The sequence below is a fragment of the Mangifera indica genome, chromosome 6 (assembly GCF_011075055.1).
Source record: "Mangifera indica cultivar Alphonso chromosome 6, CATAS_Mindica_2.1, whole genome shotgun sequence".
NCBI lineage: Eukaryota > Viridiplantae > Streptophyta > Magnoliopsida > Sapindales > Anacardiaceae > Mangifera > Mangifera indica.
Window position 1 is genome coordinate 17,368,989 of NC_058142.1, and position 72,089 is coordinate 17,441,077.

General features: G+C 32.0%; 5 protein-coding genes across 15 annotated transcripts; 3 read left to right on the forward strand and 2 right to left on the reverse strand.

Annotated features, from left to right (window-relative positions):
* Positions 1-8,647: 8,647 nt before the first annotated feature.
* On the forward strand, positions 8,648-13,804 carry LOC123219106 (CTP synthase-like). 3 transcript variants are annotated; one of them, XM_044640850.1, is made up of 23 exons: positions 8,649-8,887; positions 8,984-9,143; positions 9,500-9,579; positions 9,955-10,041; positions 10,174-10,224; positions 10,321-10,438; positions 10,541-10,597; positions 10,700-10,764; positions 10,863-10,946; positions 11,047-11,097; positions 11,197-11,259; positions 11,350-11,396; positions 11,502-11,568; positions 11,651-11,713; positions 11,982-12,071; positions 12,159-12,197; positions 12,301-12,528; positions 12,622-12,707; positions 12,813-12,861; positions 12,940-13,020; positions 13,101-13,194; positions 13,270-13,425; positions 13,516-13,804. In XM_044640850.1, the coding sequence occupies exons 2-23, from the start codon at positions 9,026-9,028 to the stop codon at positions 13,551-13,553; spliced, it is 1,812 nt and encodes a 603-aa protein (XP_044496785.1). In that variant the 5' UTR covers positions 8,649-8,887; positions 8,984-9,025; the 3' UTR covers positions 13,554-13,804. The 3 variants fall into 3 exon arrangements, with proteins under 3 accessions (XP_044496786.1, XP_044496785.1, XP_044496787.1); XM_044640852.1 differs by having other exon boundaries at positions 8,650-8,887; positions 13,270-13,401; XM_044640851.1 differs by having other exon boundaries at positions 8,648-8,887; positions 11,200-11,259; positions 13,270-13,804.
* Positions 13,805-14,560: 756 nt separating this feature from the next.
* On the reverse strand, positions 14,561-21,707 carry LOC123219406. Of its 8 annotated transcripts, none has more exons than XM_044641360.1 (8): positions 21,277-21,707; positions 21,144-21,199; positions 20,999-21,058; positions 20,828-20,905; positions 19,972-20,122; positions 18,678-18,730; positions 17,012-17,182; positions 14,561-14,809 (listed from the first exon to the last, which is right to left on the reverse strand). In XM_044641360.1, exons 1-8 carry the CDS (start codon positions 21,611-21,613, stop codon positions 14,699-14,701), a joined length of 1,017 nt encoding a protein of 338 aa, XP_044497295.1. In that variant the 5' UTR covers positions 21,614-21,707; the 3' UTR covers positions 14,561-14,698. The 8 variants fall into 8 exon arrangements, with proteins under 8 accessions (XP_044497295.1, XP_044497296.1, XP_044497292.1 ...); XM_044641361.1 differs by lacking the exon at positions 14,561-14,809 and adding an exon at positions 15,224-15,501 and having other exon boundaries at positions 17,017-17,182; positions 21,277-21,706; XM_044641357.1 differs by lacking the exon at positions 14,561-14,809 and adding an exon at positions 15,224-15,501 and having other exon boundaries at positions 21,277-21,706.
* A 6,073-nt stretch (positions 21,708-27,780) lies between these two features.
* Positions 27,781-34,716, forward strand: LOC123219058 (beta-glucosidase 42). Its single transcript, XM_044640774.1, has 13 exons — positions 27,781-28,029; positions 28,730-28,796; positions 29,034-29,092; positions 29,580-29,655; positions 30,355-30,429; positions 30,497-30,584; positions 30,943-31,168; positions 31,843-31,958; positions 32,369-32,580; positions 32,655-32,689; positions 32,807-32,909; positions 33,149-33,257; positions 34,374-34,716. The coding sequence occupies exons 1-13, from the start codon at positions 27,796-27,798 to the stop codon at positions 34,567-34,569; spliced, it is 1,596 nt and encodes a 531-aa protein (XP_044496709.1). The 5' UTR covers positions 27,781-27,795; the 3' UTR covers positions 34,570-34,716.
* A 1,922-nt stretch (positions 34,717-36,638) lies between these two features.
* On the reverse strand, positions 36,639-47,111 carry LOC123218725 (sister chromatid cohesion 1 protein 4-like). 2 transcript variants are annotated; one of them, XM_044640310.1, is made up of 16 exons: positions 46,275-47,111; positions 44,471-44,732; positions 43,985-44,082; positions 43,799-43,848; positions 43,614-43,657; positions 42,855-42,957; positions 42,556-42,717; positions 41,841-42,438; positions 41,309-41,746; positions 40,990-41,134; positions 40,336-40,472; positions 38,851-39,734; positions 38,188-38,221; positions 37,636-37,744; positions 37,262-37,388; positions 36,639-37,013 (listed from the first exon to the last, which is right to left on the reverse strand). In XM_044640310.1, exons 1-16 carry the CDS (start codon positions 46,396-46,398, stop codon positions 36,915-36,917), a joined length of 3,414 nt encoding a protein of 1,137 aa, XP_044496245.1. In that variant the 5' UTR covers positions 46,399-47,111; the 3' UTR covers positions 36,639-36,914. The 2 variants fall into 2 exon arrangements, with proteins under 2 accessions (XP_044496245.1, XP_044496244.1); XM_044640309.1 differs by having other exon boundaries at positions 42,846-42,957; positions 46,275-47,110.
* A 6,793-nt stretch (positions 47,112-53,904) lies between these two features.
* Positions 53,905-56,525, forward strand: LOC123219736 (phospholipase A1-II 7-like). The gene is made up of 6 exons (XM_044641718.1): positions 53,905-53,955; positions 54,495-54,590; positions 54,664-54,786; positions 55,477-55,560; positions 55,669-56,085; positions 56,382-56,525. The coding sequence occupies exons 1-6, from the start codon at positions 53,905-53,907 to the stop codon at positions 56,523-56,525; spliced, it is 915 nt and encodes a 304-aa protein (XP_044497653.1).
* Positions 56,526-72,089: the final 15,564 nt, after the last annotated feature.

The following is a 72,089-nucleotide window of genomic DNA, read 5'->3' on the forward strand; positions in this document are numbered from 1 at the left end:
CATGGACCGCACCGACCTGAGCGGAAAATAGTACCCTTAAAATAATACGTGTACTGGAACCGGAAAGAATTTGTCATAAAATTTTCATTTAAAACCAATGTTTTAAAATGTGGGCAGGGTGAAACTCACGTTAAACATGAAAGGAAATATTAGTTTAGATAATATTTTATTATAAAAATTAAAAAATTATTTTAAAAATAAATTATTTAAATGATAAATTTTAATAGATATAAATAATTATTATATTTAATTAAAAAATAAAAAAATATATTAATATATTATTTTTTTTAAATTTTTTTAGATATAATTATTTAAAAATATTGTTTATATTAGTTATTATATTAATTAAAAATAACATTATTTTTTATCTTAAAAAATTAACAAATAAAAATATAATTATAATAAAATTAAGATTGTCGTGATAATTTTTTAATATTTAAGGTAGAAGTGATAATCAGATTACTTTTCATATTATTTGACATAAATAATATTTTATTGCTTATAAACCAAACAAAGTAATATAAATAAGAAAAAATAGATTATCAAAGTAATCTTTAAAGCCGTTTTACCAAATGATTCATAAGTGAATTTTTTCCATTTAAATTGAATTCAAATTAAAAAAATTTAAATACAATTTGGTATATATATACCTCAATTTATCCTTCCAATCATAAGTCATAACAATTTAATTGTCACATTGTGCTAGTCATTAGATCCAGATCAGATCGATTAAATTAATCAATTTAATCTAGATTTTAAAATATTATTTTAAAAAATAAATAATAAAATTATATATATTTATTTTAAATATAATAATTTTAAATTAAAATAAAATAATATTGAATCGTATAATAATCTTAAAATAGAATTATTTGAAAAATAAATAAAATTAAAGAAATTTGTCGGCAGCAGCTAGGATTGGTGGAACCAAAGAGACCGTACAGTTGGAGTTGGAACGGTCAACCGTCAAACTGATGAAAAGGCACGTGTCCCTAACGTGGCAAACCGTCATAAACGGACAATTATAGGCTAACCACCAATCAGTCCCCACATGAATTTAATTTTACCAAAGACACCCCACTCACTTCTCTCTCTTACCTATACCTGTATTTTATCAAATTTTTTTTGTGTCTTGGTAAATTTGCATTACCCATTTGAAATGTTTCAATTTCTTTCATCTATTGTTTAATTCAATTACTGTTGGATTCGATACAGGCTAAACCTAGTCAAGAACCAATTCGACATTGGCTCTATTTAAAAAAAAAAAAAATCAATCTGAGATAGATGGGTTAAGATTTGAATTTAATAAAAAATAATTTAATTTTAGATTTAATTAGAGTCAACTCAAACTTGAATGTTCGAGTAAACTTATTTATAAAAACATGTATAATTCTTCACTCAAACTCGCTTTGTTTGATTTGAATCAGAATTCGAGTTTGATCAATTCGAATCAAATCCAATATTAAATTTGATAATCTTTTTTAGTTTTTTTGGGTAAATAATTTAAGTTAATGTTTCATAAATATGACAGATACTTAAACCTACACTTTCTCTTTGAAAATTCTAATATTTCACAAATTTTTTTTATGAAAAACCTTATCCGAGTCAGATTACTATTTTTATGAGAGTGAATCAATCACACTAGACAAAATAAATCTCAAGTTTAGTAACTAACCTACAACTACTAAACTAAATAAGTTAAGAGTTTGATTTTAATATATCGTTAGAGAATATTCTATTAATTTTACTAACCCCGGGTAATTTATATATTTTTTTGTCTCTTGTAATATTATCGATAGCGAAAAGCTTATCCTAGAAAGTTGAAATCGGCATTTTTCTTATTTGTTTTTTTCCTAATTTGCCCTTGACTAAATAGGATTATTATTCAACATAATTATAATTTTTTTTAGAAGCCATGATTCCCCATGTCACGCCTACCAAACTCACTATAACATGAATTCCAAAGTTTATAATATTGATAAAATAAATTAAAAAATAATTTTTGTCAAACTTTAACCTAACTATTTTTTTTTTTTTAACCCGGCATTGTGCGTTTTTGAGATTTTTCAACAAAACAATGTGCTTTTATCAAAAACGTTTTTCTGAAAAAGCACTTTTAAAGAAATTTATAAGCACTTTACTAGAAAGTGCTTTGACAGAATATTTTCAAAAGCATTTTCTAAATAATTTTCATAATATTTTAAAAAATTAACCCCCTTTTTTTATTTTTGGGGTTAATTCCATCAACCCGCAAGTGTTTTTAGACTCAGACCAAACTTTAATTTGGTCAAAGAGTTAGATCTAACCTGTCTGATTGAGAGGACTAATGATGTTACTATTTTAGATTTCAAAATTACAAAAAAAAGAAAAATTTTAACCATTTTATGAATTTATATTAGTTTTTAAGATTATATTCGAAATCTATTTTCGAAAACGTGTCGACTCATTTCTATTGAATAAATTATATAACATAATTTCTATCCTTTATTTTATAAAATAAAATTTATATTTAAATTCTATATCAAACGAGTTTTTTATATATTTTATTAGTATCGTATGATACATGAGATTTATCATACAATATAATATAAAAAAAATATAATATATATCTTATGGTATATAAAAAATTAATATGATATGATAGACGTATTAAAATAATATATATATTTATTCGACACATTTTTTTAGAGAAATAATAACATAATAAAAATATATTTGAAAAATTTTTAAGCTTCAGAATGAAAATTTTATTAATTAATATGATATCTGATATACGATATGATTTTTTTTTTTTTAGTATTGATGATTTCTAAAAATAGTCAGAGGAATGATTAAAAATTTTAATAATTAATTGAAATAAAAATAATTATTTAAAATGGCAGGGGAATTGAATGATTAAAAATTTTAATAATTAATGAAGCATGCGTAATTATTTGAAAAAAAAAACAAAGGCTAACATAGGTTGCCACGTTGACTAGTTGAAGCAGCGTCGGAGCTTACGTGGTGACATGTAAGCTGACGTGTAAGTTGTCGGTTGGGGGACCACCTACGATGTCGTCGAAGCGGCGCAACGAAGGGCGAAGATGGAGCTTGTCAGCTCCACGTGTACTCCCACCTTCCCTCAACTACCTCTGTTTTCATTTTTAATGTTTTGATTTTGAAATATCCGTATAAATTATAAATTAATAATTTAAAAAATATTATTATTTTTTAATTATTAAAACAAAGCTAAAATTAAAGTTTAAATTCAAACTTATTCCTTTTTTTTTTAAATGAAAATATCTAACATCTTATTTTGAAAAGACAACTTGAAATCAACGAGTCAAAACTGAATAAAGTCAATTCAAGACCCATAAATTAAAATTTATTTAATTTGACCTCAACTCAATTAATAAATTAAGACTTAAACTTAGTCCAGAAACTACTTGACTTCAGACTCAATCTGAAATACGCTAAAAATCGAATTGTTTAAAAAAACTAATCCAATCCTTAACTCAAATTCAAATCGATTTAAACTCATTCGTTTAATCAGAATTGCAAGTCAAACTCAAAATCAGTTCAAATCGCATCCAACACTTACCTGTTCAGATTGCATCCACCCTAAAGTGCCAATAAAAATAACAATGTTGTTACTTTTCTGTTCAGTTATTATTAGTTTAACGTTTTATTTATTATTTGTTAGTTTATATTTATTATTAATTATTTTTTAAAATTATTTAATTATATAATAATACATTTAAATTTATTTGTATTTATGACCTTTTCTGGCGGCCAAGACATAAAGTATTATCAGTAGAAAAGTATATTATCCTTTAAAGAAAAAATGTCTCACTTTTCCGGCATTTGTAATTTTCCATATATTTTTTTGTGATCTCATGGGATCTGCTATTAAAATAGGAGATGAATTTGGCCTTGCCTTTCAAATCAACAATGTGAATAAATTATAATTAGGATTAGATGTCGTATCATAATCGCCTAGTACCAACAAATAGAATAAATACAATTAATTAATTACTTAATTAATAAATTAAATTAAATTAAATTAAAAAAAATTAAAATTTTGTGTATGCATCCATTGGATTGGGGGGTTGCCCTTTATCCACACAGTGATTTTTGACCAAAAGATCTTCCCTTTTTTGTGGTTTGATTGTGATTGCATATGCATGGGTCCCTTTGATTGGTTGGTACCAAAACCATGAATGTGCTTTTTTTTCAAAGAAAAAAAAGAAGAAGAAGAAGAAGAAAAACCCATTTGAATTTTTGGGTGAAAGTAAAAATATAAAAAAAATTGGTATTCATTATAATATTTACCATAAGATAATGGAACATGTATATAGAATAAATATTAATTTAAATATTAATAATAATATATCATTATATAATTAAAAATTATTTTATTATATGATAACATATTTACTTTTTTATAATAATAATAATAATAATAATAATAATAACAACAACCTTTAGTAAGAAGATGTATAATGTTTTTTGAAAATTTACTCAAAATGTTTAATGATCGATGATGAAAGGAGGGGATGAAAGGAGGGGGTAAAGGAGTCATTTGACCTCCATTGTCTTGATTTTTTTATTTTTACTGTAATATATATAAAATATTAATAAAACTTCGAAAATTTTACATTGACCTAACTATATTTGAATATAGGTTGACTTGAGTTCGGCTCAAATTTATTATAGTCAGATTGAAACAAATTCAAACTGAATTTAAACTTGTTAGAAATGTTATTGAAATGTCATTGACAGAATAAATAGTATTATCAATGAAATAAATAGTATCACCGAATGAGATAAATAACATCATTAGAAAAAAAAATTTAAGTCAAACTCGAATTGAATTACTAAACTAAAACTTTAGCTTAACCAATTCAAATCAAATTAGCTTGATTCAAGTATGTATTAACTTATCAAAATTTATTATTTTTCTATTGATTCTTTATATTTTGCTATTATTCAAACCTTCGTTTAAGTTTTATTTTTGTATTTATCCCTGTTAATGGTAGTATGATTTTTATAATCCTTTTATGGTAAATCTTTTTATAATTGACGCTATTGATTTAATAAGAAAGAGGTCTCAGGTCATTAGTGGGTTCGTTGGAAGTTGGTTTGGTGGTTTGGTGGATTTCTTGAAATGAAAGGATTCTCTTTGAATCAAACGTTTTCAACTTGTTCCTTTCATGACTAATTTCCATGTATTGTTCCCTTTTTCATTGCTCTTCTCTTTACTTGGTCCTTCCTTTCCTTTGGGAATGGAATATCCTTTCCTTCTTCATTTCTCTTCATTTGTTCCTTTCATGACTAATGTCTATGTGTAAAGCATTATCATTAAAGAAAATAAGTTTATCGGTCATATTCAAATTGTGTCAATGGAGAATTATCAATAATTAGTTCTATAAATAAGTTCGTCGGTTGGGTTGATGGAGAATTATGAGTGGTACAATATGCATGTATTAATTTAGTTGGTTATAAGAGAGATGATATACAAACATTATTAGTCGATATCATTTAGAAAACGAGTTCGTAGGTTGTGTTTACGTCATGTTGAATGAGAATTATTGATAGACTATTTCTGAAATTTATAAACTTGAATGGTTGAGCATAAGATTGGACTTGAACCATGCTTACTCGACTTGAGTTTATATTTTTTATTGAGTTTAAGTTAGGATTTTTGGCTTGATTAAGAACCGAATTGAACTCAAGCCAAAGGGAGCTTGACAATCCAACTTGCAATACAACTGTTCAACTTAATTTGGGTTGATTCGAGCTTGATTGTAGTTGAATTTGAGTTAAACCCATTGTTGGCAAAAAGAGTGTCATGTCATTTATGCAATGAATAAAATGACATCCTTTTTCTACTAATCCATAAATTTAAGTCTCAACTCAAGCCAGTAACTTGAGTTAAGTTGCAAGCTTAAAATTTCCCCTCAAGGTGAACTTGAACTTCTCTTAGGATCAGCTCAACAAACTTAAGCCATTGTTTTATTTATTTAACCTGAACTTGAATCAACTCATATTTGAACTTGACTCATATCTAAGCCTAGTTGAATTCCACCAAATGATGAGAGAGAGAAAACCTTTTAGACATGAAATACATTATTGGTGAATATGGAAAGTAGTAGATCTCTTATAAGATAGGTCTATGGTTTGATTCCTTTAAGATCAGATCGTGAGGATTTTTCTAGTGTATTCTCTAGTCTTAGAGTGAATGATTTTTTTTTAATCGGATTGGAGAGAGAACTTAGCCTTAGTGCATGAAAGTTGGTTCGAGAATACCCCTAACCACGTTACTCTATTAAAGCTCTATCACTTTCTCGATTTGGCTAATATAATTCCTAATTTAATTAATTAAGCTTTTGAATTGGTTATGGCTAAAAGTTTCACCGCCTTGCTAATTTTCATCCCTTTGCTTTTGGGAGATCTTTCTTCTTTCCCTAATGAAAATGGACCTACAATATAATTAAGATTTATGCTTTTTCTCAAAAGGGTTCATATTTTACTAGTTAGGTTAATATCTACAATTATGAATAGATATTGAAGAGATATAAAGATTATAACATCAAAATATTAGTAATCTAAATATATTAAAGCCTCAATTATTTTGATGACTCAAGTTTGATACCACACTCACATAATGGATTTGAGTGCACATGCTAGTGTCTTCAACTATGTTCGTATTACAGTAGAGGACCCTTATGATGTGTTGTTAGATTAATCTCCTCATAGTTTATCAATTTGATGATCAGACTCTATCAAATGAGATTTCTCATTGGCAAAAATATATAATAATTATCATTAATTTGTTAACGACATTAAATTAGTGTGATATTTTGTCAAAGTATCTAATTAGCATGATGTTTACACTTTACCTCCCTAGCAAATATATTTATTTTAAGATGGAGTTCATATTATATAAATTAGGGCTATTGTAATCAACACATCATATCTATATATATATATATATTATTGATTTTCAAATTTTCATATATTTTTTAAAAGTTTTTAAGAAAATATATTTTTGAACTTATGATTTCCTATAGAAAAAACATGTAAAAACTTTCCTTTTCCCTTCTATTTCACTCCTTTCATTCATACCATTCATTTAAAGGGTGGGACATAATTTTGGACATTATTCACATTTCTGTCCAATCAAATACCAACGATAGAGATATTGATTGTCTTTGGATCGAGCAAAAATGAAGATAACATATAAAAAATTTTTATTGGACAAACTTATAAACGAAATGACATGAGTTATCGATAAGTTGTCATAATATAAGTAGACAAAGGTAATAACGTGTTATCGATAAATTTTCATACCTTAAGTAGATGAAGGTAGTTTTGTTAGGTATAGCGACATAAATAGACACAATAGCTTTGTCTAAAACCTATAGACTTCCACATCAAGTTAGAGTTTTATGAATTGAGCTTGTGAATAAAAAAAATTTATACTATATGTACAAACGATAAATATTAATGGGTACAAACAAATTGATATATTATCATATGATTTAGTACAATTTTTTTTCTAATTCATTGTCACAAATTTAAATCAAATGTCTTTCATTTTATTGGAGATACAAAACCTTTTATATGACCCCAAATGATCTTATCAATACCTAATATTATAGATAGAACAATTTGTTAAAAATATGAAATCTCAAGTGTGGGGCCAAATGACACATGTTCGACTCTATACTCTTTTCAAATGAATTTGAGTACGCACATTACCGCATTTTGATATGCGTGTATTGAAGTAGAAGACCCCAATAATGGATTGTTATGCTAGTCTTTTCTAAGTTTACCGATTTGGCGGTCTAACTCTACGCCAAAGGGTTGGTCGAGCTCTAACATGTTAAAGTGCGTTAAGAGCCGTTTTAACCATATTGAACTAATTAAACTGCTCATCCAACAATATTAGTGAATTGATACTTAGTGATGTCACTAATGTGTTATCAAGCGAGTAGTAAAGTCCTCAAAACCTTTTATACAACCTCAAAAGAATCGTATCAGAAAAAATAATGAATGAGTAATGTTATATACATATATAATAAATATTAATAAAGATATATCACTATATAATTAAGTAATTCTAAATAAAAAGATAAAATAATATTAAATCTCATGAATATATATTAACGCGGATATCCAAATTATAGACACATTACATTACTAACAGAGAATAACCACTTTGACCTGATTGAGCCAATAAACCAGTCCAACAAATATCACCACCACCACATACTCGGTAATATACTGGAACCAACACCCGGTAACGTTGCAGGGGAGATACACTAAATTAGTTATTACAGTTGAAGGGGTAGGTTAACAGAAAATTGGATATGGGGGGAGTTCGTTGTGTTGTGCCGTGCGCGGTGTCTGTCACAGTTGCTTAGGAGACGAGACAATAAACATAGGCGTAGTCACAGACAAAACAAAGAGCAAGGGAGGTCCTCCATTCGAGGTTAATTATAAAAATACACAAAAATTAAAAAAAGATAATAAATAAAAACAATATATTTTTACTTGAAATAAGCATAAAGGGAAACTCTTTTTTTACATTTTCAAGATTTTTATCTGTTTTAATTAGCTCCCTAAATTATGCTTGCTTGACCAGTTTGTATATAAAAAACCGCCAACACCTGCACAAAGCATTCTCATTCTCTTCAGTTGTTTGTTGCATCTTTTGCTTTTGCATTCTTTCTTCTTCTTCTTCTTCAGTGTGAGACCTTTTCAGTTTAGTGAGCTTTTGTTTGTTATTTGCTTAACAAGAATCAGTTTCTCTGTAACTAAAGATTAAACTTGACAAAAATTAACTATAAACCTGCTTTGCTTTTTCAAGTTGGCAACAAGAGAGTATAAAAAACAGCTGAAGGTTTCTGCTTTTTCTTCTTCTTCTTCTTATTCATCATCATCTTGTTGTGTGTGTATGTTTCACTATGTATCTCTAACAGTGCTGCGGATGATTCAGGTGGGTGGTTTTGTTCAAAACAAAGAGAAGAAAAAGAAGAAAATGAAGTATGTTTTGGTGACTGGTGGAGTTGTCAGTGGTCTTGGTAAAGGAGTCACTGCTAGCAGTATTGGAGTGCTCCTTAAAGCCTGTGGACTTCGAGTTACTTCCATCAAGATTGGTCTCTACTTTCTTCTTCTTCTTCTTCTTTCTTTCTTTCTGTTCTTTTCTCTTACAGATTTGTTTTTGTGTCTGTTTCCCTTTGTGGGGGAAAAGGTTTTCATTTTTCATTTTTTTTTTTTCATTTTCAATTCTCTTTTCTGGGTTTGAATCCTTTACTCCTTTAATTGAGAAAGGTTTTATGCTTGTTTAGTTTTGATGAATGTGCTTTTTGCCAATTTTATTATGATTCTGTTGATGCTTTTTATGATTTCTTGCTGAATCTTCAATGTTGGTGTGTAAATCATGAGATCAAAAATTTCTTGTCTGTTAAACCTTAGTTTATTGATTTTGGCCACCATATATTTGTTGATGTAGATCCTTACATAAATACCGATGCTGGAACTATGTCCCCCTTTGAGCATGGTGAAGTTTTTGTCTTAGACGATGGTGGCGAGGTACCAGAATTTTCTCTCTTGATGTGTTTTTCCTTATGTCAATTGTGTATTCAAGCGGATATCCCCTTCTCTATGCTTTGCACAAGTCTTTCTGCTGATCAAAGCCCTCAAATCAATTTCTGCAAAAAAGTTGTCTTGAATCAGTCCCATATTGTTTGAATTAGCAACTGGAAATATGTGAGCAGAGGACTTCTAAGCTTTTACAATATTATTTCTTTTTTATAAAGGAAAACTTTGAAAATTTTAATTATAGCCAAAAGAAAAGCAGGGGAAGACAAAAGTGCTAAAAAACTTAGAAAAAGGTAGAAGATTGATTAAAACAGGTTGTTACCGAATGAACATGACCTTTTTTTTTTTTCAATTGCGGTTTTATAGGTGGACCTTGACCTTGGTAACTATGAGCGGTTCCTCGATATCACGTTGACCAAAGATAATAATATAACTACTGGAAAGATTTACCAGGTAAGTGGGATGAATTCCGCATTTACTTTGGTTTTTCTCACATATCAACTACTAGAGATGTTGAAACTCATTTGGAACAATTTAGTACTCAGTTTGCTGATTACTAATTTAACAAATTTGATTGTATTACAGCAAGTTATCAATAGGGAAAGAAGGGGAGACTATTTGGGTAAAACTGTACAGGTTAGTTCTGATTCTGTTTATATCTCATTATTTGGTACTGCATCTGGTAGGTTTCATGTTGATTTATGCCCTTTTGTTTGATCTTGCAACCTGTAGGTTGTCCCTCACATTACGGATGCCATTCAAGAGTGGATTGAGCGAGTAGCAAGGATACCAGTGGATGGAAAGGAAGGTCCAGCAGATGTTTGTGTTATAGAGCTTGGAGGAACTATAGGTACACTGACAGCAAACAGTTTTTGACGCCTAGTAGCGTGAACTTTTTCCCCATATTTTTTTTCTTTTCTAGTGGTGTTAAAACAAACCTTCCTGCTTGCAGGAGACATTGAGTCCATGCCATTTATTGAGGCTTTAGGGCAGTTTTCATACCGTGTAGGTAAGATTGTTTCTTCCGCAACTTATATGACACAAGTTACTCCTGAAGCTTTCATGTATTCACAATTAGTTAACTTCTATTCAACAATGCTCCTTGTTTCAGGTCCTGGCAACTTTTGCTTGATCCATGTCAGCCTTGTGCCTGTTCTAAATGTTGTGGGTGAACAAGTAAGATAATCGAATTATACTGTCTGCACATTTTTCTTGGAAGATGACGGTTCTCCATCAGCTTAATGAATGAAATGGTTCATGTTTACCAATTTCAGAAAACAAAACCAACCCAGCACAGTGTTCGGGAACTTAGAGGCCAGGGTTTGACACCAAATATCCTTGCTTGTCGCAGCACAACGGTATATTGACTTCCTTAATCTGTCTTTGATACATGCATAAGGGCACAACTTAAAAGTTTTGGCTTCAGGTTCTGAACTGAACTCTGACTGTATGTTTCAGGCGCTTGACGAGAATGTCAAGGCAAAACTCTCTCAATTTTGCCATGTTCCGGTATGTTAGTTAAAAGGGTTAACATTTGGTCTGCAGTTTACTTTAACTTGGTTATCTGCCTTGCAAGATTTTACCTAACTAGTACCGTATGATTTCCAGCAGGAAAATATCGTCACTCTTTATGATGTTCCCAACATCTGGCATATTCCTTTGCTTTTGAAAGTAAATCTGCTGTAACTTTTGACATTTACTATTATTCGTAGCTGCTAATACTTAAGACTTGTGCTCACTTTCTTTTTTCTTCTTGATTAGGATCAGAAGGCACATGAAGGCATTCTGAAAGCTCTGAACCTTTCGAGGTTTGTCTATTTCTATCAATTCTCATCTTACAACTTTGGACTGAATCATTTTGTTACTCTATACCGGCCTGGGATCCTTAATCAGTTATGTTTAATGATATGCAGTACTAAGGAACCTTCTCTAAGGGAATGGACTGCAAGGGCCACACGGTGTGACTTGTTGCATGAACCGGTATTATCTTCAAGCAAATTTTTCCTTTCAATTTTTTAATGTTTTGTGGCAGGGTTTAATCTTTTTGTTTTGTAATTCACAGGTCAGAATTGCCATGGTTGGGAAGTATACAGGCCTTTCAGATTCCTACCTCTCTGTACTGAAGGTACACTTTCCTGTTATAACTTCTCATCTCTGATTTATCATTCAACTGGAAGTTTCATAATTTAATCGTCTTAAACAAAGATTTCTATAACTCTCAGAATCTCTGTCCATACTTTAAGTGCAAAGGATTGGTGCTTAAAAAGAAGTTCTGTGAATGTCATGAACTTTGACGTGTTTCATAAATGCTGTATTTTTTAATAGACCTACATGCTGGCTTAATAAAGGATGCAAGCTTCTTGCTGGCTATTAAAATATCATGCTGTATGCAGGCTCTTTTACATGCTTCTGTTGAACTTGGCAAAAAACTTATTGTCGATTGGGTTCCAGCTTGCGACCTTGAAGATTCATCTGCTAAAGAGGTTATTAGTTATTCTGAATCCTTTTGTTGTATATTTATTTTATTTTTTACCTTGTCTGACATCTTGACAACAATGTTTTCCTAGCAGAATCCCAATGCTTACAAGGCTGCATGGAAGTTGTTGAAGGTTTGTATTACAATATACGGTTCAATCTGGTGTTCTTTGTATATATCCTCTTTTGTGGTTGACAACTTTTTGTGATAGCCCTCTAACAAGTCTCGACCTTCAGGGTGCAGATGGTGTTCTTGTTCCAGGAGGCTTCGGTGACAGAGGAGTGCAAGGGAAAATTCTTGCAGCGAAGTATGCCCGGGAAAACAAAGTTCCGTACCTTGGCATTTGTCTTGGAATGCAAACTGCTGTCATCGAGTATGCACGATCTGTTCTTGGCCTGCGAGATGCTAACAGCACTGAATTTGATGCCAACACCAAAAATCCCTGTGTCATATTTATGCCTGAGGTTCGATCTTCGTGGCACTGGTTTCTAGACTGAAGAGAAACAAAATTTTCCTAGCTCTCCTACTTATTTTTAACACTCTTGAAATTCAAACAGGGCTCGAAAACTCATATGGGAGGCACCATGCGCCTTGGATCAAGAAGGACACATTTCCAGAGTAAGGAGTGCAAATCTGCAAAACTGTGAGTAGAGTTGGCAAAATTATTCACTGATCAACTGGTTTTCGTTGGTTTCATTTTGAATGAAGATGTCTTACATTATCTAATCATTTTCTATTTTATTGGTAGATATGGAAACAAAAGTTTCATTGATGAGAGACACCGTCATAGATATGAGGTATGTGGCATTGAGAAGTTTCGAATTTTTCTTGTTATGAATTATTTGATCACTCAAAATACAATAAATCTTATGCAGGTGAATCCCGATATGATAGCAACCTTTGAAAACGCTGGCCTTTCTTTCATTGGCAAGGATGAAACCGGTCGACGCATGGAGGTATAGTTTGTCATTTAAAAATTATTCACCTCCAGGTTTCTTAAATTAGTTCTGAGTCAACAATGACATTGATGTTGCAGATTGTTGAGCTTCCTAATCATCCCTACTACATCGGTGCTCAATTTCATCCTGAGTTTAAATCGAGACCTGGAAAACCCTCTGCTTTGTTCTTAGGTACCATGTCTTTCTTACTCATTACAGACAATTTTCGCTCATATGCAAGCTCTCCTAACACCATGTCGAATGCAGGACTTATAGCAGCGGCATGTAGGCAGTTAGATACTCTGATCGGGAATGCCCCCATCAAGCCTCCAAATGGTGTGGCATCGAAGAAAGTACGCCAAAACGGAAAAACTAAAAAGCCTGCAAAAATTTTATCTGGTGGTGTATATGGTTACAGCAATGGTGTGCATGATGAAGGCACTTACTGCCTTTGGTTGTAGGATGTTGTATTGGTTTTGATTCATTTTTGTTTTGTTTTGTTTTGTTTTTCAGTTTTATTTAAGCGATTCCGATTCAATCGAGGGCTTTAAGTAATATCTATGTTAGGATTGCTCTGTACAGCTGTTTGAGTAAGGATAGGTGTTATGGCTTGGCTTTGAAAGGAGTGCAGAGAGACATGGCAGCGCTGAGTTCCAAGCTTTTTAAATGGAACAACAGCCTGTTGTATTTCATACTTGGTATATTTTAGCCTTTCTCAGGCTCATGGCTAAGGGCAAGTACTTGTATCAAGAGTTGTACCGCAATGGAAAAAGTTAATATCAATCCCACTTCCACTTCTCAATCTCTTACCTTTGAGTTTAACCTTCTTGTATATGATAGAATAAGATTAGATTCAAACTGAGTTGGTTTAGTGTTTGTTTGAACGAGTCAAGCTTAAGCTAAATAATCAGTTTGTTGAGCTTGACACCTCATTTGAGTTCATATCATCAATGATTTTTTTTTTTTTTACAATTCCTCATTTAAGTGATTCTTTTCATTCTCTGATATTACTATTCACCAATTTGGGCGATCCAAGCTCAAACACAAATTGGTTATTCTAGATTTGAGCTAAACTTAAGATGACTCTTGTTTGGGCTCAATTTAGTTCAAATTCACTCTTATATGTTATTAGAACAACCTTTTATTTTATGATATGAAGAATTGGATTGAGCTGAGTTGGCTCGGTATCCAACTCAAATGATTTGAACTCAACTGGGGAGTTGAGTTAGTTTGAATTTTGTGAATTCTCAAAAAATTTTCATTAAATTTATCTTTTTTGACCTTTTATTTTTTACGATTCTTTTATTTTTATTCATCTATGACAATCCTTATTTTTTCTTATTTTTGATAATTTTTTTTTTCTGACACTTTCCATTGGTTTTTTATGGCAACTTTATCGTTAACTTGAATTCCAATAAGATTTTTTGGATTTAAATAAACTCTTATTGAAGTTTAGCTTGACTTTAATCCATCTAAAATGATGTGTCAATTTCTGACTAACCACATCGAATGTAGCTCTGTGTGATGTGATGTTTTGTACAAGAAAACAATAAACTCAACCATGAAGACAGTAAAAGACTGTCCAATAAATTTAAGAAATTGTTGTCATAGGAAATGCAGTCAAAGGGAATTGTAATTGCAGCCTCTGATTCCAAATTCTCGTGCCGCCGGGTCTATTAGACTGCCACGGGGGTCATCATAGGATGCATGGCATGGAGCAAGATAACATTCCATGGAGTTCAAAGCTGACAGCAAGGACCAGATTGAAAACGACTTTATACATTGACGTTCCCGTCAAGATAATGCACTGCAGATAGACTGATTAGTTGTTTTGATCCACACATAACTTATCATTTAAATCCAAGAGATCTTGTCCAATTTGACTTCCGTTGCTAGCACGGTGTTGGACAAGAAAGACAATAAATTTATATTAATTCAAAACTCTTGATTTTTATTTAATATGAGAGTTTTAGTATTAACATAACCTTCTAAATGAGGGAGCATTTGACACCATTTTTACATACAACAACACTAGTGATATTGCCTCAATTCTTATATAGCAAGACATTTAACGACACGAGGTGTTATCCGCTTTGATCTTCATTAGCCTAACAATTTTCTTTTTAAAAGATATCTTGCGAGGGGGAGAAAGACAATGGGGTTATATTAACTCAAAAGTCTCAATATCTCTTTGATGTAAGACTTTTGGCATCAACACAACTTGAACAAGTAACACCAATGTGTATAGATGGATGAACAATGAAAATTGTTATAATCAGTACAAGCTTCATGATTTGACTGGTGAAAAAATTGTGAATAGTAACAACCATGTGAAGAGAAAAACATCTATCATGGAGAAGATGAACAAGGCTTCCATTGTTTCACATTTTCACTCAAAGGACTTGGCACATTATCAGACCACAAACTCAAATCAGGTAAAGGTCCTGTCAATGCAAGAAAGTTCTCACCATTTCTTTTTGGCATTCTCTTCCAGCATAACTGGTATCAGTCAAATCAAACTTTCAGCTTCCTTCAGTCTAATCTTACCCGAAAGAAAATTACAATTGAGCACATGCAGAAAGATAAGAGATATCATAAAAATGCATGAGAAAAGAAAACTACTTATGATTGCCAATAACGTATGGAGTTTGAGCAAATCCAGTAAGCGATGATCGCTCCATGAATTCAGGTTGAAAGTTGGTTTAGTAATATAAAGTATAAGGAAATAGTGACAGTCTAGATCTCATTTGACATTGTAACCATGTGCAAGCTAGAGGTTAGGGTTGAATACGAACCGAGCTACCTCGGGTTGAATTCTTGGCTTGGCTTGAGATCAATTAGTTTGTTTATTCAGTGATATTGTTTATCCTACTAACAATACTGTTTACTCATTTAACAACACTTTTTATCCAACCAGCAATTGTCTATTGACATTATGCATTAGTTTCAATGAGCTTGAGTTTGAGCTGAGCATTATGACTTTGATTTGAGTTCAAGCCAACTCTAAGATAGGTTTGACTCAGATTGAATTCACCTCTCTTGGAGTGTGGGTACAACAAGCTATTGTAACTTGGAAGTTTTGAGAAATTTCAGAGATCACTTTCATATTTGAGTGATTAGAAGAAAATTTTGAGAAATTTTAGAGACCACTTTCATATTTGAGTAATTAGATGAAAATTTTGAGAAGCCAAAAAGTTGAAACCAAAGAAAAAATGTTGTTTCTAATAGGGTACAATGTGAATATATTTTTATTTGAGTGGAGCTATGAAATATGAACACTTATAATGAGTATTAATTTGAGTAACAATAATAATGTCACCATACGACTGAGTGTTATTTTATTTTAATACTTGGAAATCAAACTTCAATGTCCTATTAAAATTTATTTTTTGGTAATTTAGGACTTAGCTCATATTTGTTAGACGGATAAACCCGTAGTATAGTGACCGGACCTACAATCACTGCATCAGGTAAATCAAAGTTTCACAAACGTGATAGAGACTAGATCCAAGACCTTCACAACATCATATGAACATTAGCGTAACAATAATGTTTGATATGTATCGACCTAGAGTTTTGGGACACATGTCCCAATTCCAAAGGGTAGAGGTTATTATAGAAATGGTAGTTTAGAGTTGTAAAATAGGGAAGGAAGAAAACCAGGGTTTTTGGGGCAGCCTTTAATTGTGGGCGGCCTCAGGCTGATTTGGAGATTTCTGGCACCTCGAATCACAGGAATTGGGAGACCCCAGCTTCTTGAATTGCCAGTCCATCATTGTAAATCCCCTTTTATCAATAAAACCATCCCTAGTTTCGAATTTGTTTGTGCTTTGGGTTGTTTTGCTTGAATAATTGGTTGGGCCACATAAATTTAAGCATAGTTTTGAAATCCGTATCAAAAGAGCCCATATGCAGTACTTGGTATCATGGTAATCTATATGCAGGCTTAAAACTACATGTAATATCAATTCTATCATGATCTCAAGTGAGATAATCATAGAAAACATACTTCACCGGGAAATGCTTCTGACAGTGCCTTGATAGTAGAATTCTGCATCCATCTGTCATGTACTGACTTGGGTGGGCTTGTATCAGATGCTTCGCCAACAATGCCACCGCAGTTGATCATGAAACGCCCGTTGGGCATTAATCTTTCTTTCAATTTCAACCAAGTTGCAGGCTGTGAAACCCAGTCAGGAAGCAAAATACATCTTGTAAGTCCAAATGCTGTCAAAATCAAGGGATGAACAGGAAGTGAATGGATTACCAAAACTGATGTTTTCAAAACAAGAAAATGTCGGAAATTCAAACTCTTTTCACGCGTCAGTTCTTAGCAGTGTTGTCCAATATGTTAAATAGGAAAAAACAATGTTATGTGCACTTTGTTTTAAGTATCCAATAGTATGATAACATATCATCTGAGTATCCGATTGAGTACTCAAAAATACGTGCATATAGTTTTATTGAATGGGAAAACTATATAATACAAAGCTTTCACTTCCGAGTATAATAAGTGTAACGGTTTGCTTAGTTATTGTTAGGAACCAAGCAAATAAAATTTTAGAACAGGAGATTAACAGTAGAAACATGTGAGAATTCAACCACCTTTACAATGGATGAATCATTCTTTTACACATAAAACAGTAACAAAAAGGAGAATGAACAATCAAAAATTTTCCCTCCCCATTCTGGTTATTCAAGAGGTCAGAACTCTCCCTAATTTGTCAAACTATTTGACAGGCTAAACTCTCTACAGCTCCACTGACTTTCAAGAGGTTAGTTCCTTCCGTCTTTCATCCCCCAATCCCTCTCTTACTCCTCTACATTTCCCACTTAAATATGACTCCTAACAGTTACATTTTCTGTAACCATATATAATATTCTATTTAACCATATATATGTAAAATAAACACAAGCATGCTTTAATTTTTATGTCACGGGAATCTATCCCATGCACCATCTTGAATAAAAACGTGGAATTCAGCTTTGCTCATAAAATTTATTCCTAATACAAGTATAGACTTTATACATGAAAGGCAATACATGCACATTGTAGTGGGAAACCCAGCTGAGTGTGAAAGAGGATCCATGAGTAATAAAAAGTAGTCAAACCATTATTAGTTGACGACAAGACTGGTCTAATTATCTTAGGTTTTAACATAATGATAGATTCCCGCCTGCAATTGTCACCAAAAGGCAGTAACACAGTCCAGAAGCACAACCAAACACACAAACAATAGTAAATGAAGAAGATAAGTCAGATTTTATTTATTTCACCCCGCAGGAAAAACTATATACACTCCCTCTGCTACAATCAGACCACTCAAATGGAAATTTCAGCATGCCGGTAACCTCCTCCCCTTTTCCCTCTGCTTAACAACCCCTCACAACTCAATAATATATTTTCCAAATCACCCAAGTTTCTCTTCTTCCCTCTTGTTGCCACATTAGTCACCATTTTCCAAGAATCTGCCATAACCATTTTGCCCTTCAACCAATTACCTCCCTTATGTGTCCCCTTATTTCTTCTAGTCTAGACCTTGAGAGGCCTATTACATAATCATGAATAATTGATGAAAATGTCTCATTTAAATGAGAAGTACCAAACTTAAACAACATGACAAGAAGTAAGATCATTTGGTATTATTACTTATGCAATGGGAAAAGCAACATACCTCTTGTAACTGTTCCAGGACCTTTCCTTCTGAAAACAAGTCTATGATAATGCCTGAAAGTTAAGCCAAACAAGGATGAAAGGCTGCAGAAACTTCATATATTAATAAATAAAACTGCCCAGCAATAAGTTTTTCCAAAGAAATGAAATTGTGTGAAAAAGGAAAAAGGCCAAAAGGGCATGACATAAACAATGGTGTTTGGTTCATGAGTGGCTAAAGACAGGCATGAATCCCAAAGCAAGACTAACTACTAAAACAATTGCTATATGGCACTGTTAAGGACTAAGTCATACCAAGGCAAAAGACACAAGGTTGGTGGCACAGCAAGGCAGGACCACTTGGGATAGAGAAAACACATGGTAGATGCAAATTAAGGGGAGTCTTGGGCGTTTAGAGGAAAAATAGAATAGAAAGGGAACTCTAGGCTAAAAAGGGGAGAGGGATATTGTTTTTGGGTATTCTGGGCAGGTCTAGCTGAAAGGGAGATCTTCGGCTCCTCAAATTGCCAAAATTATCCACTGTTACTTTCATTTTTTGTGTTCTTAACTCTTGAGAGATATAAAATCAGAATTACACTACTCTTTCTCTTATGTTTTGTGTGACGGCTGTGATTTTTGGATTGTATTTGCTGTGCAGGAGGTCTCTAACAGGCACCTGGTCAGTTGATCTCATTTCTTCATCCCTCCCACTCCAAGGAAAACAGGCAACATAATGCATAGGAAAACACACAGATAGCAGAATTACTTTCGCATGTGATAGGATACCATAAAAATGAATTAAAAGGGAGGATGTCTTCTATTCTGATTTGTCAAAATTTGTAAGGAAATCTCATAAAGAGAGTGACACACCTAGGTAAACCACTCATTGACAAAGTACGGAAAAGATATTGGATATGTATGGACGTCCCAGTATGCTAATAAAAAATTGGTTAAATAGTTTGTTAGCTTTTAAACTATCAAAGGGTTGCAAATTTAAAAAGCAAAATTGTAACAGACTAAGTCCTGTAGGGGTGAATATAATACCCCAGAGAAATCCCATAATGACAAAGCACTGGAGAGATGTTTGATATATATGGACATTTCACATCGTTTGAGGATGCTAATAAAAGATTGGTTAAATAACCAGTGAGCTCTAAAATTGTGATGGACAGTGCATTCAAAGTGGACAATATTTTGACAGTAGACCAAATTATTGGACCAAGATATTACATATAGACATAGGAAGACAAATAAATAGATAGCACATCAGCAAAATGGAAAAAAAAGGCATGCCAAATTCTGAATCTTTGCATTACCAATTTTAAAGTAAATCTCACCAGCATATCTTCCAGCAACAGTTTCAGAGGGAGAAAACACATCACCGATACAAACATGAAGTACACCACCAGCTTCAGTAGGCTTCTCCAGATCCAATAACCCAAAATAATCTCTTGCTTTATCAATCAACTACATTTCCAAAAACAGAAAATTCCAGTTAATAGGGAAATGACCAGGAACTGCAGATTCATCTTTAATATAATGAGTACATATGATTCATCAGCCATTAGAATTAATCTTTAATAACTAAAACTAATCTACAATCTTGGGGTGGATTAAAGTTAAGCCGGCTTGGGCTTAAATCCATGTTCGGCTCAAACAAGCTTAATTTGAGCTAGAGTTTCAGTTTCGTAGCTCAGCTTGAATTTGGCTCTTTATGTTTCTAATGACATTGTTCACTGCGTTGGCATTACTATTTATCCTACTGGCAACCCTCAAGTGAAAATGGGCACCAACTTGAACAAGCTCAAGCTGAGCATTAAGGATTCGAGCCTAGCTCAAATCGACCCTTGTTTGGACTAACTCGACTCAAAACCATCCCTAATACAATCCTTGAAGCCTTATAACTTGGAACATAGTATCTTTGAAATTCATATGATTCATAAAACATTTAGTGTGAAGTACTAACCATGCACAAGTTCATAATCATATTCAGCCCAAACTTTTACACTGAGTATTTAGAAGTTCAAAATATACATCTGGCCCAGGTTCTAGATGTCAAATCACCTCAATTATCATCGCAACAATTAAAAGAAACATGTAATTGATGACTAAGATACCAAACCTATATTTGGCACAATAATCAAGCATAAAGAGATATTGAATTTCCCATACAATTTCATCAATCTCCCATCCTTCAAGCTGCAAAGAAGGCCATAAGTCAAGCAACAGATGTGCAGCTGTTCCACCCCCCTGAAACAATCAGAAAACTAATACGCAAATTCATCTCATGAAAATCATTACTTTAGACTGACATAAAATACCAAATTCAAGTACAGAATGTACCAAGCCATAGATTGCAATAGGACCCTTTGGAACAATGGCTGGCAAGCTAGCAAACTCATCCTAAACAAACAAATAAACATACATATTTTCAAAACATAACAATGACAAAATACAAGTACAAGATTGACCTGAGCTGACCGCATACCCAGTAACAATCAGTCCATTTCTGAAGACCCTTGTTGAGAATGCTATGAACATTATCTGTAAAATTAATAAAGATTCAATTTTGTAAATCAAGTGAGTGAAAATTTCAACAAAAGAGAGGATGAAGGGACTACTAGTATGATCAAGAAGCAACATTCTGGAAGTGGAAGTGTCTACAATTACAATGTCATTGAACTTGCTTCTAATGGCTGTAAGCACCTCAAAGTTTTCATCGTTGTTGTCATTATCTTCTTCCTCCTCGTGTTGTTGGCTGTGTTGGTCACTTGAAGAAGCAGTGGCATGGGTGGGTTTTGGCAGGGGTGAAAGTGAAAAAAAATTGAACTTCTCTGAAGATGAAACAAATCTACAAACAGGGAAGCAGAAGCAGCTGTTGTTAGTCTTAGTTTTTGTGTTGAGTGGTGGAAATGGTAGTGGATGAATCATGAAACTTGTGAAAGCCAATGAAGCCATGGCTCCTGCACTTCACTGTATCAGTGTGCCAGTGTCATCATACAACTCAACCCAATCACCTTATCCAACTAAACCATTTTTCTTTCTCTTCTACTTTGGTCAAAAAGTGATAAGGTTTTTATCAATGAGTAATAATACTTTCACTAACAATACAGTTAATTTTTGCTCTAATATGATGTCTCAAAAAGTAATATATATAATGACATTATGGGTTGCATTTAAAGAGCAATTCAATGAATCCGATTAGATATCTAAATAATGTATTATTTTTAATCTTTAGGGACTCAAAATTGTATTTATATATAAATTAATATTCATTATTATATATATAAATGATTTTATATATACGTATAATCAATACTAATTTATATATTAATTATTATGTGATTGAATATATATTAATAATAATATAACATAAATATATTATTATGTGATTAAATATTAATTTATTTTTAATTTAAAATCATCGAATTATATATCAAAACGATATATTAATAAACGTAGTTCTCTCTCTCTCTCTTTACAATCAAATTAGTAATAAAATCTCCCAAAACTATGACAAAGTTTAGGAGGTTCCAAGGTCATAGATACGTGATAGCCCAATATGCAAATAAAGCCCAACTTGAAATAGCTACCCAAGCAGGGTTGGAGACATTGTAAATCTAACATTCAAAGATTTACAATTAGGGTCGAATTCAAGTTAAACCAAACTTAAGTTTGACAAGTTCTTTACAAGCCAGTTCAAGCTCGATTTAGCTTAAGAGTAGTCAAACTCAAGTTTGGTTAGTTGAAATCGATTTAATATTATAATCAAATATAAATAAATTAAAACGATGTCATTTTAATGTTTATCAATCACAATGACATTGTTTTATGCTATTCACAACTTTTATTGCTAGAGTCAATCTATCTGATATCTCTAGCTTTCACTTGGAAAAAAAAAAAGTCTTGTACTAATCAACGTGTTGAAAATCAAATCGAATAATTAAACTAATCCAATTGAGGTTGGGTGGCCAATCCAATCCAAATTAAATCTTTTTAGGTATTGACAATGAATGCATTGAATGTTTTGAATCATAATTCAAACATCTATTCAATCCCAGTTCAACACATTAGCTAACGTCAATATGATGTCATGTTATCGTCCCCCAACCATTATGTGTCTTATTATGCACCACCAAGACAATGATTTTGGTTGGATACATATTATATGTATATCAACAACAATGTTTTTAGACCTAATTGAAAAATACCATTTGATGAAAGAACTAGTCTAGATTAACTAATGATCAGAATGATGTAATATTTAAATAACTATTAAAAATAATATTTAAATTAATTTTGATTATATTAAATCCAAATTATAGTTAATCATAACTGGATTTAGTTTGATAAGAATGAGTGTTTACTTTCATTTACAAAGTGTTGTTTAGTCCAAATCCTAGCATTGCAAAATTTTGCAAAAAGACAATTGTATGTGAAACTAAAATACATTTAGTCTATAGGTCTTTGTCTATGTCTTACAACCAAAATTTCTTAAATTTTCTATTAGCATAGAACATTGCTCAGTAGAATTGATCAAACTAGTTAGTTCAATATGATTTTCAAAACATTTTTCAAGAGATTTCTTGCTTTTTAAAAGTTGTTTTTTTCAAATGTATACTAATGCATGGTTGAATTATAGTATTGAGATAACAATAGGCCAAAATACTTATTCCCATCCAAGATATAGTATAATTCCAAACTTATACTCACTGACTTTTAAAAACCCTAAATCTCATTTATGAGCCAATTTTCGTTAAAATTCTCAGTCAGGGTTAAGATTAAAATCATCATTTTAATAATAATATTAAAAATATATATAATTTATTACATTTTTTTCCCCAAGTTCAAAAAACTGAGAAATTCACCCTAAAAAAAGTTTTTTGGTTTGAAAAATCATATTTTCACCCCTAAACCTAAGGTTTTTTTTTCTTTACTCTTTAACCATCATCTTCGGCAACCGGCGACCTCTCTTTTCTATCATAAACCATCACTATCACCATCTCTTCACCTCTCTAACAAGAACCCGTCATCTTTCGGCCCATAAACTCGTTGTCTAGACGAGTTTTATTTGGATTTGATGAATCTAGACGAATCATCTAGACTTGTCAGTGTCCAAACGAATAGACCTTCACTCTAAGAGACACTGAGTTGTCGCTTTCTTCCTCTGCCAGTTAGCAACACTAAGAAATCACGCTCAACGAAGAAATCGTAGAGTGGTGGTCACAGAGAAATCACGCTTAACAGAGAAGAATCACATTGCTACCTTGCTGGAGAAGGATGCTAGACTAACGACAGTTTGATCCTAGGCAAAGAGGTGGGTGAAGACAGAGAGAAAAGGCCGTCGAAAAAGGGTCAACAGAGGGATAGGATTTTGGGGGTGAAATAAAAGTTTCAAAAAGTTTTGGGGGTGACCGCAAGGAAAACTTGAAGAAGTATTAAAACCTAAAGTTAGGGGCGGGGGAATGTCATTTTTCAAAACTAGAATTTGTGAGATTAGGGGGAGATTATCAGTTTCTAAAACTGTGGAAAAAAAATAAAATTTTAGTTTTTTTTAACATTATTGTTAAAATAATGATTTTACTTTTAATTTTAACTGAAAATTTTAATAAAAATTAGTTTATAAATGAGATTTTAAGTTTTTAAAAATTAATAGATATGAATTTGAATTATACTATACATTGGGTGGGAATAAGATTTTTGGCCATAACAATAAATAATGCTATCTTGTCAATATTACATCTCCTTTAATGCATTATAAATTCTAAATTCAATTTATTTGACAACTCAACTTTTTACTACCAATAAAATCTTATTTGATGACACAAGGTTGAAAAAGATATGCTATCTCTCTACCATTTTCCACCATGCATTACATCTAAGGAAGAATTCAATTTGAACTGCTCAAAGTTAAATTGTTGTTTGACCCAACTCAAATTAGAGTATGTCTTTTCGATGATTTTGAAAAGTTTTCTAGTGATTCAAATTAGTTGAACTTGATCTTAAATTGGTCATTCTGAATTTAAGTTAAATTTGAGTTAGTTTTTATCTAAATTCGGTTCGATTCAAATTCATACCTAATTACATCCATTGTGATGCAATTTTTGGCTCTTTGGGGTGATTTGGTTAGATTGGTAGGTGGCAATTCCCAATCAACTACTGTATACTTCAATGCATGCCAACAAAATATGACATGGACAAGAATTGATTTTTAGTGGAGAAGAATAACTTTATTTAAAAGGCTAGGCACTTGGCATATTTCTATGGCAATTGAAAGTGAAGTGCATCAAGAAAGTTCCGTTTCTCACATGCCAAAGTCATCTTCGATCAGTTTGCTCAAGGGTGATTTTATCAAATTTTTTAATTTAATCTTGAGCAACGTTATATGCACTCACTATTATTGCAAGGCCAAAGACTATTTTTCATCCAAGTTTAGATATGTTCTCAAAATCATACTTGTGAAGTTTGAAAAACATAAAATCTCACCCATCAATTTAAAATTTCAATTAGTGTTAAAAGTAAAATGGTTATTTAACAAAAAAAATTTAAAAACTAAAATTTTATTATATTTACCTTCCTTAGTTTGAAAATCTCATAATTCTCTCATCCAAAAGTTTAAAAAATTAACATTTCCCCCCTAGAGTTTGTAAATCATCACTAGAGAAGGCTAAGTTCATCATCTCCAGTTGCGTTGGCTCTCTCTCCCGATTTAATTTTCCTTGTCGATCACATCTCAACCACCAGCGAAACCTATTTTCTTCGACAAAGATGATTGTCAAAGGTCTCAAGGGACCACATCGCCTTCATCTAAGACTTTCAATGGTCGTCTTCGTCTCCGATGAAGATGATTTTGTCTTTATTAGAGGAAATAAGTTTTACCGATAGTTGGAATGTAATCGACATGAAGAGTTAAGCTAGGAGGGAAAGTCAAGACGGCCGAAGGTGGCTGTCTTCAATGACAATTTGCAAACCCTAAAGGAAAAATATTGATTTTTTAAACTTTGGGTAGAAGGAATTATGAGATTTTCAAACTGAGGGGGGAAAATGTAATGAAATTTTAGTCTTTTAAATTTTTTGTTAAATAACAGTTTTACCCCTAACTCTAACTGAGATTTTAAAAAGATGAGTGGGACTTTGAGTTTTTCAAATCTCACAGATATAACTTTGAGAACGCATCTAAACTTGGAGGGGAAATAGTCCTTTGTCCTTATTATTAATATAATTATGAACATTGACATATGATTATTTAATTGTGTGTTACTTTATCATTAATTTAAATTACATAAAGATATATCATTATTTATTTCCGCATTTACACTCATTACTAGTATGTGGAGTATTATTGTATAATTGTAGGTGTTCTAACCAGCTTTTTAGAACCTTTAGGATGATAAAGACAAATTATATACTAGTGTTTTAAACTCGGATCAAATCAACTGATCAAACCAATTTAATTGGGATGTGATGATTAGTTTGGTCTAGGCCAATGTTCAACCCACGGTTGAACCAAATCAATCGCATTAGATCAATATGTTCAAACCATCATATTGATGTTAATATGTTGTGAGCCAATATATAATTTCTTTGCAAAATTTTGCAATGGTTAGAATTTGAACCCAATACTTGAATCCAACTAGAGATATGGTCATGCGTGTTACCAGAGCATTAAATATACAATAAAACTATGTGTATATATTTTGAATATATAAATATATACATATTATATGTGTCATTATGCGATTAAGTAATTTTGAATTAGAGATAAAATAACACTCAATCATATGATAACATATATAAATATGTATATATTTATATATCTAAAATAGATACATATAGTATTACTCTCAAATATAAGTTTAGATTTTATATATAATCATTAAATAGGCAAATTTGTTTGAAAAAATTTTGCATCTACTAAGATTTGATTGAATTTATCTAGTAAGGACTATACATTACGTGCCACTAGACCATTTTGCTTAATTGAATATTATTATAATATTCATTTAATTTATCACTAATTTGACTATTGATCGATTTAATCAGATTGTTGAAACCTAAATTAGTCCTTTAATCGAGTTAATATTTGACTGGCTTACCCATATCATCTCGTTTTATAATTAAATGATTTTGTATAAATATATTGTAAAGAAAGTCTATATAAAACATGGTTTCACTGATAAAATAAATATGTGTCATTGATTTGGTTTCAACACAAAAATCATTTGTGCTTTGGCCAAAAAGACTATTTCCCACAAATCTCATTTAATGTGTGTTGAAATGATAAATTTTTATTTTTTAAGTTTTGAAAAATTAAATTTCTATCAGTTATCAAATCCCGTTAATGAATTTTATTAAATAAAATGGTAAAATAGTTATTTTATATAACTTTTTATATTTTTCTTTTATTCTCTCTATTTTTTTATTTATTTTTCTATTTTCCGAATGTTTTCCCTTTTTTAATTCTATTTTAAAAATTTAAGATACACTATAATTTTTAAAAATATTAAAAGTGTTCATAAAATTTGTAGAATGATTAAGTTATTAACAAAAAAGTTAGTAGGTGTTTTTGAAATTTTTAAAATTATAATTACACTTAAAAAAATGATCAAAATACAATATTTTAAAATTGATTAAAATTTTGATTTTTTTTTATAAGTCCAAGTGATAATTTTTAAACTAATAAAAATATATGGATAATTTAACATTTATATTAAATATTATAATAATTTTATAATTTTATTAAAAGAGCAAAACAATCCATTCTAAGAAAACCAAACATTGAACTAGATGATGGGTAAGGTTAGATTTTAACCAAACTCAAAATGAGCTTAGCTTAAACGAATTTAAATTCTAATTTGAGTTTAATTTTTTTAATTAATCAAATTCAAATTTAAATTAGCTCGAATTTAACTTTAATAACCGGTGGTAATTTGACATTTTAAAGGTTTGAAGATTTAGCTTGAATTTTACTTTAATAACTGACGGTAATTTGATATTTTAAAAGTTTGATAGTGAGAATTTATCGTCTCGTCCGAACCTCGGTGGGACATAGCCATTTGGGTTCACTGAGATTCTGTCGTCATTCAATTTTTTCCACCAATGACGTGCTTTTTTACCAATCACGTGCTTTAACAACCGCCATGGCATTGTCAATGCCATTTACAACTGCCAGGTTCTATATAATCTATACATGGCGAATGAATGAACTGTATGTAATTCAGTCTCATTGCTTTCCCTTTCATTCTCTTGTTAAAATGGTGAAGAAAGATGAGTTCTTGAAGCAAAACGGCCATCATGAATCCAACAATAAACAAGTCACTCGCTCTGACTTCCCTCCTGATTTTGTCTTTGGAGTTGCCACCTCTGCTTATCAGGTGTTTTTGTTTGTTTTAATCTTCAAATTTCTTGCAACTTCTCTTCTGGGTTTTTCTATTTTTTTTTTTCCCTTTTTTCAAATACATGCATATATGAGCCCAATCCTCATCTGGTTAAATTTTTATCGAGTTAAATGTTCATTACTGTTCTCTTTTTTCGCAAATTCTGATCTGGGTATGAGTCAAAATCCTATTTTGAAATAATTATGGATTTATGATTATATTTCTTTCGGTACCAAAATTTTTTGCTTAATTGTTTTCACGGCATTGGTTGGTGTTGTTCACTTGTTGGTTTGATCCCTAATGGACTTGTCTGAGATACATATAATGTTACCTTTTCGTGAAATGTCTAACTAAGGAAAAGAAAGAAGAACGTGGAAATGGGGCAATGAGATTAGTGTGACAGTGGACACAGACTAAGTATATTTATTCCCTGTTGTTTTCTTACATGTTCATTGAGGTTTGAAGTGCAATTAAGAAGAAAAGGAAGCGCCTTTATAATACAAAGTACTGTGTGACAGAAGCTACTAGAATTGTCTTAACATTAACTAATTTGAGGATACTGCATGAAGTTGTGAGAATTGTGATCGTTTATTAGTCTACTTGTGTCGTATTGTTTTTCGGCAATATGGTTCAGAAAACTGTGAAACTCAACTTCTTGAAAGGTTTTTTTTTTTTTTTTTCTGTTGATTGTTTACAGATTGAAGGAGCCTGCAAGGATGGTAGTAGGGGTGCAAGTATATGGGATGCTTTCACACATACTGAAGGTTTGCAGTTAATTTTCCATAAAATATTGAAAAGAATACATACGTACATACATACATACATATATATATATATATATATATATATATATATATATATATATATTTTTTTTTTTTTTTTCTTTTCAATATTTCAGAAGCTTCTTGTAGAATTGATCTGTCTTGCTTTAATCCATATGGTCAATTTTGACATTGATCCTGGTTATCAAACTTGGTTTGCTTTCTTTTTCATTTTCCTAGGAAAAATTATTGACAAAAGCAGTGGTGATGTTGCAGTGGATCATTATCATCGATACAAGGTCAGTACTAATGATATTAGCCACCATTATTACTTCTATGAACTGTCAAACCTTTTCATTGGCTATATTGTGGGAGATTGGGGAGGAGGCGACGGGAAGAAACAATTTTCCAGCCTTATCTGTTGACCATCTTCTTCATTCCTGGATAAGGGTTTCTTATATGTGACTTCATGTTATAATTACGCATGATAGCCTATTATGTTTTCCCTTGAGTGACAGCCAAACCTATCCATGGTGAACTGAAACTCATAAAATGTTCTCTGATTGTAAACTTCTACTTTGAGACTTCTGAACTTGAATGATATTTAGTTTGAGCAGTTGCAAATCCATGAAGTGCCAGTTTTAGTTTCATATATTTTGTTTATTTTTGGCCAGTGTCATTAGTTCATGAAGAGTGTTAATTTTAATATTATAAATGTTCATTTGTATTATCACTTGTTTTCAACTGTCAGATTTTAGTTTCCTAAATTTAATTAGTAACACACAGGAAGATATCGACCTCATAGCAACATTGGGATTTGATGCGTATCGGTTTTCTATATCATGGTCTCGTATCTTCCCTGGTATGTTTTTCTACTAGAGAGTATAATTTAAGATTTCTGTCTTGTACATTGCTAGTTGTGGAAAACTCTTAACTACCACTCTGCTAAAAGCTTGCATCCACTGAATGTCTCCTTCACCCTTCTTTTCCTGCCTTGTCAAGATATCTCTCGAGCGGATTGTAGTTTGTTAGAGCTTAAATACTGTTGTTGAGCCTTTAAGTAATAGATTAAACATGGTTGCTTAATTTGGTATCTAAACTAGGTTAAAACAAAGTGATCTTTTGTCAAATTTCTCTATTCTATTAATTAAACTGTAATGAGTCGTGCTTGTGGTTATGTTTGTATTTCTGGTTGTGGTTGTATTAATCCACATGCAAATTCAGTGTGATAATTCAATATAATTGTTGGTCCCTTACCTAATAATTGAAGTTTTTCAGTTAAGAGGTTAATTAAGACTGGTGAACTGCCTTTACCGATGTGACAATTCACTTTACATTTTATAGTAATTTGGAAATCCAAAATATAGAATAGACTTAACAAGCTGGTATACTACATAATTTGGTTGATTTCTTATCAGTAGTCCAGAACACATAATTGATCAATGCTCGTGTAGAATTTGATCAAGTCAACATGTTATTCTAGTTTTGTGAACTCAATTTAGATATTGATTCCCAGTGACAATGAAATAGATTATCTTTCTGCTCTTTTCTATGCTTGTAGATGGCTTAGGAACCAAAGTCAATGAGGAAGGGATCGCTTTCTACAACAATATCATTGATGCTCTTCTTCAAAAGGGTATGAAGCCACTTGATTTCCTTCTAGTTGCAGCAACTATAAACGCTAAACTACTCTGTTGTAGCAGGTATTAAGCCTTTTATAACTTTGTACCATTGGGATCTTCCATTACATCTTCATGAGTCAATGGGAGGATGGTTAAATAAGGACATTGTGTAAGTATTCTGCAAACTGTAATTTTGCTTAATTACAAAGTTTTGTAATTAAACAATGTTTATTATTGTGTCATTCCCTTGTTTAATATAATTTTTATACAATTTATTGCATAATAGCTTAAATTAAAAATGGTATAAGGGCCAAATATTAGTAATGAATATCTCATATGGCTTTCGGGTTGGATACTGAGTAATGTGTTCTGATTTCAATTTTCTGTAGTGAGAGAAATTTCATTGCTAAATTATTTTCAATATTTTTGGCATAGAATGAGATTTTCAAGTTTCATAAATAGTCTTTAAAGCGGCCTGTTATTGTGGGTTGATTTGTAATGTGGCTTCTATGTCTGGGTATATCCAGGAAATATTTTTCAATTTATGCAGATACTTGCTTTGCACATTTCGGTGATAGAGTAAAGGACTGGATTACAATTAATGAACCCCTTCAGACTGCAGTTAATGGATATGATGTTGGGATATTTGCTCCAGGAAGAAGTCAAAATTCATCAACAGAGCCATATTTGGCTGCACACCACCAGATCTTAGCCCATGCAACAGCATTTTCAATATATCAAACCAAGTACAAGGTATAATACCCAACGTTTCACGTTATTATGCTCTTGTTTTGTTATTTTTCTGTATTATGCCTGCAATGTGCTGACAGTCGCGTTGGAGTAAGATAGCACATCTGCAAAGAAAAATATAGATGCTAGAATATCATATATCTCCAATATTATTACGGAATATTCTGATTTCTAGTTTTGGTTATTAGTTTACCACTCTAATAAACAACACTGGATTTATCCAACTTGCTTATGAAAATTTCTACTGGCAACATTAACAATGATTCTGATCTTATACTGCTGTTTGTTAAGTAAATGAATTTTGGAAACAACACTCTTCTGATAGTTTTGCTTCATAATATCCCTCCAATTATCGCTCTTTGTATCATTCATTTGAAAAAAAATAGTAAAGCTAGAATGAATCTTTGTACCAAGTATCTTCTTGTTAGGTTTTAATGTCCACAAGGATAGCCAAACCAAACATTTCAATCATTATTGTTTAGTATGCTCAAATGTAATACAGGTTAGCTAATTCTTTTGACATAATTTTGAACCATTTCCACTAAATTATATTGTTTTTGCAAAACATCAATGAAGTTGACATTTTTATTTTCTTGAATAAAAAATTGTATTACCTGGACAACTAGAATAATGACATTCTGTTGTTGTTGCTGCAATTATAATCCTTCTTGTTCCAGGACAAGCAAGGGGGGAAAGTAGGTTTGGTTGTAGACTGTGAATGGGCAGAAGCTAATTCTGATAAAATTGAAGATCTATCTGCAGCAGCAAGGCGCCTTGATTTTCAGCTTGGATGGTAATGCTTCTTGTATTTAAACAACATTATTATTCTTTCAATAAGTTTTCTAATGCTGTTATGTTCATTTCTTGATGTAACATGTATTCTCATAGATATGACATAGCTTATAGATTGCAGAGTTGAATCTTTTTCACTGCCTGTTTTCTCATCTGTACTTCTTCAATTGCATTTCTTTTTTTTTTGTGAAATTGTTACTTTAATGCAATATTCATTTCATACTTTTTATATACACTTGTGACACTTACATTGGCTAAAATATCAGGGGTTTATTTCTAACTTATTCGTTGATAAAAGGGCTTCAGTTTGTTATGTGATTCGTAGAATAGTTAATGTTAATACATTATTAAGTAAATGTTTTACTACATTATTATTTTGAAACCCCCCCTTCATTCTGTTCTTATGCACAGGTACCTGCATCCAATGTATTATGGGGACTATCCCGAAGTTTTGCATAAAAGACTGGGTGATCGGCTTCCTGAGTTCACAAAGGAAGAAAAGAAGTTGCTTAAGAATGCCTTGGACTTTGTTGGCCTGAACCATTATACCTCCAGGTTCATTGCTCATTCAACTAGTCCTGAAGAAGGTGACTATTATAAAGCACAAGAGATGGAGAGAACCGGTATAATTACAACTTATTGTCAAGTTTTTCATTGTAAATTCATTTCTTCTTCTAATCTTCTTGCTTGTCATCAGTTGAATGGGAAGGGGGTGAAATAATTGGTGAGAAGGTATAATGTTCTCTGTCTCTCTTACACACACACACTCACAAAGGCCAAAGGACATATTTACTTGCTATCTACTGCAAATCTTATAGATGCTTAATGGTCTGCTTTCATACATGACAGGCAGCATCAGAATGGCTCTATGTTGTTCCGTGGGGCATTCGGAAGGTTCTTAATTACATAGCAAAAACATACAATAATCCCCCAATTTATGTCACTGAAAACGGTATGCATTTTAACCATTCCTGTGAAATAATAAATCAATTCTGCTACCAAGTGTATCTAGCAAACATGCTAAAATAATTTTATTTTGTTACTGGAATACGTTCTTGAGTTTATGGGGATAACATATGAAAATTCTAATCAGTTGTGAAGCTGTCTCATTAATGGTAAAATTTTTAGGTTCAGTTAGTAAAATGGTAGTCTTTCCTTTTATCTGACTGTCCATTCTTCTTCATTTATAAGGTATGGACGATGAAGACAATGACACATCCCCACTCCATGAAATGCTGGATGACAAGTTGAGAGTTCGGTACTATAGGGAATACATAGCTGCAGTTTCTCAGGCAATTAAGTGAGTCGCTTAACCTTCTACCGTTTTACAATTCTCATGGAAGGTTCAAGTTTCTGTCTTTTACAATTGGCTCACATTTCCTCAAATGTACAAACCTTGATGCTTGGTGTCGAATACCTGGTTGTCTTTTCTGCATTGACACTTGTAATAACCTTAGGCAAATTGCACATTGACAAAACATGGGAGAAATGTTAAGTATGTATAGGTATCTCACATTACTTGAGGATGATAAAACAAAACTGGTTAAATAATTTGTGAACTTCTAAACTATTAAAATGTTTTTTGGGTTGCAAAGCTTAAAAGTAAAACTGTGATGAAATGTCCAAAACGAACAATATTTTCAGGCAATTGGACCAAGATTTAACAACTATCTTGACAATAGACCAAGCTATTGAATCATGATGTTACACTATTTGAGTTTGTTGCATAAAATTTGAGCTCATCTACAATGCTTGTGGCTGGCTAATTCTCTATCTCATTGCTATGATCCCTTGTTCTTCACCGAGCTAATGGCTAGTCTGTCATTTCAATTGTACAGTTAATTGCATTTATGCATCATGCATGTCATTCCCTAGTTTGGAACACCTTATGTAATAATGCATATGGATATGCTATGTGGATTAGTAATGAAGATCTACAAACCGTATTGGCTTTGGCTCTTGATTTCTTGAAACTCCTTATTTTCGAATTTTAAGTGTCCGTATTGATGAGATGACATTATTTGCTTGCAAGATGATATATCATTTTGTGAGTAAGTAATTTTGAATTAAAAATAAAGTAATATTCAATTATATGATAACACATTATCTGTGTACTCAAATTGTATATTAAATGTATGTATATATAACATTGCTTATTTACTTATCATTCAAGACATTTACTTAGCATATGCCCAAATAGACTTTTTTTATCTGCATATTGTTTGGTAGTTCATTTTGATTCAGATTTCTACATATGGCCTTAAATATAATGCAGTCATTTAGAATCAACCTTGCAACATTTGTGTCTGCACCTGCATTAGGCCTGCTGATGAGTATCAGACATTTACTTGCATAAACTGTTTAGAAATTGTGAATCGAACAGAAAATGATTTCTGTTTATTGCTTTTGAGCTTAGGGATGGCACGGACGTGAGGGGATACTTTGCGTGGTCGTTGTTAGACAACTTTGAGTGGGCCCAAGGTTATACGAAACGTTTCGGATTAGTTTATGTCGATTACAAGAATGGCCTTGCCAGGCACCCCAAATCTTCAGCTTACTGGTTCTTGCGCTTCTTGAAAGGCGGTGAAGAGAAGAGTGGCAAAGAAGAGTAATTGACAATGCTTAAAATATATAGCTAGTCACCTTGCTGAATAATTTGTCTTGACCAAACAAAGCCTATGAAGTTTCTTAGGTTGCTTAATGTTGTATCTAGTGACCTTGTGTTTAATGACATTTTAAGCATAGCTATTAGTATCTTATGATATATAATATATATCTGATAGTGTATTGAAAATTATTATGACACAATAGACGTATTATATAATATGATGCATATTACCGATATAGATCAATATACTATTTTGGAAAAGTAATGTCGTGGTAAGGAGTTCATTTGAGAAATTTTAGAATTACACGAGGTGTTTATAATATTTTTTAAATAATAGTGTGTAATTAGAATTTTCAATTGTTTTTTTAATTTTTGTAGAAAAATGTATCTTACGATGTGATACATAATACAAAAAATTAGATTTTCGATATACGATACTATACATAATTCGACTGTCATGATTCATTTAATCTACTTTATCTTCTAGTTACTAAGTTTAGGTTGGTTTATTTGAAGGCCAAAAGACTTGTTCTCACCTTAAGTATAGTAAAAACCTCAAGTGATCTTTTCTAATTTTCAAAAATCTAAACACTTACTCATGAGCAAAATTTCATTAAAAAACTCAATTAAAGTTGAAGGGAAAACTATGATTCAATAAAACAATTTAAAAAAACATAAAATTCATTATATTTCCTTTCTAAATTTTAAAAACTAACAATTTTACCTTTCCTAAAATTTTTAAACTTTGAAAAGTAGCATTTTCGCCCAACTTTAGGGTTTTCTTTCTCCCCACTTCAACTAACAACGACTGATCTTTCTTTGTCCCAGAGATGCCTCTTGGTTCAAAGCCCTTGGGCAATGTCTAGATGAAAAAATCTAGACGTCCTTTATCTAAATCAAAAAATCCAGACGAAGAAGCCCATCAGCTGGGTGAAGAAGGTGTCATCCAAACAAGTTGTCATCCCAGACAATGTTGCTACCTTGGTCTCATCGTCATCATTTGGGATGATGCTTGTCGTCCAAACGAAGGGCTCATTTGTTTGGATTTTTCGATCTAGACAAAGGATGTCTAGATTTCACCTAAGAGGAGAAGACTTTGAACTAAAAAACATCACCAAGAGGAAGAAAGACTAGTTATCATTCGTCGGAGTGGCGAGGAAGAAAACCCTCAGTTTGGGCAGAGGAAAATACTATTTTTCAAAGTTTTAAAACTTTAGGCATGAGTAAAATTATTAGTTTTTAAAACTTAAAGGATAAAATATAATAAATTTTATGTTTTTTAAATTATTTTATTAAATGACAGTTTATCCTTAACTTTAATTAAGGTTTTTTAGCAAAATTTTGTTTATAAATAGATGGTTAGTTTTTATAAATTTAAAAAACCACTTTAAATTTTCACAATATCTTAAGTGAGAACAAGTCTTTTGGCCTTATTTCAAAGAAGAAACCAGGTAGAAAGAGAAAGTGTTTGATATCTCAAAGTCCATCTGTACATTCACATAGTAGTTAATGTGCCGTAAACATTCTCATAGATTTTGAATGTCATCAAAATTGCACAAGTCCACGACCATGCCTAGGGTTAGATTCAATTCATATTGAATCTAAATAAAAAACAAAATCAAGTTTGATATAAACTCAAATATAAAAGAGTTAATTTAAGATAAACTCAAATTCAAAAGAGTTAATTCGAGAATGATAAATTGAAACTCAAACTTAATTAAAAAATAATTTAACTTTATACTCGATTTGACTTTGTTTAAACTTAAATATTCATCTAATAATATTGTTTATACTACCAGCAATACTGTTTACCCATTTGACAACACTATTCCAATGATATCATACATCAATTCAAATAAACTCAAACTAGACATTAAACCTTCAGTCCAAACTTGAACTGATCTTAAACTCGATTCAACTCATATCAAAATCCACTCTTATTGTTCTCATACAAGCACATAAATCACATGATACACTCTTATCTAACAAAATCCAAATAAAGAAGTGATCTAAATTGTAATTAGCAATAGTTCTGGGAAACGAAAGACATAATGCAGACAACGAAGCAACATCTTCAATGGAAACTGTTAATATTATACAGATATATACTTATTATACTTCATCATCCATTACAACATTGTGGCTACAATCAACAGTATGACCTGTGACACTTGATCTTGTTGTTAAACCTACCAATTACATCAACTAAATAAGGGCATAATTTAAAGCAAAGGGAAAAAAAAAGGTAAAAATCCAGTGAAGAAAAAAATCCCCGATCCGGATCAACTGTCAGCTGAACTACAACTACATAAATCTTTTCAACATTATCTGCCTTTCCTATGTGAGGGATCAAAAGTCTGATTTTATGAGCTTCGCTCGCGGCTTTATGTTAATGTTCTCCAAGGGCTTTGGCTGTTCTACCTGGATGTAATCCTTTGTTGTCAGAACCTGACAGTTAGTCAAAATGAGAATTCGTTATGAACAATATTGGAGTTGAGCTGTGTATGTATAAGGAAATAAAAACTGCACAATTCCAGAGCCCTCATGCTTTTTTGGTTCTCATAAGAGAAAACACCGATCATAATTCCCTATACTGACTAATACTACATGTAGCAACCGATTCATTGATAAATGCACAATCTATTAAACAAAAAGGTCAAATGTAATTCAATTCTGTAAGAGTTTGATCAACATACCAGTGTTTCGAAAAACATTCTCGATGCTTCCTTGCGAGTTTTACCAGATAATAAGTTGTCCAAGGCCAGAAGCTTTCTTCCATGTACAGGCTCCTCAAATAGAGTTTGTAAGTACTTGGCAACAGCCCTACAAGAAAGCAAATAAATGGTTGTAAGAACAAATAGCTCCTTGTAAATTGACAACAGCAGAACAGGTACAAACTGGATACATTATTCAGATTGAAAATGAAAAAAAAAAAAGAAGATAAAATTGAGAACCCTGATAAACCCGGTAACTCAATTATACCCTAATAATCTATTTCAGAGGGCATATCCTGATAAAAACATTAAGATTGTGTGGTAATAATACTATCTACCAGAAGAAGCATACACACCTGGTGCGGGAAGACCATCCACTATTCTCAAGAAGGCGAGTGTCTTCAGGACAGCCATCCCTGTCATCATGATCTTCAGCTACTTCATCGTCATCTACGTTCAGAAATTCTGAAAATGAAATGAAACAAAATCAGCCAACCAGCTCAGCACAAACATGCATTAGAAATTGAACACTTTCTCATTATCCTAGATCACAGATTTTAAAAGCATCATCACACAAAAAGGGATATCGTATCAGAGATTTCTTGGTATTTCCAGTCCCAGTAGAAAATGAAGCTAACAATTAAAAAAAAAAAACAGAACATAAAAGTTTGAAAGATATAAAAGGCCACACAATGAAAGGCTTCAGAAATTACAGAATTATTACAGTGGTGGCCAGTGCCAATCTCAAAATTCACTTCATAAAGGGTATATTTCAGTTAGCATGTGCTTCATTCAGCCAATAAACTTAATGGATATCTGTTTAAAGCTTCTCATGAGGAAAAACAACAACTCTAGGATACATAAAAAACCCAAAGCAATAATTTAAACATAAAGAATCAGAGGCTAACCTGTATCATGCTCAACTGTGATGCCTTCAAGTTCCTGTATCACAAAGGAAAACAGCACTTAAGAAATACCTCAAAAAGTATCTACGGGGAGCCTCACCTCTGTCAGCAGATATTAAACTTTACAGAGTCTTTACATCAATTATCCACATCAACAAGTCTGTCTGTATTACCCACTACTATAATTTCAATAAAATAATAAAGATACAAAATATTATATTACTTGTGTATGTCATTAAAACAAAACTTAATAGGTCTGATTTAATATATCAAAATGTATCCAATGGGTAACATGATACATTTCTGTTGATTTCAATCACCAAGCAGCCTAACATGCAATGGACAGGAAATATTTATTTTTATATCTATACAACAATTATTATCAACTGTCATGGCTAAACACATACATAATTCAGGCACTTAAGTAGGAAATAAATTATACAGGCATGTTAGAAAGAGGACAGAACAGCAACAAAGACAAGAGACACTATGGTAAACACTTGATTAGATGAGCAAAAAAGTTAAGTCATATGTTTTGCAATTCAACAAAAGAAAAAGGTATATAAGGGGGATACACATGATAATTGAAATAAAAAGACTCACGAAACAAATGAAGACACTACACAAGAAAATCCAAAAAGAAAGAAGATCACTTGTCCAACTTACACCACGATCTTCAGCAGCAGGATGGTCAGCATCTACAAAGATTGGGTTTTCTTCATCATTCAATGAAGTGTCTTTCAACTCTGTATCATGTTTAACTGAATTTGTAGGATCTATAAGAGGTTCTTCACCATATACAAGGTTTGAGTTTGGGTCCAACCTATCACAACCCAAATCTGCAGACTGGAAACCATCCTCATTCATAACACCATTTGCGGTAAAATCTGTCAGGCCATCACCCTCATTTTGAACAAACACCCCAACTTTGCCTTCCTTCAGGGGAAGTTCATCCCTTGCTTTCAATTCAGTATCAATTGCAACAGTATCTTCTCCTTCAACAGCATCAACTACTTTCCCATTGCTTGTATCCACTAAAGTAGCATTGTCTCCAACAGGTTTAATATCCAATTTCTGCTCAGGTGTAATGCCCAATGTATCTATCTGAAGAGAAGCATATGCACCGTTGGTTTTATCTTCATCAGGCATGTTCTGAATTTCTATAGGACAGTTAATCTCAGCAGAGAAATTAGCTGTCTCAGCAACTTCAACATTAGCTCTGTCAATGTCCATTTCAGTTACCTCAGCCAAGGGTTCATTTTGCACTGCTTCAAGCTCAGGTGCATCAGTAATAGCATTTGTACCCCCTCGAGCATCAATATCATGAGATCCTAAGACATGGCCACTAATGAAAGTCTCTGCAAGCTGTGCTTCAACATGAACCTCAGGATATTTGCTCCCATCCTCTCCATCTTCAACATTAGACCTAAATGAGCACTCCACATCCTTTGCTGGTTCAGAAGAACCATGATTCTCATCAGTTTCTGAAACCCTGATTCTGCTCAGATCAGGTGTTTCACAGAGCAAACTCATCAATTCTGCTGACATACCTGTAACATATACAAAAACCAACTGATAAATCTCAAGGTATATGTTAAAAACTCCTTAATTACCTGATGAAAATTTAGGAAGACAAAGATGAAAACTTGGAAGAGGTATAATATTATTTTGGAAATTGTTATTACGATACAACTTACATCACATTAATTGTCTGATGAAACTTGAATCCCCCAATATCAGATCTCACATATTTCAAGAACTATGTCACAAATTCACAGGCAGAATGCATGATGATGACAATTATTTGCAAACTGTGAGTAAACCCAACAGTGGAATGTTGAAACCAAAGATACCCACTTTTGACCAAAAAGGTTCTACTAAGGTACCATCAATACTTTAGTCACAAGACTATGTTTAGGTATGATAAATATCAATAGATTCCACACACACAGCTATTGGATATGTAGAAATTCAACCCCAAGAAGGGAAAAAACAGAAAGAGTGAAAAAAGCAAGAGGGGGAGGAGGAGAGTGAAAGTGAGTGAGAACCCAATATCATTCAAAAAACAAATAAGAACCCCTTATTCAATTACATAAAAAAGAGCAGGGGTAGGGTCAGCCAGACTACTGAACCTTTAGCATTATAACTCACCTGTAAATATGGGTTCACTGAATATTTCATTCTCCAAGAACTGTATCTGAATCATCAAAATTTCAGGGCAAGTGCAAGGAGCTTTTTTTCGTATCCGGCGTATGTCTTCAGTATTTGTCAATTGTTGGCGTATTATACTTCAGAAGTCAATGCAGATAAACACATCAGAAGTTTTAAAAGAGTTGAGGTTAGCATTAGTGATAACTAGGAGAACAAGCGATCAAACCCACCATACTTTGATAAAACTTTAACATTTGAAAGCATTCTGATATGTACTTAGGATACCAGGTAAAGACAACCTAATCACTTCTTTTCGCAGCTCTATAAGCCACCTAATTGATATTTTTTTTCTTTTTGTGGATATCTATTCTACTGATGTACTCATCTTTTCATTTTTCTTCAATAAAGTTTAAAACTTTCTTGTCAAAAAGAAATGGCAATGAGTCATGTTAAGCAAATCTGCAAAGGCATTGTTAAGCCAGTTAAAAATAAGGAAAGAAAATTTTGTTTCTCAATGAAGAATGCCAAATTCAGAAACCAAATTCCTAATAAACTTAAGAAAGGAATATGAATAATATAACTTTGATAAAGAATTATGAACTGATGATAATTGTCAGGACATAAGCTTCAGTAAGTAAAATAGTAAGAACATACTCGCCATGCAAGACCATGGTGTCATCCATCAGCACCTTTCTCTTCAAAGCACTAGTTTGAGGCACAGAACGGGTTCTTTTTCTAGATGGTACTTCAGGGGCAGGAGGCGTGGGCTTCAATTTTAAAACTGAAGACTTTCTTCCAACTGAAACAAGAATAAATTCCTTTCGGCCATAAATATATTTTTAGAAGCATAATTTACATACCATGAAATTCCACAACTCTAGAAGGAAATGGCATTCAATATATTGGTCCTTCTAACAACCACAATACACCAGAAATGTCATGCATTGTTATCAACAAAGAACGAAATTGATACCTAGAATAGATGATAACAAATCATCATCATCAGGAATGGACTCCGAAGTTCTCTTATATCTGGCTGCCCCAAAGGATTCAGATGAGTTTAAACTCTCTACAGTTAGTGTACTTTCTGTGTAACTACGTTTTTTCCCTGACACAAGTTTGATTCCAGCATCAACCCCATCACTCCCCACTAAAGCTTTCTCTGGAGTGGAATCAACAAGCAAATCATTTGGTTTATCAAGAGACCCCTCTGGTACAGAGAGTAGCTTTTCTGGTTCAGGCAACTCCAAACTCGTAGAATTGTTCAAATTTTCTAACTGATCATTGGAGACCACATTGTCCAAAAGTTCATCTGATTTCTTGTTATCTGCATCAATTTCCCCGCATATAGAAGGCCCTGATATCTGATCTTTCTCTGATTGCAAAATGTCTGTAACATGGCACTCTTCACCTATAAAAATGATTACATTTAGTCCAGCCAAATCAAAGTTTATCGATACAAGAGAATCAAATTAAATGAAACACATAAAGATCATTCTACAAACCTTGCACCTCAACAGGAGCCCTTCTAGATGTCTCTGATGAGTGTATCTCAACATAATGTCCATAACCAGGAGAAGACATATCAGGTTGACTCAGGTGTGAGCTGCATGGCTTTAACACATTGGATGACATCTCTTCAAGATCACCAGGCTTGTTTGCAGCCGTTGTATCCTTAGGTTCCCGACTGGCATGGCCTTCTGCATCCACAATTGCCGGTGCGGCAGACATGGGTACATTCTCAGAAATTTCAGCATCACTTTGAATTTTAGTCCTGATTGAACCTTGACCGTCCATCAAATCACCTTCTGATACATCATTGGTGCTATCCGGACAGGTTCTGTGACTCAGTTCCTGTGAGGTGACATGAAAGCAACAAGGAGATGCAGCAGTTTCATCTGACCTAACTCCTTGTTGTACAGATATCATATTTGGGACATTCCCACCTACACTGGCATTTTGCATGTTTTCCATCCTGTCTGAACCATCTAATGCACCAATGGTCCGCTCTGAGTATTCTAAAACCATAGGCATCAAGTTGACAGAGTCACGAAGTGGCTCCGCGTGTTTGACCTCCAGACCTCCAATGTGGTTGCCATTCACCTGAGGAGGCATGCACTGAACAATGTCACAAGTTGAACTATCTTGTAAAGACCAATCCATAGCATTGCCATATGCATGATGCAAATCTGGCTTACTTAAAGGATTCATAGTGCTCACCGTAGCCACTAACTCATTAGAATTGTGATCTTCTGATTCCAAATGATCATCACTGGCCTGAGCCTCCTGCACGCAGGACAAATTTGGCTCTTGTACCAATCCTGGAGTAGATGGTGCTTCAGCATACTCAAGAGATTCCGCATGGACACCAAGTCTTTCAAGCTGGTCACAATGGAAAGAGGTAGTGATTATGAGACCAAATCATCTCTACAATATTCAGATAAGCAAGCTACTAAATAACAAATACAGAAACAACCAAGGCATAACATGATGGAAAATTTAAGATTAACCTGATTTACATTGTCATTCATTGCCGTGGCTTCTGAAGTTTCATTTATCCGCTCACCAATATTATCTTCTTCCCAAGGTGTCAACGATTTGACAGACCCCTGAGGATCAGCACTGCAATTGGGGAATAAAGTTACATCAAGAAATTCAATGTTCCAAATAATTTTTTAGAAATATTAGCATCCCCTCAATGACGAAAAGTAAGAAGGAATTACAGTAAAAATTCCACTCAAATCCTAAAGAACAAGCACAATTGTGCCTGATAGATTCAACTGCATCATGCAGTGGAGTAAATTCACAGTGCAAAACTATTTTCTTCCTCAAAATGTTATGTGTTTCTCTGTGTACATCTCAAAGCATACACTAGGCAAACAGGGGGAACAATCACTAAAGAGACAAAGTAATCTTTGATATTATTCCTCATCAGAGCTATTTATCAAACATGCCAATAACAATCACGAGAACAGTTCTGGAATCTGCTTAAACGTGTTACTTTTGAAGCACTTAGCAGTTAGATAATTGACTTATGACATTATAGGTGATAGCTTAGTACAGGCCACAACCACAACAATTAACAAGCACCTTTTCATAACATAGAAAAACAAGCTAATGAACAACACGTAATGAGAAGAATAATCAATGGCAGAATTGAATGGTGATGCAATACATGTAAACAGCTTACACCAAGTAATCATAAAATCAGGTATCCAAACAAAGGGCATGAGCAATGAAGAAACCAAACAGTGCTGCTATAGATATAAAGAGCTTACTTTGAAACAGCATCATGCCCTGAAGCTGTAACCCTTAATAGCTCCTGCTTAAGATAAATCAAACACATAATAAATGATCAACACATAAAAGTAGAAATTGAATACCGGAAATTTAGTGCAATATTTCTAAGAAACTTTATCAACTACCAACTACAACTCTACCAGGAAGCATATAAAGAAATTACCTCATCAAGGTCTAAACCAATCTGAGATGCATCACCATCACCAAAACGCTCTAGAAACAAATCATAAAACATTTTAATAAAGAGAAAATGAATTATGCCAACAAACATTATTAACCAGTCAAAGTGCCCAATCCAAGCTGTGATGGGCAGTAAACCATCCACAAGATGACATGCAGAAGTCCTTACCATCCAATCCAAACTGAGATGTGGAATAAACCACACCATCCATGGTATCTTGGAGGGTAATTTGCTCCCTTGTACTGACATGATGATCAACATAGTTACTGCAAAAAGATTTAAGTTTGTAAAGATATGAGTTCTTCCATTGGGAAGCTTAACAAAGTAATTTACCATCAATTCAAGTTATCAATATGCAAAACTATGATCTCTCATTATAATATTAAATAGATCATACAAGAAGAACATTTAAAACTTGGGTTATTAGTTGATATTTCAGTCACATGTCCAGAAAGGCTACCACAACTAATGATGCTACAGACAGCCCAACATTCTAAAATTATCTACTAATTGGCCATGGCTCCAAGACCCTATAAGGGAAACTACTATACAGAAAAAGGTGATTCTTATGCAGATAAATCATCGCAGAATTAGGCTTTAAGTTTGGTAAATAACAACAAATTTGAAATCAGACTGGAACATTTAGGAACTAACCCCTGGAAAATGTCATTCTCTGGCAACTCAAAATCATCAAGATCAAAAGTCTCTGGCAATGTGATAGAGTGATAAGGCGCAGTCGATTCTTCTGGCGGCAAATCAACTGCAGTTGAGCGAAAAGCTTGCTTTATCTTAAGCAATGCCTCACTACAATCATCGAAAAGGTAATTCACCTTTCTAGAATATATCCTCACCACACCAAGCAAAAGATGGCTGGACAATCTAAGTGCAATTGGTACTTCAGGAAAAAGAATTGAGTCTGCTCAAAATGAACAAAAACAATTATGCATTAGACAACTAAAAAACAGTTGTTACAAGAAACAGGAATAAAGAAGCAGAATTGAGATTTGACATAAAAATGATAGATGTGGAATTATTTCTTTTTTTTTTTTTTTTAAATTTCTGTGATAACTAAGGAACATTCCTCAAATGTACAAACAATAATTGATCAAAGATCAGCCTCTCAGTTTATTGCAGCAAAGTTAAACAATGAAGAGCATCCGTAATTATACATACAAGCTTTACATCATTAGAGAAAAATATACAAGAAATTAATATCTTCATAATGTACAAGTCATAATATTTAGATCAGACCACACTTTTCTCTTTTATTTGACCATCATGGCAATAAGATAAACTATGTGAGTAAACATTAATAACTAAAGGAAACCCAAAAATCTTAAAATCTACATAATGGTCAAAGAGCAATGGTCCAATCACATGATGTGAGAAAAGGAATGCAAAATACTGAGCAAAGCAGACTACAGAACAATTATGATCATGGAGTTTGAACCAGCAACAGCAAGCAAAATTGGTATTAACATCAACAGAATTCAAAGCTGCGCCTGTTAAATGATTTTGTCACATAAAACTCATTCTATAACTACCTCCAAAAATTCAAAATTTAATATCTTGTTTCTTTACCATAACAATGACAGTAAAATAATTAAGAAGACTAACATTAGCTCTGGAATTGGGCGAGCCTATAAAAAACAGAAAATTCCATGTCTGTCCTTCAATGATATTATAAAGTAGAAGACTTAGATATGCCAAAAAGATCTCACTAGCTGAGAAAAAATTAAAAAAAAAACTAAATTAACACAACAATATGCATCTATAACATAAGCTTCAGCAAGCTAATTAACCAATTCAACAATGAGTTATTGTTTTCTTCATTTTGTTTCCACATTTTCTGAAACCTAAAGATGGAGTTTCAAAACCTACATGATAGAAAATTTATTGTTTTCTTGTTCTTTCCTTTTAAGAAAAGCATGAAAAGATAACAAGGAAACCAATAATACAAACTCCACCACCTAAGGTAAGTTCACTATCTTACACTCAGTTACTAAATATTTAAAAAAAAAAAAGAACCGACAATTTAGCTTTAATTGAGACAGGATTTATTTAACACAGCAATATGCATCTATAACACAAGCTTCAGCAAGGGCAGCAAGCTAATTAACCAATTCAACAATGAGTTATCGTTTTCTTCATTTTGTTCCCACATATTCTGCAACCTAAAGATTGAGTTTAACAACCTACACCGTGGAAATTTATTATTTTCTCATTCTTTCCTTTTAAGAAAAGCATGAGAAGATAACAAGGAAGCCAATAATACAAACTCTACCACCTAAGGTAAGTTCACTATCTTAAACTCAATTACAAAATAAAAATAACAGAATCCGACAATTTAGCTTTAATTGAGACAGGATTCAATTAACAAAACAACAAAATTCAATTAATTTAGAGACCAAAAATAAAGCGCTGAAATTGCATAAAAGCAGTAAATTGTAATACTAACCTACTGAGACTCCAATATCAGTATCAGCCACCTGATTCTTTCGAAGCTTCCTCTCTAAATGAGCAGCGATCCATATTGTCCCTAAAGGCCCTTTCTTGGCCAAAATAAACTGTGAATAAAACATTTCTCACCCCAAACTCAAATAACCTATCTTATCATACACCAAAGAACGACTTTTAATTATAAATTATAAACCCAAAATGCAAACTTCCAGCTACATATACTGTATCACTTCAGCTTAAGAAAACCAAAGATAAACACTTAACATTCAGCAGAGAAATTGAACTCCCAAAAAAACCCTAAATTTCTCAAAACATTAATTCAAATCAAACCCAACAAAACTCACCAAATTAACAATAAACCTGGAACCCTATCTTAAAAAACAGTACAATTGCCCAGCTAATATCCTCCAAAAACCCTAATTACTTAACCCGAAATCGATAAACACCCATACTTGCTAAAAAAGGAAAACCCTAATTACCGTCCGAAACACCACTACCCTCTTCGAATTTCTGAGAAATTAACAAAACCAGCCCCATTTTCAACATAATTCACCAGACTTCCCACCAACCGAAGATCGAATCGTATTGAACTGAGTTCTGAAGTAAAAACCCAAGATTTAGGCCGGGAAAACGACGCAGCGTAAAGCTTCTATCTTTCAGCTGAGTGAGAGATCGGGAGGCACGGAGGGAGTTGAATTGGTTTGAATTTCCAGAGAATAATCTTAAATTATAGAGAGAGAAGCGCCTTTTGTTTTTGGTTTTTGTTGTTCAGATTTAGAAAGAGTTTTTGTTTTCATGTTCGTGTGTAGTTAAGTTGTTTGATCGCCTTACTTGTCACAGTCTCGTTGGTTTGAATTTTGGAGCTATGTACGGCTGAGATTGTAAACATGTTTACTATAAATTAACGTTTTCAAATTGACCTGGGCACCTTTATGGAGAACTTGAGCTCAAACCTCTAGCGGAAAACGTGAATAGAGGACTTAAACTTGATAAAAAACTATGTTCAAACTCTTTAGTTTTTCAAGTAATTTTTAAACACCATAATTTATAGTTTCAGTTGGAAGAATTCAAATTGAGATCATTCAAACTTGTTTTTTGAGTTCAGTTAGAACAAGCTTGAAACAAGCTCAGTTCAAATAAATTCATATTTGAACTAAAACTTAAAAGTTTAATATTATTGACTTCGAGCTTGAAAGGTGTTTAGCTCATTAAGCTTGTAAGTCTGAAAAAATTATATTCAAATTAACTAAAATGATATTTTTTGAATAATACACACTGAATTGATGTTATTTTTTTACTTTATTATAGTACTACATCAAACTTAAACTTAGTTTAGCTCAACACTATAGCTAACTTGAGCTCGGTTTCCCTCAAACGAGTTAAACTCGAACAATTTTGAGAAAAACTCGAGTTTAGGTTCAAGTTCAACTTTCCTCAAGTTGAGTCGAACTCAAGTTAGGATAAACTTAGTTCAAATTTAACTATATATATTGATTAATTACCTCATATATTGAAAGCCACGAAACAATATTTCAAGAGTTTAAATACAATATTGGAAACCATTAGGGGTATGCACAAGTCATGGCTCATCAAGCTAGCTACCATTATGCTTGAGTGCTAAACTTGAGCTGGATTCGACTTGTTTGCATATTCTTTGTGAACGTTTAAGTTCTAGTCGCAAATTTTTGTTCTCTCCAACTTAGTCAACTTCATGACTTCGCAACATCAAGCTAGTAATTACATAATTTTGATGTGATGGTACATGGTTCATATTCTTAAAAGAGTAATCAAGTTTAATCTAGTAGTGTTTGTTTAGCTCGAACTTGACTCAATTAATTTCAGGGGGAGTTTAAGCTTGCCAAGCTTGTAATATCTCGACTTGAACTTGAACACAAGATATGAATGGATAGTTGAAGCTCAACTCCAAAAAAATTTACTTAAACTACTTAAATTTTATAGTAATATTTAATCCTTATGAACTATATATTTATTAATTACCACCTATGTTCAAACTCATGAAACAAGATTTTAGAGGTTTAAATGTAATATTTGAAAATATTTGGGGTATTCAGGAGTTGTAAACTCACAAGCTCATCGTGCTAGCCAATATCAAGCTTGAGATGCTCAATTCAACTGGTTTACACTGTTACATATTTCTTATGAATGTTTAAAATTGAAAGGAATGAGAAGAAAATATTCATAAAATGAGAGACAATATATTAATTTGTCTTTAGTATAACAATAAAACTATATGCGTAATTTTGTATACAAATAATAATACGTTATTATATAACTGAGTATTATTTTATTTTTAATTTTTAACAATCTAATCATACGATGACACATCATTATTTGTATACAAAAGTTATGAACATAACACTACTTTTAATATAAGAGCATCACCATATCATTTAGGGTAGAATTTGATTCGAGTTGCTAAATCTTGAATTATAGCTTGAGTCAAACAAGTTAAATTTGAGTGTAAACAAAATCGAGTTTGAGCTAAAGATTGAGTTTGTTTTTATAAGTAAGTCAATTTTGAACTGATTTAAATATATTTAAGTTCAAACTCATTAAAGTCAAATTGATTTCGAATTAAGTTTAAACCACATTTTACAAATTAAGTCAAGTTTAAGACTCGATTTATTCAACTTGTCAATTTAGAGTTGAACCTTATTTGGGTTTGGCCAATTTAACTCCAACTTTAGTTTTATTTGATGCACAATAAATAAGATAAGAGTAATGTTAATAACATTAAGTAAATATTATTTAAAATCTTTAAAGCATTGTTTTGATCTCTTCAATTATAATGTGTTTAACATTATTATACGAGTTTGTTTTAACATTCACAATTAACACAAGTTAAAAACATGAGAAGATTAAGTTTATTATGTAGGGTTAGAATTGATTCAAATTATTTAAATTTGAATTTGAGTTTAGATTAAATAAGTCAATATTGAGTCAATTTGAATCAAATCTAAAGTTAAATTATTTTTTAACCCAATTCGAGTTTTAACTTGTCAATCTTGAACTGATCTTATATTAACTATTTTGGATTTAATTTGATCTCAAATTTATCGACTCAAAAATTCATTTGAGTATGAGTTTATATTACAAAAATTCATTTAATACATTTAAAAGAGTATTAAGATGGAAATCAAAGACAAGATTCAAAACGAAAAATTCTTGAAGATTTGAACAAAAGTTCAAGTGTAAGTATATGTTATTGTAATTTTGAAGTATTAGTCTTGATTAGAATATTTATTTGCATATAAAAGCTCACTTAAAAATTTATTTTCGTATCTTTCAAATTTTTGGGTTAAAATATTGTTTTTCAAATTTATTGAGCTAAGCCAAATTTTTATCAAATTTCATTAACTCGGTTGAAATTATGAAGTTTTGTATACTAAAATTTCATATCTCAAAGTTGGTTTTTCAAAAGTTTTCCAAAATGGGTTAAATTGTTACTTTTCAAAGGTTTAGGGGGAACTAATATTTTTTAAATCTAATGGGTAAAATGGAAAAAAATTTGTTGACCAAATTTTTTGATAGTAGCTATCAGATCATCCAGAAGCCATGTATTTTCGTTTTTAGAAACTTGATCGATCAAATTCTTTTTGATCGACCGAATTATGTTATGAATTTTCTAACTACTAGTGTCATGTGGATGTCACAAAAGTATTATGTCACATCAGATTGATCGAATTCTATATTTTTTGAAAAATTAAAACAATTAGTTTTGTACACAATATTAACTTTCCTCATTTTCCCTATATAAAATCAATCAAATCCACTTGAAAATGACTTTTGCCATCAAGAACTTTCATATATTTGAGAGCAAATCATTTTTGAACTATTTACATGCAAATGCTCTTCTTTAAGCAAAACTCTTACTTATACACTTACTTGATTTCATTTATATTGGGTTGTACTAAAGTTAAATTTTTATCTACATTTTTTGAGAGAGATTATATTTTGAATTCATATAAATTTGTATTATAAAAGAGTGGGTTTCACTTTTATTGAAGCTAGAAAAATTTTTAGTAAGAGAAATTGAGTTCTAATATTTGTAAAGGTTAATAGTATCTTGGAAGCTATTTGTATTGTGAAGAAAAGTTTGGTCGGGTTTTTTCAACTAAGGATTAGTATAATACTTTAAGGGGGCGTTTGGTTTGGGTAATGTTTTATTACCAAAATAGGAAGATTACCTTGAAGATAGATTATTAAAAAGATTACTAGATATAAATGATTACTATGTTTGATAAAATTTAGTAAAAATGGATGGTATAAATAATCAATATATTTGATTAACGGTAATAAAAGAATAATAGTAAATTATTTTACTTAAATGCTCTTGAATATAATTATTTTTATATTATTTGTTATATTAATTAAAAATATATCTATTTTTGTCTTAAGAATTAATAAATAATAATATAATTATAATAAAATCAATATTAACTTGATAATATTTTAATAGCTAAGGTAAAAGTAGTAATCAGATTATCATCTATATTACTTAACACGTTAGCGTTAGTAATAGACTGTATTATTTTATTACTGACAAACCAAACAAGGTAATATAAGTAATAAAAGATAGATTACCAAGATAATATTTAAAACACTTCAACCAAACGACCCCTAAGAGAGATAGTTTAGAGGAGTAGACGTTGGTCAGGTTGTACCGAACCACTGTACATCACGTGTTTAATTTTCTTATCCGTCAAACTTATATCTTGTGTTATATGTTATTTGATTGTGTTGATTATTTGAAATATTTATTGACATTCTCATAAATTGCATTAAAAATAATCAACATTTATTAAGTTACATAAATTTGGTAAAAAGTGTTTTAAATTGTCTAATTTATCTCCCCTTTTTGGCCCTTCGATCATTTAAAATTTGAGTTATTTAGGTTTGGTTAAAATATAATCTAACTCTCATATTGTGTGTAGGTCAGACTTGAACCGAACTGATTCGATCTTGAAAGTTGACTTAACTCGATTCCATTTGGATAAATTCATTTAGGTTAAGCTTGACTTGAGTTCAAATAGAGAAACTTGACTCATTTCTTAAATTGAGCTAAATTTGAACCATAAGGAGTTCGATTTCATTTTTGTGCAAGTTATATCAAAAAATTGTCAAAACAATGTCGTTTTATCTTTTATTAGACAAAACAATATCGTTTTATTAATAATCCGCAAACTTAAGCCGTAAATCTAAACCACAAATCTGAGTAGAGCTTCAAACTTCGAACATAAAGACTGAGTCAAATTTTAGTTATTCTCAATTTTAGTTTGATAAACTTGAATCAAATTTAAATTAATCTATTTTTATTTTAACCGAATTTAAACCAAAAAATGTGTGAGCTAAAGCTCGGTTTGTATCAACTCATTTGTGTTTAACAAATACAGAGTCAAGAGTCTATGATTTAATAATAAAATTATGCATATTCACTTTAAATATATAAATATCTATAATAACACTGATCATTTAACTGCACCAGTTGCTCAATACACTCTCTTGATAGTAACATTAATACTGTTTATGATATTGACCTCATGCAAATATTTGTTAAATTTCCTTTTTTGGGCTTTTTTTTTTTCCACATCTTTAGAGTTGGGAGCATATGGGCCATCCCCCTTGTTACTCGTATTGGTCCGCTGGGAATAATGATCAAAGCCCATCTCTATTGGCCCATGACACATGATTTTCAAATTCAGGACCATCTGAAACCTATGTATTCATTGTGTCATATGTTAGACTTGAGTTAGATTCCTTTTGAGCAAAACCCAACTTAAAATCAATATAAATTCAAAAGAGTTAGTTTAAAATTAATTAGTTAGGGTTAAAAGTTAACTTAAATATACCTTTGTTTAGATGTGGTATGAACTGACTTAAACTCAAATGTTCAAATAAACTAAAATTCAGATCTTGACATAGTTAACTCTTTTGAGAGTAGCCTCATACTATTATTATATGATTAAATATTATTTTATTTTTAATTTAAACTATCTAATTATATAATAATATATTATTATTTACATATAATTATTTATGATATTAACCTTGTTTGTAAATCGCTGTAAAATGTCCTTTTTTGGGCTTTCTTCATATTTTCATAGTTAAGCCCATATAACCCATTTCCTCTTGTTACTCATATGGACCTCATGGAATAATAAGGACAGGCCATCTCTATTGACCATGACTCTCTTAAGCCATCCATGTTTTTCAAATTCAAAAGGCCGTCACATACCAATGCATTTATTGAGTGGAAATAATTTCAAGGCTGAATTTTATTCAGGTCGATTCTGAACATTGCTATCAATTCAAAAAGTCAGTTTAAAATGAATGAATTGAAGGTGAAACTTTTTACTTCGAATTTGATTTAGACTAATTTTAAAATTTGAATATTTAAATTAATTCAAATTTATATCATTTCACAAAAAATGAACTTATTTCATAACTCGAATTCATAATGTTCAATTTAAAATTGAAATTGTTTAAGTTTGTTATTTTAAACAATTATAAGTGAGATAAACAATATTATTGATGAGATATGTAATAATGTTATAAATAAAATAAACTATATTCTCTATTCGATTAGATGAAGGGATTATTTTTACAATAAAATTATATATATAATTTTTTTATATAAACAGTGATATGAGATATTGATTTATTTTTAATTTTTAACTATGAAATCATACGGGATATATCCTTATTTATAAATGAAGTTATGTATAAAAGTTATACGCATAACATTACTCTTATTTTTATATGTTATATGATGTATTCTTTCCAACAACTTTAGAGCAATGGAAACAACATATATAATCTAAAGAAAGACTACTTGCATGATTTTTTATGTTAATGAAAATGAATGTCATGATTTTTTATAAACAAAGACTATTCTTAAGTCTTTAATTATGATGTTTATGTTATATATATTAGGCCAAAAGACTTATTCCCTTCCAAGGTTTAGTGCAAACCTAAATTCCCATTCGATAATTTTCGAAAATCTCAATATTCACTTGTTTATTAAATTTCACTTTTATTGTCAAAGGTAAAATCTTCTTTTAAAAATTTTATTTAAAGAAAAAAATTATTTTTTTTACCTTAGTTTCGAAAACTCATAATTCTCTCCTACCTTCATATTTGCTAGGTTTAAGGCCTAACTTTTTTCTCCCAAGTATAGGGTTTGCAACCTCCATATTTTTCACATTCACAGCCACCCCAACCTTTTGAAAAAGCTCAATTTCAACCCCCCATTTCATTTTCAACTTTCTGCACATTCCGACGACCTTCTACAATCGACTCCTTTGCTCGAGATTGTGCCTCCCTTCCCTTCCAATGTCCGCCCGACCTCTCTCTCCAACGGAGTCTCTTTGCCTTGTCAAGATTATGATGCGATAGCTTTCCTTGTTGTCGTGTAACTTTGGTCCGTTGCCAACATCACACATCGCTGGCCTCTCTTTGTCAACTCTTAAGATGTTTAGATGCATTCCCTCGATGATCATTTTTTGATGATGGAGAGGACGTCTTTGTCTCTAGAGATGAAGACATTGGCTAGGAGGGAAATGGTAGGGAGATGGATTCTGATAGCTTGGACTAGGTAGACTAAGGAAATGGCTAGGAGGGAGAAGGTCACTAACAACAATCTGGAAGCTGAATTTGAAGTGGGTTGAAACTGAGATTTTTTAGAAGGTTGGAGGGGTGGCTCTAAATGGAAAAAATATGGATGTTACAAACTCTAGACTTAGGGGAAAAAGTCAGTTTTAAACCTGTGAAATATGAAGGCAGAGGGGGAATTTCGAGTTTTCAAAACTAGGGTGTAAAAAAAGAGATAAATTTGTTTTCTTTAAATAAATTTTTTAAATAACAATTTTACCCTTGATAGTAACAGTGAAATTTAATAGATGAATGAGTATTTAGATTTTTGAAAATTAGCGGGTGAGAGTTTTGGTTTGCACTAAACCTTGGATGGGAATAAGTCTTTTGGCCTATATATTATAATAATAATAAATATTACTCAATACACTTGGTTACATATTTCTAACAAGGATATTGGTTGGCATCATGTGATTACAAATAGAATATAGCTAGGTAATATATTTATCCATCTCATTGATCCTATAAATTCTAAGAGTGTGCATTGGCGAAGAAGAGCACTGGTAAGTGGTAAGAGATAACTTTTAATGAGATAGCTTCATGTAAGGTCCCAGACAATTTGGATGTCATTCTTAGCAATGCTGACTCTACAGATATTCTTGATCGCCTTCATGCTGGCGTTTTCTTGAATGAAAAGACAGAGGTAAGTTCCCTATGTCATTTTCATGGTTACTTTTAGATCAACAATCAACTTAAAAAATAATTCGATATTGCAGAAGTTTTGGTTTGACGAGATTATCAATGCCAACGTATTCGAGTTGTATGCAAGGGGTCTTTCAATTGCTTGGAAAGATGATCAACGTCATTGGAACTGGACTTCCATGGAAGACACTGAGCATGTAATACATAATTAAATTTTGTTAATTGTACCTTAATTTTCTCTTACTAACATGAGTGGATTCTATTTGAGTTGGTTCGAATCAAATTTATAGCTCGGTTTGAATGAAAATTTTAAATTGAAACTTTAATTATAGTTGCTTGACTCGGATTAACTCGTTTATCATTTTGTGATATTATTTATCCTATTGATGTAATTGTGTTTATCATTTGATGACACTCTTTATACTGTCCACGATCCTTAATAACACTATTTACTAATTGGAATAAGCTTGAATTTAAGCTGAATATTATGCTTTTGATCTACACTCAATTGGTAACAGGCTTAGCTTAGTTTGGATCAAATTCACTATTGCGTACTAATTGTACGCAAGTTGTTTTTGTTGGTAGTGGTGTTCAAGTGGCTAAGGCGGTAAACATACCTTTGCTTGAGTTGAAAAAGAATTTCCCTATGTACATGTTCACCCCAAGGACTTCTTACGAAGTTTCATTTATCTTAAGGAAGAAAGAGGATAATTCGGGGCTTGACCAACTAGTGAAGCTGAAACTTCCTGCTACCCAACCAAGAGCCAATTGAATGCACACAAGATTTGAGTTTTATGCTTATAAACGAATGGACAAAGATCGTAGTTGGTGACTTTATAAGCCCTTGTGATCATAGATCTGGGGTCACGAAAATCTCTATGGCACAGACTGATACTGAACATATGAAGAAGGGACTTGTCATCAACAAAATCCTCATTCAGCCAGTAACGAAGGATTGTTGCAGCTTAATGGTGAGAATAAGTGGCATGGTCTCTTGGATCCTCTCAACATTAGCCTTAGCAAGTTTATAACTGTTTATGGTGAAAGACTTGATGCTATTTATGACTGCATGATTAAAGATGAAAATTCACTGGGGTGTCAACTTCCCATGCATGAAGAAAAAGAGTTTTTTTTCTAAAGTTGGCCCAGACAAAGGCAAAGCAATGAAATACCAAATATACCAAGTAAAAAGGTATATCTACGCATTGGTCAATGTTTCTTTCTCGATCGAATTGTTAGTTCCAGACAGATCTGCTTGGATTGGTTATGTGGCCGTGGCTACAGATGAAGGAGCGAAGTCATTAGGTAGGAGAGACATTTTGGTTTGCTGGAGAGGAACTTACAATAATGCAGAGTGGGAAAGGAATGCTAATTTCTTCCAAACCCATGCTCAAGCCATATTTCCGACTGTCCCTAAAACTGAGGTGCACTATGGATTTTACTCCATCTACACACACCCAAACAAAGAACACGACAACAAAAGTGCTGGAGATCAGGCAAATGCTTTATATTATTATATCTATGATTTCAATTACTTTAGTCTCTAAGAAGGATTCGATTCGAATTGAACTGCAAGAATGAATAGTATTACTAGTGGGATAAAAAGTCTTATCAAAGAGATAAACAAATTAATCTCAAATTAAGTTAGATTTTCAATTTAAGATCGGTTTGTTTAAGTCCAATGATAAATTTAAGCTAAATAAGTTTGGATCAGATTCACTCCTATTAGTCTTTGGACATTCCATTAATGTAGGGTTTATAAATATTAATTTTTTATGTTTCATTTATTTAGGTTATCGAAGAAGTTAAGAAATTGATAAATTTATGCCAAGACGAGGAAATCAGTGTAACAATAACGGGATATAGTCTAGGCGCAACTCTTGCTACATTGAACGCATCTGATATAGTTTGCAATGGATATAATAAGCCTAACTAGAATGCAGAGAATAAGGAATTTTCGGTCACAGCTTTTGTGTTTGGGAGCCCTGAGGTCAGAGGCGTAACCTTCCAGACTGAATTCAATAAGCATTTACCAGGGAGGAAGCTACGTCTCTTGCGCATTGAAAATGTCAACAAAGGAACTTTGTACACTGCCATATCGCTCGCCCTCTCCACTTACTGGAAAAAAAATTAAAAAACGCCTCTCTCTATCCCCTTTCAACTTAGCCAAAAAAAAGCCTCTCCCTGGGGAAGCGCCGGGTTATGAATTTTCTTCACTCCTCTCTACTGAGAAAAAAAAAAAAAAAAACCCTCTACTTGGGACATTTGTGTGTGTTGACCTATGCAGAAAGCCATTTGAGCAATCAGCCTTGTGTTGTGTGTGTGTGTGGAAGAAATGTGAGATTTTCTTGGTATTTAATAAATTTCTTAACCGCTACTCTTAAAAAGATCAATATAGTTAAGCAACCAGTTGCGCATGGCTTAAAAAAACAAACAGCTTCTTCACCATACACTAGTTAGGTATAGCTGAAGAAAAAAAAAATCTATAAGAGCCTCTTTACCATCCACGTGGTTTCGTTCTTGGTTATAATATCATTCACAAACAATGTGAGATATTCATCCATACTCAATTTCTCTTATATATTTTATTAATGTATAATTTGTCTAAAAATATTATAAAACATTAGTTAACTAATCTCTCCTCACGAGATTGAATTGGATGAATTGTATTAAATTGGGTTCAAATATTGGGTCAAACCAATCAACCTCTAGACTGATACTTTGACAAGGTCAAAGCTTGATTTGTAACCACAAACATTGCTTCTTTTTTCTAATAACATTGATCGTCCAAAGGATTCAGATGAGTTTAAACTCTCTACAGTTAGTGTACATTCTGTGATAGAATGACATGGTTCAGTTGATTCTTCCGGCGGCAAATCAACTGCAGTTAAACGAAAAGCTTGCTTTATCTTAAGGAAAGCCTCACTACAATCATCAAAAAGGTAATTCACCTGTCTAGAATAAATCGTCACCACACCAAGCAAAAGATGGCTGGACAGTAAGTGCAATTGGTATACTAACCTACTGAGAGTCTGATATCAGAATCAGTCACCTGGTTCTTTCTAAGCTTCCTTTCTAAATGAGCAGCTATCCATATAGTCCCTAAAGGCCCTTTCTTGGCCAAAATAAATTGAGGATAAAACATTCCTCAACCCAAACTCAAAAAATCCTTAGCTTTTCATACACCAAAGAGTGACTTTTAATTATAAACTATAAACCCAAAATGCACACTTCCAGCCACAAATACTGTATCTTTTCAGCTTAAAAAAACCAAAAATAAACACTTCACATTCACCAGAGAAATTGAACTCTAAAAAGAAACCCTAAATTACTCAAAACACGAATTCAAATGAAACCCAACAAAACTCACCAGAAATTCTCTGTGTTCAATTATGTTTTCAGAACTAAAATTTTAGTCACACATTAGAGATAAACTTAATATTCTGCGACTAATCTTTTAGTTACAAATAATTTTATTTTGGCAACTAAGTATTTAGTTCCTTTTAGTTATTTTAGCAATTAAAATTTTCGTTGTAAATACATTTGTTTGACAATTATAACGTTAGTCAGAAAATGTGTAAATAACGTTAATTTTTTGCAACTAAAGTTTTAGCTGCAATTAATTGTGATTTAACAACTAAAATGTTAGTCACTAAATATGTAATTAAAATTAATATTTTGCAACTAAATTGTTAGTTGCAATTAATTATGTGTTGGTAACTACATTTTTAGTTGCAGAATAGGGGTAAACCTAATATTCTATAACTAATTTTTAATTGCAAATAATTATAAATTGTTATTTTACTAAGTAAAATTTTTACTTGTAAATAAATTTGTTTGTCATTTATAACATTAGTTGCAAAATATATAACTAAAATTAATTTTTTGCAGCTAAATTTTTAGTTGCAAGTAATGATGTTTTGACATAATCTGTAACTAATTTTTTAGTTGTAAATAATTTTGTTTTGAGAACTAAACGTTTGGTTGCATAATAATTTAATCCATTTTGTAAAAAAATTTATTTGACAACTATAATGTTAGTCACAAAATGTATAATTAAATTATTATTTTAATATAACTATCTCTTGTTGTAACTCGCTCTATGTAGATATATGTGCTAAGGAGACTTTCTTACTTAATGCATCGACTATAACATTGACTTTTTTAGGATAGTATCTTGCAGTCATAATTATTGACTAGCTCTAGCCATCATAATTATAGCATGTTCAACTCTATGTGAAGAAATACTTCATGTTCTTATAATCAGTGTAGATATTGCATTTCACCTTATACAAGTAGTGTCGCTAGATCTTCAAAGTGAACACCATGGCTACCAACTTTTAGTCATTATGGGGCATTCATTCTTATATTTCTTTAGTTGTCTTAAGGTATATGGTATTATTCGACCTTGTTACATCAAAACTGTTCTCATACCATTATGAAGCATATGTGAAGATATCAACTCCATACAATCTTCTTTTAGTACGAGAATAGTTGTTAAAGTCAATCTTCTCTTTAGTCATTGGAAGCTTTACTCATAAGTCTCCATCCATTGAAATTGGGTGTCATTCTTCATGAGAGTTGTGAGTTGTTTAGCTAATCTTGCAAACCCCTTAATAAATCTTTTCAGTTCTAACCAATCCTAAGAAGCTTCTTACTACAATTAGTTAAAGGGATCGTTAATCCTAGGCAATGGATACTTATTATTTATTATCACTTTATTGAGCTCTTAGTAATTTATATGCATCCTCAAAGACCTATCTTTCTTCTTGATGAATAAGATTGGGGCTCCCTAGAGAAAGTAACTCAATTGGATGAATTCACTATCTAACATTTCTTAGAGTTGTTTCTTTAACTCTTGTAGCTTAGATAGACCATACTAAACTTTATCCCTTCCTTCGATGCTAACTCTTATAGCTTAGATGGACCATACTAATCTCTATCTCTTTCTTTCATGCTAACCCTTGTAACTCTTCTTAAAAAACATCTGAGAAATTTTGGATGACTAACATATCTTTCAAATTGGGGCCTCCATCTTAGCATAGCCCACTAAATGAACTAAAAATCTTCTACATCCTTTATGTAGCATCTTTCTTGCTTTTATGTAGTCTATTATCAAACTGCATAAGTGCCTTCTATCGAAGCTACACAATTCACCCTCTCCAATGGTGAACTTGACTTTATTCCTTTTGTAGTCGGCCTTAGCTCCATATCTCTTAGGGAACTTTGTCTCCATTCTCTTATCGTCACTTGTATTCCCTAATTACTTTCTCTCATAATCTAGAGTTTGTCTCTTCCCTAATTTGGATGACATGGAATGTTAACATGTAAATGTTATCTAATACTTACATGGTGACATGTTTTTTTTTATCACTCTTTGATATCATCATTCTATATCGATCGATCTAGGCCGATGTAGGGATTCTATCCCCAGGGTAGGTGACTTATTTCTAAGGCTATCTCATCATCCTATCTATGGGTATGCTTAGGCCATGAGTATTCCCTTACCAGCCTAATAATCTCAACCTCGACGTCCTATAGATATTAAATAATCTCAGCGGTCCCTATCGATTCCTAATCTCTTATAACACTCTCAAACTTATTTCGAGTTCAATCTATTTTCTACTTGGGATTTTATTTCTCTTTGATTATATCTATTCACTCCCTCGGGTATCTTTCTTATATTCATATCAATTTTTCCTCAGGTATGTAACCCTTGGGAAACTCTCCTATTTGCTTCAAATCTTTCCTTGCGGTATCTAACCTATCAGGTATCTCTCGTATCTAACCTCTTGGGTATCTTTTGTATTCATATTGAATCCTTCCTTCAGGTATCTTTTGACACCTCAACTGGCCTTCTATCTTAATCATATTACAATTCTAGTAATTTCTAACTTGTGTTCAACCCATGCATAATCAATGTATGTTTATATATTCCTTTTTCTTCGAAGTACAACATATCTTCAGTTGTATTGGGACATATGAATCAATAGGTTATTGATAGCCTGGCAGCTCAAATGCTTGTATAAATGTTTGTATTAGCTTATTTACAAAAGTAATGAAAGATTTTGAAGAATTTCAGAAGTAATTTCATGCCCTAGTCTTGTGATATATTGAAGTTTGAATTTTTTCATTTTCTATTCTTTGTCTTTTGAATCACAAATTCTTTCAAATATTAATCAATAAGATTAAGGAAATATATTGGCATTAATCATATTAGCATGTAACTAAGAGCATCCATAAGAGATGGCTTCATGTAAGCTCCCAAACAAATTGAAGGTCATTCCAAGCTATGTTGACTCAAAAGATATTGTTGATCGTCTTCATAATATTGAAGTTTTCTTGAAAGAAAAGAAAGAGTTAAGTCCCCTATATAATGAAAATGAATTGGTTAGCTAAACTCGAATGCTTGGATCAACTCAAACTTAAATCGATGGTCTCTATTGTCTTGAAACCATTTTCCATAGTTTTAGTAATCACAATCAAAATGCAATTGCTCTTCTACCATACTGGGATCACGATGGTGTTCATAAAGTCACATAATTCCACATTTGATCAAAACAGTTGTACATGCAACCATATCTCCACTAATTTAAATTTTTACATTGAAAGGGCACATAGAGAGACATGTATAATATTTAATTACCATCCTAATAATGCTGTAACATATTTTTTTTTGTTAAGGTTACTCATAAGTCTCATGACCGTGAAAGTAGTTTTTTGGTAATTCCAATCGAACCACATTCGAAACCAACTATTTGTTTCTCTTCGTATTCTTGTATTGAATCTTTCAACAATTTACTTCTCATTAGTCAAAATCTCTTAATTAGCAAAAAATAATTTAGGACATTTAATATCAAGGAACTTTAGAGCTATTTCATGTTTGATGAATATACACAATTAGTTGATTAGGACATTTAATATCAAAGAAAGACTGATCATAATTGAGTCTTTAATAATGATGCATGGGTGACTCGTCACCTATTACAATATCTTATGTATTTTTGAAATCAATTTTATGAAATATCAATCAGTACATTTATTTTTTATTTTGAATAAGATTAAGGAAATCGGTTGGCGTCTATCCTATCAGCACATAAGTGGGAGCATGGATCCATAACATATATCTTCATGTAAGGTTCAGACAACTTGGAGATCATTCTATATTATACTTACTTTACAGATATTATAGATCGTCATTACCCTTTGAAAGAATGAAGTGGTAAGTCCCCAATATCATAAAAATGAATTGATTCAAATTCAAATATTTAAATAAATCAAATTCACATAGATTGTTTTATGAAAATGAATTTAATCTTTGAATCGAATCCATAATATTTAACTTGAGTTCAAGTTATTTGAATTGATACATAATATCAACAAAAAGCTATCGATGATATAAATAATATTGTCAATAAGATAAATAGTTCTAACTACGTAATGAGCAATATCATTCAAAAAATAAGCAAATCAAACTCAAATCAAACTATTAAAATAGATTTTTACCTTAAATTTGACATAATAGAGTTGAACCCAGATTTGAACCCAAATTGGCTCAGCTTGAATTCTCCCATACTTGATTTCTTATCAAACATGAAGAATACTAGTGTTGAATAGATAATTATTGAATACATTTCCTTACCATTGATAGAGATGTTAATGGGCCAGGCCGGGCTAGCTCCGGCTCGGCCCATTAGGTTGATGGGCCAGGCCTAAGGCCCAAACAGTAACGGGCCTTTGGGCCGGCCCATTGAAATATAAAGGCCCAAGACCCGACCCATATAATAACGGTTCTTAATTGGGTCAAACTAGGCTTTAATCGGGCTGCCCGGCCCATTTAATCAATATTTTAAAAAAAAATTTAATTAAAATTTTTAAATACAAATTATTTTTCAATTATTAAAACCGATGACAGTATCCCAAATATTTTATTTATAATTTCTCACTTGTGACAGAGGAATACCGTGGTTGCATGATGAAAAATATTATAAATTGATAACATAGTACAAATAAATTAATTTATATACGGTATAAATTACAAAACATAAATAAAATATATCTATTATATAATATTTATCTACTCATCTTCTATATCTAAATCTCTGAATTCTTCAAAGATAAAAAATTATTATTTGTGAATTTAGATATTTTATAATATTTTGTAATGATAAAATTAAAATAAAAATGAAATTATAAATATAAAGAATTATTATTTACGAATTCAGATATTTTTCGAAAGAGAGTTAATAAGAAAAAATGAGATTAAAAATATAATGAAATAATTGAGATTGAGAGATTAAAAAATTTGTAAATAAAAGTGAAAATAGAGAAAAATAGAATAGATTTATTTAAAAAAATAAATTAATTAAAAAATAAAGTAAAGGCCGATCTCCTAATTGGCTGACAGAAGCAGAAGCAGATCTGCTTCTGCTGCCTTGCGGCAGAAACAGAAAAAAAAATAAAAAAATAAATTTTATGAACAGTACTGGACCGGGCCAGTCCATAGGCCTAATATTAAAACCCTAAGCTCAGCCTGATAGGCCCATGAGCCTAGCCCATCACTCTACAGTGTCAGACCGAGCTTTATCGTATTCAAACTTTTTATCGTGCTTCGGGCCGAGCCTCCATTTGGCCCGACCCAATTGACGTGTCTAATTGATATTGTTGAATTCACATTTGTGTTCAACATTTTGTGTTGCCGGAGTTGGTATTGACTTGGCAACTTCCTTTTTTTTTACTTTTTCAGCCATTTTATTAGATGATAAACATCCACTCATAATGTTAAAATATGTTGTGCTTTAATAATGTTAATGTTAAAATATTAAATATTAAAATATGTTATCTCAATGGCATTTTTTTGAATACTCTCCTAGACATAAAAAATAAATAAATGCATGATATAGAATATCGATGTTGCCCCTTAAAGACAAAACTTCTCAAGATCCCATAATAATAGTATTAAGTTATTTAAATAAGTAAATACTTTTAAAAAGTATAATCATAAAGCAAACACCTAACTTGTTGGTGACATATTCAAGAACGCGAAGAAACACAAGAAGATAAACAATCAGCCGATTTTTAATATAGTTCGATTCAAAAGAAGAACTCTATATCCACGGTGGTGATATTATCTGAGTAATACAAATAATAATATTGCAATACTTAAGTGTTTATTAAATGTTAGAATTATCACTCTTTTAGCCTAACTATTATTTTGAATTTATATTAGTGAAGGATAGAGTTACATGTGTAATTGTTTATATCAAATGTCGAGTTACATGACTCTATAGTTGTCATTGTAATCCAAATCTGACAGGAAAGTGATTGTCTTTTGATTGCAAATACAAAAGTTGTGGGAAGTAACTATAAAACAATAAAACACAAGTATTTAGTGTTGAGGAAATTGTGAAAGTCGTATCATCTCAAAATTAGGCATTCCGTGTGTTAAGCCCAACTACATTAAAAATCCTTCGTCTGATAATTTGGCATTCATGCACTAAATCCTCTAATGATTTAATGTACTTCTTGTTAGCGTAAATTTTATCACTAGCAAAATTAATTTAGAACATTTAATAACGAGAATTCTACATCGTTTAGTTGAAGGGATTATTTTTTATATGTAATTTAATATGTTCTTAACATCAAACCCTTCGGGCGATGAAAACAACACATACAATCTTGATTAATTTTTATGTTGGTCAATGAAAATCAACGTCACGTTTGATGAATATATACAGCTAGTTGATTAAGACTAATAGTAATATAAGGAAAGACTAATCAGGAACTTTCAACAATGATGCATGCACGAAGAGCGACATTAACCTACTACAATATCTTAAACTTTGTTGATATCTAAGTTTGTATTAAATAATGACTTCAATTTTATGAAATATTAACAAATACAAAGTTTTGATATCTTGAATAAGATTAAAGAAATTGAATGGGATTTATCCTATGAGCCTATGTGAACACAAATATAATTTTTAGCCACCTCTTATGAATTCTCGGTGTGCATTGGCAACAAAGAGCACTAGTAAGAGATAACTGATAACGTATGAGATGGTTTCATGTAAGGTCCCAGACAACTTGGAGGTCCTTCTTAGCTATGCTGACTCTACAGATATTACCGATCGCCTTCACGCCGGAATTTTTCTGAATGGAAAGAAAGAGGTAAGTCCCCTAAATCATTTTCACGGTTACTTTTAGTACTAGCAATCAACTTCAAAAATAATTCAACATTACAGAAGTTTCGGTTGCACAAGATTACCGGTGCCAACGTATTCTATGTGTATGCAAGAGGTCTCTCAATTGCTGGTGAAAATGATCAAAGTTGTTGGAACTGGACTTCAATGGGAGGCACTGAGTATGTAATATATAATTAAATTATGTTAATTGTACCTTAATTTCCTCACTAATAGGAGTGGATCTCATCCAGGTTGGTTTGAATCAAATTCATAGCTCAGTTTCGAGTTGAAATTTAATTCAATCGCTTGGCTTGAGATTAACTCATTTATTTATTTGATAATATTATTTATTCTATTGATGTAACTATATTCACCTTTCGATGACACTTTTTACATCATCGAGGACATGAATTCGAGCCTGATATTTTGCTTTTGATCCAAGCTCAACCGAGCTTGGCTCTATCAGCTCAAGCAAGTCTGACTTTGCTTGGATCGAATTCACCCTTACGAACTAATTTTGTGCAAGTTGTCTTTTGGCAGTGATGTTGAAGTGGCTGAGGCGGTAAACATACGTTTTCTTGAGGTGAAAAATGATTTCCCTATAAAAATGCTCACCCCAAGGACTTCTTACAAAGTTTCGTTTTTCTTAAAGAGGAAAGAGGACAATAACGGATTTAACCAACCAGTGGAGCTGAAACTCGACTTGCCCAACCAAGGGCCAGTTACGAGAAACGAATGTTTGAATTCTATGCCGATAAACGAATGGAGAGAGATCCAAGTTGGTGAATTTATAACCCCTTATGATCATGGGTCTGGGGTCGTGAAAATCTCTATGGAACAGACTGGTACTCAGTGTATAAAGAAAGGACTTGTTGTCTACAAAATCCTTATTCAACCTGTAATGAAGGGCTGGAGGGAGCTTAGTGGGGAGAATCAATGGAAGGATCTCTTGGATCCTCTCAATGTTGACCTTAGCAAGTTTCTAACTGGTTATGGTGAAAGACTTGATGCTATTTATGACTGTATGACTAAAGATGAAGATTCACCCATGTATACAGAAAATCTTTTTTTTTCTGAAGTTGGCCCAGACAAAGGCATAGCAATGAACTACCAAAAATATGAAGTGAAAAAGTATATCTATGCATGGGTCGATGTTTCTTCCTTTGCCAAATTGTTGTTATCAACCAGATCTGTTTGGATTGGTTATGTGGCTGTGGCTACAGATGCAGAAGCAAAATTGTTAGGAAGGAGAGACATTTTGGTTTGCTGGAGAGGAACTCAAAATATAGCGGAGTGGGAAAGGAATGTTAATTTCTCACCAATCCATGCTCACGTCATATATCCGAATGTCCCTAAAGCAGAGGTGCACTGTGGAATTTACTCCATCTACACACACCCAAACAGAGAATATGATAACAAACGTGCTAGAGATCAGGTAAACACTTTATATTATTATATCTATGATTTCAGTTACATTAGTCCTTAAGGTGGATCCGATTCAAACCACATCAGAGGTTAAATAGTATCACTGGTAGGATGAATAATTTATCAAATCGATAAATAGATTGATCTAAAATTGAGCTAGATTTTAACTTGAGATCAATTTGTTCAAATCGACTGATAAATTCAAACTGAATCAATTTGGATTGGATCCACCCCTATTAGTCCTTGTAAATTCAATTACTATAGGTTCATAAGTAGTAATTTTTCAAATTTTCATTTATGTAGGTTGTAGATGAAGTTAAGATTTGGGTAAATAAATACAAAGACGAGGAAGTTAGTATAACAATAACAGGATATAGTCTAGGCGCAGCTCTTGCTACATTGAACGCAGCTGATATAGTTTCCAATGGATATAATACGCCTGAACCTAATCCAGAGAATAAGAAATTTTTGGTCACAGCCATTGTGTTTGGTAGTCCTAAGGTCGGAAACATAGCCTTCCAAACTGAATTCAATAAGCATGTACTCGAAAGGAAGCTACGTCTCTTGCGCATTGAAAATGTCAAAGACGTTATCACTCAGCTGCCGCCCGGAAACTACGTTAAACTGGGAAATGACATAACGTTTGCCCGAACCAGTGCAAGTTCAAGTAAGTATGGCAAGATAAGAAATGATCATCATTTGAAGAATTATATTAAAGAACTTTGTGCACTGCCATATCGCTACCCGCCCCCTCTCCAGTAACAAAAACAAAAACAAAATAAACCTCTCTAGCTCGCCCCGCTCAAGTCACCCCAAAAAAGAAAAACTTCACTTTGAGGAAGTGTCGGGTTAGGATCTTCTTCACCTCCCTCTACTTAGCCAAAAAAAAAAAAAAAAAAAAGAAATCCTCCCTCTGAGGAAGCGTTGGGTTAGGGTTTTCTTGCTTCTAGTTTGTCTATGAGTGTGGCATATTTGTATGTGTTGATTTATGTAGAAAGCCATTTTAGCAATCTGCCTTGAATTGTGTGTGTTTGAATTGAAGAGGTGTGAGATTTCTTAGTATTTAATAGATTTCTTAACACCTACACTTAAAAAGATCAGTATATTTAAGCTACTGGTTACATGTAGGTAACAAAAATCTATAAGAGGTTCTTCAGCATACACATGGTTTTGTTCTTAATTTTTACAACCCAAAACACGTTTAACTGTTTAGAAGCTTATATGGTATTTAACAACAATAAAGTTATGTATATTTATTTTGAATATATAAATATATACACATTTATACGTGTTACATATGATTGAGTGATTTTGAATTAAAGATAAAATAATATTCTATTATGTGATGACATATATAAATGTGTATATAATTGTATACTCAAAATGAGTATATGTAGTATTACTCGTTTAATAAATCTTATGTTATCATTCACAAGAGATGTGAGAGATCTATACATAACTAATATCTCTTCTGTGCTTTATAGATGAAGGATTTGTGTGAGGTGTTACAAAACATTAGTTAACTAATCTCCCGTGCTTTATAATGTTTTAAAAAATTAGTTTGGTTTGATTTAGAACCAATGATAAATCTAGTCCTAGTTATAACTAAAACATGTTTTAGCCATCGGAATTGATTGGCTCAAGGTTGCACTGGAAGAATCCCTTTTTAATAATAAAAAGAATCAAATTTTTTGTTTTTTTTAATTGAATAGACTCAATTTTGAAAATTTTCGATTGAATGAACCAAACTTTTAAATTTTCCTATTAAAAGGAGTAAACTTTCACTTTTTTTTTAGTGAAGGTACCAAACAATTTTTATTGTATTTGTCAGCTATTGAAATTTTGGTCACTTTTATAAGAAAATTTGAAAGCTCAATTAATTTATAACAAAAATCTAAGAGTTTAATCTCTTTAAAATAGGAAGCAAAATTTGATCATTTTAATAGAAAAAAAATCATAATTCAATATCTCCGGATATTATATCCCATTTCAACTGTTAGATTGTCAGTTTACATTAAGTTTATCTAATTAATCAATCATTTTAACAAGGGCAACTTAAGATAATTGTCAGGACATAAGCTTCAGTAAGTAAAGTAGTTAAAAATAAGGAAACAAGAACGTAATCGCCATGCAGGACCATGGTGTCATCCATCCGCACCTTTCTAGACTAGTTTGAGGTTCAGAAGGGGTTCTTTTTTAAGAGGCTACACTTCAGGGCAGGTGGAGCAGGCTTCATTTTTAAAACTGTGGCCTTTCTTCCAACTGAAACAACAATAAATTCATTCCAGTCATAAATATATTTTTAGAAGCATAATTTACATGAACAAAAAATTCGACAACTTTATAAGGAAATGGCATTCAATATATTGGCTCTTCTAACAACTACACTACACCTGAAATGCCATGAACTGTTATCAACAAAGATCCAAATTGATACCTAAAATAGATGATAACAAATCATCATCGTCAGGGATAGACTCTAAAGTTCTCTAATATCTGGCTGACCCAAAGGTTTCAGATGAGTTTAAACTCTCTACAGTTAGTGTACTTTCTGTGGAAAATCAAGAAGATTCAGGAAAATCAGGAAGACTTAAAGATCAAAGTGAAAAATCAAGAAGATTCATGGAAATCAATAAGATTCAGCTATCAATGATATTGAATCATTAACTGATCGATTTTCCTTTATTCTGTTTCTAAATAAAACCCAATCAAATCTTGTACTTTTAGGAAACTGAATATGCATAGATGTACATAATTATTGACTTCCTATAATGTTGTTTTTTTCTCTTTTTAGTAATTTATTTTTCTCTATAAAAGGACAACAGTGTATACATTTTGATATAAGAGATAATAAAAGTATATCTTAGTTTATATGGTATCAGTGCCTCCTCAAACCATCGTTGTTCACCTAAAGTATAGTTCTTTAACCATGTTTGAAATCTCATCAACTCTAGTATACTTACTCCAATCTTGAACCCTAAGAAAAGCATTGACACTCAATCCAATTCTATACAAATTACCACTATATGATTGAATGGTAATAATTTTTTTGCACTTGTCTGAATCGATTCAGATATATATACGTTCGGTAAAGCAAAATTAGATTTTTTTTTTGGGTGAATAGGAAAAATTAGATACTTGACTACCCCATCCTAAAAGTTCTATCTCTCAGCATAAAGTGCTACTAAATATTTGTTGTACATGTTTTAAAATCTCAATAGACAGTCAGGTATTCTATAATCAACATGAAATCAAATAATCTGAAATGTCTCAAGTCATTTATTAATAATAATAAAAGTAAAATCTCATAATCATCCACAAGCATTATAAATAAAATCCAAAATCATCCCATGTGTACTAAATAAAGTCATTATAAGATCTATCAAAATTATAACGTCAATATGATTCTAATGAGTCCATTAGTTGCATGCTGCTCCATCATTGACCAACCTCTTTTCTGTCTTCACCTTTATGTCTGTCACTTGCAAAATCAAAAGAAAGAGAGTGAGTAAAAAATATTTAGTAAATACGAATGATCCATCCTACAATCCATCAATAAAATCTAACAATTTTCTTTTCTAACCCATGTTTTATCTCTATTCAATTCTAAAGTTGTCAAAACTCAACGAAATAAAGGGAATTTTCATACCCACTCAAATAACCAATCTCTAAGGCTCTCTATAACACCCCACCTTAAAAGTTCTATCTCTCGAGGTAACGTGCTAGTAAAATCTATTATGCATAAATGATGTTTTCAACTTAAATTAAATATTCTCTAATCAAAGTATGTGTAAATCCATATATCTGAATAACCTCAAAAGTCTTTATTAATTAAAATAAAAAACAACTATTTATGAATCCTCCCAAGCAAAATAAATCTCAAAATCAATATCCATGTACTAGAATAAAAATGAAGTTTGTTAGAGTCTTATCAAACTGAATCATAATCATAATAAAGTTATCGACTGCATGTAAGTCCATCGTGTGCATGTCACTCCATCATTGACCCGTTGTCTCACCGATGTCACCTTCAATCATGCCATATAAAAAACGCAAAGGAAGGGCATGAATATAAAATACTCAATAAGTAGGAGTGATTATCCTACAATCTTTCAATCAGATCTATTTCCCTTTTCTATACTAACCTAACTTATTTCAATCTCAATCTTAGACAATTAAAATCTCAAGTGAATCTAAAGGAATCAACATACCCACTTTAGTGACTACACTTTAAGCTCTCTCTTTAGTCTTGGCTGTCTAATCTCATTGTCCATCGACAAACTTGTAGTCTTGACTTATCTATCTGTAAACCCTAATTGTTAATTCTTTATGTAGTACTAAGTCCTAGCCAATCGACAGACACATAATCTTAATAAGTATCTTTCTATCTAAGAACACCAATCAATAGGCTTTTACACTATATACGGGTTTCTTAGGTCATGAGTACTCCCTTAATCTATCTATAGTCATATTATCTATGTCCCAAAAGTATTGTCTCATCTTATATCTCATTAGAATACCTAATCCCTATCGATGCCTAATCTACCATAACTCTCTCAGACGTATCTCTAATCCATCTTATATCTACTCGAGCATACCTCTCTTTGATCATATCTAATCTTTCCCACATGTATCTACCTTTCATGTATCTCTCAACACCTCAATGTGTCTTACACCTTAATCGAAACCATCAAATTGCTAATTAACGTATGATCTGTACATAAACAAGTCATGACCATACTTATTCTTCTATGTATTGGTGTGCTTCCTAGCTAGGTACGAGCATACATGATTATTCTTGGACACATAATCATTCTCAAGTCATGTCTTGGGTGTATGTCATCAATTTCATTGAGATACATGTTTACACCATTTTAATGCATAGAAGTACCTCTTTAAGGTTTGCACATGTGATCACTCTATAAAAACACAAGCATAAATGCATGAAAATAGACACATAGACGTGTATAAGTCGAATGCACAAGTGTATGTCCCATTGATCTATTATTCATTGTCTTCAACATTGAAGACTTTATTATTTCATTTATCTTCGACCATGCATGATCGTTCTTGCTCAATGAACAAGCATACATGACATTGAAAACTTCTTAGGTGCCATGGACGATCATATATCACATGTATGTCCATTGACGACATTCAATTTCTAGGAAGAAGATGTATAGGCATATATGCTTTCATGCATGCGTGTATGTCATTGTTTTTCTTTTTCTTTCCAGCTCATGTATGCCTATGACTATTTGAGTCTTGACCATACATAGCATCTTGTAAAAGATTTTTGGCCATTCTTGGCCATAATTTCATCCACAATTCAAGGTTCTATTAATCCTACTATTAATCCATAACATAGGTATCGTCTAACAAATAAACTAATTGTTCATGATTCTAGAATATTTTCTTATAGCATAGTATCATAATCAAGCAATATAAGAATTATTAGCCAATTTAGAAATCTAGAATCAAAACCCAATTGAAACAACAATAAAAAAAACAAGAAATGTAAATCTTGATTCAAGAATTCGAAGAGATCGTCTCTACTTACCTAACATCGAGTAAGTGAGCGAACAATACCCCTGCATTCTCTCCTCTCTTTTCCTTCACCCAACTGACAATAATTCTTTCTCTTAGCTACTAGAAAACTTGCTTTTTTCACTCACTCTCTCAAGTTCTATTTTAGTGCAAAAATTGAGGGTGGATAGGTTTGATTTAGATAAGGGGAGCTTTATATATGTAACTCTCCTAGCAAATCAAGACTCCAACGATTTTGAGAGTGCTAGTAATTAAATGGTGAACAACCATGCCTTTTATGAGGTATGGAGTTATGTCTTCAAAATGGTGTATTGGTGTGTCTTCCATATGTTATAATTGTGTAT

Excerpts from the sequence above, each read along its gene's own strand:
- LOC123219058 (XM_044640774.1), top strand. The coding sequence starts at position 27,796 with ATGGCATTGTCAATGCCATTTACAACTGCCAGGTTCTATATAATCTAT. Across the intron at positions 28,797-29,033 it reads TGCTTTCACACATACTGAAG|GAAAAATTATTGACAAAAGC; the intron begins GTTTGCAGTTAA and ends TCATTTTCCTAG. Across the intron at positions 31,169-31,842 it reads TATATCAAACCAAGTACAAG|GACAAGCAAGGGGGGAAAGT; the intron begins GTATAATACCCA and ends TTCTTGTTCCAG.
- LOC123219406 (XM_044641357.1), bottom strand. The coding sequence starts at position 21,613 with ATGGCTTCATTGGCTTTCACAAGTTTCATGATTCATCCACTACCATTT. Across the intron at positions 20,906-20,998 it reads CTATTGCAATCTATGGCTTG|GGGGGTGGAACAGCTGCACA; the intron begins GTACATTCTGTA and ends TGATTGTTTCAG. Across the intron at positions 15,502-17,011 it reads CAGAAGCATTTCCCGGTGAA|TTATGCTGGAAGAGAATGCC; the intron begins GTATGTTTTCTA and ends GACTGATACCAG.
- LOC123218725 (XM_044640309.1), bottom strand. The coding sequence starts at position 46,398 with ATGTTTTATTCACAGTTTATTTTGGCCAAGAAAGGGCCTTTAGGGACA. Across the intron at positions 44,083-44,470 it reads GAGAATGACATTTTCCAGGG|TAACTATGTTGATCATCATG; the intron begins GTTAGTTCCTAA and ends ATCTTTTTGCAG. Across the intron at positions 41,135-41,308 it reads TTTGTTATCATCTATTCTAG|TTGGAAGAAAGTCTTCAGTT; the intron begins GTATCAATTTCG and ends TTCTTGTTTCAG.
- LOC123219106 (XM_044640850.1), top strand. The coding sequence starts at position 9,026 with ATGAAGTATGTTTTGGTGACTGGTGGAGTTGTCAGTGGTCTTGGTAAA. Across the intron at positions 10,439-10,540 it reads AGAGCTTGGAGGAACTATAG|GAGACATTGAGTCCATGCCA; the intron begins GTACACTGACAG and ends TCCTGCTTGCAG. Across the intron at positions 10,598-10,699 it reads GCAGTTTTCATACCGTGTAG|GTCCTGGCAACTTTTGCTTG; the intron begins GTAAGATTGTTT and ends TCCTTGTTTCAG.
- LOC123219736 (XM_044641718.1), top strand. The coding sequence starts at position 53,905 with ATGGCTAGGAGGGAGAAGGTCACTAACAACAATCTGGAAGCTGAATTT. Across the intron at positions 53,956-54,494 it reads ATCTGGAAGCTGAATTTGAA|GTCCCAGACAATTTGGATGT; the intron begins GTGGGTTGAAAC and ends GCTTCATGTAAG. Across the intron at positions 55,561-55,668 it reads AGGATTGTTGCAGCTTAATG|ATGAAAATTCACTGGGGTGT; the intron begins GTGAGAATAAGT and ends GCATGATTAAAG.